We start from the raw sequence: 64,321 nt of genomic DNA, 5'->3' as shown, positions 1-64,321 counted from the left end.
GGCCTTCTACTTCTTCCCCACCTCACTATGTCTTCAACACCACAGACAGGCCTTATAGTTTCATTTCTGATCCGATCTCTTAAAGCTCTGCCTGCAATGGAGCGTAGGGTTCTCATTTCCGCTACTTTTGAGAAGGCTTTTTGTCCTGTCGGTTTTCGGCTCTCACTTCCATCCCGTAGGTCATGATGAATCGAGTGCATGTCTTGTATATCCTGACCTTACTTTCAGTCAGCATGTGTTTGTTTCTCCATGTAGTGTCCCGCAAGCAGCCAGCTATAGCTGTGGCTTTATTAGTCTGCGCTCGTACTTCACCATAAGGTCTACACCGAAGTATGTGAACTGCATGACTTGCTCAAAAATAATGTAAATGAATGCCTCGGCACGGGCTATGCCTCGGCACGGGCTATGCCCGGTGAGGTGTTCATATAGAAAATAAAAAATATAAAATTTTAGGTGAAATAAATAAACTAAATAAATAGGTTGTTTTGTATACTTGACCAAAAATAAGTTTTTTTTTTTAGTTATTACTATTTTATCGGATGAGCAATAATATTAAGACTGGCTTTCTAATAAGAATGCCGACTCTCATAGGTTAAAATATATACATTTTTTTTAACCTTATAATATACATACAATAAGTAAAATTAAGTTTTCTGTATGAAAAGCAGAATATCCATACAATTTTTTCTTCTAGACATGTTTAATTTACTGACAAAGATACTTTAAATGTTCGTATAAATATACTCATTTTCGTACACAAATATCGGTTTTTCTTTATAGACAGTCGAAGATAACTCTGTTAACTTCCCATTGTAATCGGGGCCCAGGTGTGTCATCCATTTTCTCATCAGACAAGTTAAAAATAAAGCAGTTTTTAGATGAGATCATCAAATAATGCAATTTATTGTTCCCGATATTTAACTTGATGGTTGCCACATTTTTGTGATGGTTCGTGATGAACACACGTTGCATGGTTGCCAAATGAAATTATTCAATAAATGTTGCGATTTTTACCAACACATTAACATTACCTGCAAATTACACAAATTATGTGTTTAAAATGTTTGCGTAGCGTGCACATTCTCATGAAAGCCAGTCTACCTTAATTAGATGGGTTTATATAGGATTACCTATATTAAATTGTCTTCATGTTGTGCAATGAAAGATGATGAAAAAACCACCAATATTCTTTTATAATTTTTTACTGTACTTAAGTGAAAATAGTATTATTTTTTTAGACTCCTTTTACTCATAGACTAAAAATATTATGGTAGGTAGTTGAATAATCTAAAACAGCACAATATAAAATACTGTACATATATTATTGTAGTATTGTTTCTGAAGTATCTGCCTCCAGATTAATTATTTATCTTTGGAAGATATACCTGTAATGACATCAAGATTTTTTAAAGGTTTGCAGGCATTGCAATGAATTATTAATTTCTCAAAAATTAACTAAAACTTCAATTGCACATGTTTCAATTTCAATTAATATGCATGTATTAGTGTATTATGTAATATATTCACTGAACATTGCTTTCATACTTATTTGTTAAAAATTCTAGTTTTTGATTATGTACCTACACACGTATTGACTTTCCCTGTATTTTTTTATTAAAACCTATTTTTTTAATACATTATGACCAAAAAATTTCTTTTGTGGAATAATCTTTAAAAAAATTGTCAATAAACAGCGGAATATAAAATGTAGTCTTAAGTTTGTTATAGACCATACTTAATATTTTTCAAGGAAGCTTACAATAAATAGATATTAGTGCATATAAATACATACATTATACATGCGTTTACTGTCGCAGGGATACAATCGTACATGATTATAGTACTTACAAAATATCCTGGAGATATTAAGTGAATGTAAGTGTTGCCAACTTTAAAATTATATTTACGACAAAGTACTAATTCAGTATGTAGAATAGGAAATATTAAAACACCAACAAAAATAAAAATTGTGCTTATTCTTTACTGTGTTGGCACAGTATTCATTACAGATGTAATCAATTAGTATCTCGGGATATTTTATTGATATTAATAATTATGTGATGATAAAATGTCAATAAAGTTATTGTTAACATGATTGTTACGTTAAATTGTTTGTAATGATAGTTTGTAATTTAGACTAAGATAAAATACCTACATCGTTTTGATGAAATTCCATAGAACATAGTTTATATTTGGTTCTGCTTGAGGATACTGTGGATGTGGTTGAGAAATCCCATAAAACTACTAAAATACAAACATAGATTTTTGGAATAGATCAAAATTATTCAACATTACGTACTTAGTATATTTCATCGTACTTATACAAAGGAATTAAAAAATAAAATTCATAGGCATTGTGATTTCATAATTACTGCTAATAAGTAGTAACCAAACATACTTAATTATTTAATATGGTCAAAGAAATATGTTACATAGTTGTAATTGAAAATCTTACTGAACATATTCAGATCTTTTTAAGAAAAATCTTTGGCAACCATAAATAAATGTAAAGCTTTATATTTTTGAAAGAGCCTTGCAAAGCATTTTCTGTAAACTTGAATGAAAATAATATGTTCATTGTGATTTGAAGAATGAGAAAAGTATATATTTTTCCTTTATAATAGTGAAGAATGCAAGTTTTGGAGTGAAAATAAATTGTTTATCAAAATAATGTGTTTATTATTTATTCAACCAATATGAATTTCCATGTGTCTCCTGTAATATTTTATCCTAATTAGTTTTTTTTTAATCCTTGACATTTAAAAATGGACATCTACAATCTTCATTAGAACTAACAAAATAAACTTATTGCCCCCAAATGTAAAACTTTCCTTTTAAATAAGAATATAACTTTCCTTGAAGATAGTCAATTTCAAACTGTTATGTTATTTGGCATAAATTTTAAGTTGATTGTATTCATGAGGTGTCCTTTTTTGAAAAGCCAACAGGGCACATGCAGTAAGTTTTCAATGCAGATAATTTTTATGCCGGTAGGTATATAAATATGTGCTGTACGTTGACTTCAGATCAGAAAGTCGTGAGGTTAGAATCTTACTCTACCACAAGATGTTTCCTGTTTCCAGCACTGTTGTTTACGACTATGTGAAAATGGCCCTAAAATTAAAATATTTGGCACCTAAATCGCTAAAAGTTTTTTTTTTAATATATGTGGATGTAGGTATAAAAACACCTCATATTCTCTATTAAGTTTTTTTTTAATTCTTTTTATTTTTATGTTGAATTTGGGATACCTAATTAAAGAAGAATTTATTTTATTTAAAATATTTGTAAATATGGTGATATAAAGAATTTTAAATTAAAAAGCATGATGCCTATCGATTCAAGGCCACCAATTTTCAATGACTTTTTTTTATTGCATACACTATCAATAAGTTTTAAAATAATTTAGTGATGTTCCTATGGGCTTTCTTGTGCCCTGTTATAACCAATTGCAAAACAAGTCGTTTTTGATTTGATGTTACCACAGTAAAAATCAGACGTAGTTATGATTTACATTGTTTTCTACGTAGTTTTGACAGACTGTATACTCAATAAATAAAAAAACCTCTTTTAAACTATCTACTTACGATAGATAATAGATAAATGAATGAAAATGTTTTTTGTGGGGAGGTATCAAATTGGTAAAAGTTTTGATGAATTATTTTCTGATTAGGTGAGTCGTTTTGTTTACTCAGTGTTAGTTGTTATTGAATAATTATCACCATCATCATTCCATTTTCGTGGTTCATATGGTGTCCACGAAGAGTCTCCTGGCATTTAATGATTATGATAAATTATAGTGGACCTTTTTTTAAAAAAAGGAATAATCCTCTAAGCCTCTATTAAGAGGTTTGTCAGCAGGTGGCATAGGGGGGAATATGGAAAGGGGTAGTGAAAATTACACCACAACACCCAGATCAAATGAGAAAGAAATCTTTCTTGAATTTTTTTCTTGCAACTGGCGGGAATCAAACCCACAACGCCAGTTTCACAGTTGGCCGTCTTACCAACTGCGCCACGGTGCCATGATTATAAAAATTAAAATAAAGATTGAAATGTTGAAATTACAAGTGTGCAGTAGGTCTAGTTCAAATTACTTTCCATGCGTTTTACCAGCTATCCTTAAGTATCCCAAAATAGGTGTAAAATAAAAAAAAAAAATATTTTTCAGATTACTTTTACAGTAATGTTTTTTTACGAGTGTGGGTTGAGTATCTACTTACACAAAAAAAAATGTACGTATTTTTTTATTATTACTCTGGCAATTATACGAAAAATATTTTTAATTTTTACGATGTACACACCGCACCGTTTAACCAATGAACTTGAACGGGATTAGTTTTCTCCTGTTCCTCCTTGTTTATATTATTATTGTGTGGTGAATGTTAAGTGTATAGTTTTTTGTGTATAATACGTTTATTACTTTCTTGAATCGAAAATGGCAAGCTATTTTTATATTGGTTCTAGCGCAACTTTGAGTGTCACAAGCAGTCATGTGTCTTAGCGAACGTTTGCCAAAGAACGAATATTATATTTTTTATGTGTGATATAGTAAGTATTTATACTATTTATTAACACTAAAGCATTACCCTATTGCGTGCTTTAATTAGAAATATGACGGCATATATATTTTAACGAATATATGTATGAAATGTCAACTTTCATTATTCTACAACACCCGATAACTGTTGCTGTCAGATCGACATTCGCTGTCAGATCTTGAATTCTACTTTCTACTACTTGTAAAAATAGAAGATGCTGTTAAATAGTAGCATCCGGATTAAATTATAGTATGCTTAAATATTTATTTTTCTGTTTTGCTCGATCAGTCAATATTTCGATAATCTTATCAGTAGTCTGAATAAGCCAGTGTGAATATTGTGTTACCAGCTTTTAGTTTGTCCAACCAAGCAGAATTGAATCCTTCGTTAGTATTTCGATGTTTTAGATTTCTTTTCAGTGTAAAAATAGTGTAATGCGTGTTTGAATCAAGTGTTGGAACCATTGTCACCACGTTGATACATTTCCTGATAACTATTCATTCAATTTATCTTTGAATGGCATCATTAATATTTTGTGATAAGATTTTTTATCATTGAATTATGTTCCTTTTGTCAGTACCTTCTTTAAATTCCTTACTTATTACATACGCTTAATTAGTATAAATATACATGTGCTTGCTACAAATGCTTTTATGTCACTCAAGATTCAAATATGTTTAACTTTCTTCTTCCATATTATTTCGACTTTTTTTTTATCAACAAAACACCATTAAAATTCTTATATTTTTAATGTTATCTTGGCGTTTATTAAGCCTGTGTGATTTGAACCATTTAGAATACAAAATATTATAATTTTTGGAGTATTAAGTAAACGGTGTTAGGATAAAAGACACTTCATGATACTTTTTCTATGTTCCTATGTAATGAGACTGCTACCTTTAGAGATAATGTTATATTATTTTAATAACGTACACCATAATTCAATATTTTTTTCATTACTCAAAATGAAATTTGTATGTAATATGTAAATTCGGCACTCGGGACCAAAAAAGTATTGTATCGTTTCAAATAAGAACATGCTGTTTTTTAAAATGAAATGGAAGTCGGTGAAATTTCACACCTTTACATATTGTTTACACGTGGTCGAAGAAAGGACAATATTATCTTGTCCCAGCTCCGTGAACAGCCTCAACAAAACTCGGCCGCAGTTCACCCATGTGCGCTGCAAAAATGAATTCACGGCGATTATTACAAGCAAGTTCAAATACTATTTATTTTATACCAAGATGTATTGGAATTGTTAAAGAACAAACTAAATAATAAAAACGAATTTTCGGCTGAAAAAAATCGCAGATACGCACGCGTCAAGCGAATAACTATTATTATAAGGTCCTGTCCATGCGCATTCACACGATGCGGCCGTGCGCGGTGGGTGGGTTATCACTGTTGTGCGGAGATAGCTTGCTCATCTATCTCCGTGCCAATGTCTCGGACAAATGTCCTGTACTACAAATTGCTGTTCACATGTGGACAATGGTCAAGTCTTGGGACAGAGCAATATTGCAATGTCCACGTGTAGGCTTTTAAATTCAAAGATTTGTTACGATATTGCCTATCAACTTAGCATGGTAAGTATTGACATAATTCAATATTAATTTTGGCACAGTTCTACAGTAGTATCATACCGAGGGTTTCAATTAATCTTTTAAATCTTTTTGGCTTAATATTAAATTTAGAGTGAGAATTTGGCATGCAATCGTAATGATTGTCAAATTGGTAAAGTATGTTTAACAATGATTCTTCGTTTTATTTTAAGTACTTATTTTGATAAACAATCACAAACAACAAACCATCGTGCCGTTTTTCTGTAAGGGTAGGCAGAGAGGATAGAACGTATCACCCTGTCTTTGCAGATCTTCTTCATACAGATCTCGCTTCCTCTACATCCATGCATCTTCTCATGCATGTCCACCGATTATTCCGACTTTCGCCTTCTTCAAATATTTGTTGGATTTGGTCATGCCACGTCTTTCTCGATCTTCCTCATTTTCTGCATCCATCAACATTCGCGTCGTAAAATGGCTTCAAGAAATTTAATAGACCTTTAATATCGGCATATTTGGAAAATCTTGTTTAAGAACCCGAAATCGTGGATTTTCGTATTAATTAAAATTTTGCTCAAAATTGAAATGATCCCATGTAAATGCCTAGACTTCCACATTGCCTAATAATTCCTTCATCTCTATTGAGATTTTTGTCTGCTTTATCTACATGTCTGGTAAAATTATTTTGTCAACTACTTACTACAATAATTGATTAAAATTCATGTATTTTCAAGTACTTATAGATTATGTTGGATACAATTATATTTTTTAAAATTAATTATTGGCAGTCTTCATCATTTTACGTATTCAAAATTCAGAAAACAAAGATGAAAAATGTGTGTGAATAATGATTGCAAACTATTGGCAGATGTCCTTGAATATTTTTACAATTTCACGTAAATGAAGAGTGATAATGAATGATGAAGGTGATATTTATGTTACCTATTATGTTGAAATGATATCTTTATGGCTTCAGATTGATACTGTTTGCTTACTAATCAGCTAGAATACTTAAATTTTCTTTGCCTATTCGAAAATTCAACTAAAAATAGGCACTTGTTTAGAACCTTTTGTCCGTGGAGATCTAAATTTAGAACTCGTGCCATATTTAAATGGAAATTTGCATAAAACAAAAGAAACATGGGCATAAATGTTCTTTTGTGTGAGTTCTGTGGGTACTTTATCAGGATGAAGGTATGATCAAAGCACTTGCAGATTTAATATTGCCTTTATTGTTTATTTAGTGACTAATCCTTCTGTTACATGTAATGTAAAGATAAAAATTGACTATGTGGAAATAGCTGATAATATAAACTTACATAAATATATCGGTACTTACGCTATCTGCATACTTAGATTTGTTTTTTAATCAGTTTGGATTAGCTATTTTTATATCTAAACATTGATCATAACCTACAACTTTTTTTGAACTTCCTTTACTTTGTTCAAACAATGGAATAAAATTTGATATCAATATACCAGGCCATGTTCGCCAAAACACCGTTACCGACAAAAACAATGTTTTTTTAATACTTTTATTTAACATTATTCCCTTTCCGCACCTAATGGTGCATAAAGCGCTGCATCCATACACCAATCGCAGCGTAGCTTGATAATTTTTTGTTACATGAAGACAAGATGATAATCTTTAGCTTTTTAATCTTTATTTTCTATTGAATATGTTCTGTAACTTGAATTATAAAAATAAAACTATTATTTTATCGTTTGTTTGGTAAAAATTGCCAATTGGCAATGAGCCCGCCAATGTACAAATAATATTATGTACAAAAAGTTAAATAAATCAATAAAATACTTGAGAACCAAATTTTGTTTCGAACATTTATTTTTTGATATCAATAAAAGAAATATTCTAAACGGAATTTAATTTTCAGTGTATATTCCTTAATATTAAGGAATAATATTCTCCTGTAAAATACGGTTTTTATCAGTTATGATATTTTGTGGATCATGGTTTAATATAATCATTATTAAAATAAAAATATAGTATCGATCGACTGGTTCCTCCGACATCTCCAAATTACAAGTTTAGAGATACTCAGAAATGAACTATTTAAATCTAAATAGTCAACATTCGAATATTGTTTATTTACGCGTAAATATTTTTTTTCAATTCAGTATTTTCATAAAGCTGGAAAAACGTTGGAAATTTATTTAACATTTTGATCAGATTTTCACCATTCTAATGATATAACCATCAATGCGTAAAAAACGAGTTTTCAATTATGGTGTGGTGATTTAATATTTGCCATTTGTCCCATAGGGTGAAAAATATTTAATTTTCAGGCAATTCAAAATATGCATATTTTAAACCATTGTAGAAAAATAATCTGATGTCGCACGGAAAAAATAATAATACCATTACCATCATAACTTTTTGCTTATTTGATAGTAATACAGGTTAGAGTAGGTATTGGAATGAAAGATAATTTTCATTATCAAACATTTTTAGCAAAGAACCGTCATTTAAATCATTAATTTGGTTATTAAATTATGCAAATTATTTTTTAAACCCTTTCATAATTATCTAACTTTGTGCCTCTATTACAAATATGTAAGACATTTAATCCATTATAATTATCAAAGGTGTGATTATTTTCAATGAGATGATTAGCGAATTCCAAAAAAAAAAAAACATCAATACAATAATAGTGAAATTTTACTGACAAGGTTTATATTAAAATTATAAAAATACCATTTCTGTACTTTTTACAAATATAACATGGAATTTATTTATTTAATTGACAAATTGTAGTCCGCATTACTTTACAGGCTGTTTAACCCATTACGTAATGCAGATTGCAAATTTAAGTTAATGAAAAGAAAGCAGATAGCTGCTAAACTGCCAATATGTACAGAAAAATAGATTTATATTATCCGCAGAAGCCGTATTCAGCAAACGAATTGCCCTATTAATGGGACAATTCTGACTTGCGTTTGTACGGCTTCTAGGCGTGTAAAACAGTGCATGAGATCTTGCTCTAGTATAATTATTAGGAACATGCAAACTGATCTCTTTCAGTATATTTGGATTTTATATACTTCTAGAAATCAGCTTATAGAAATGTTTCCCAAGAAAAATTTGACGATGAGATTCGAGGGTGTTGTAATCTAGCATCCCCACTAGAAATAATTATGGATACGAGAATGGATAATTATTTTTTTAAGATATAAGTATTGCATAAATCGCTTTGGAACCTTCTCTATTTCAAGGGTGTGGTTTGATTCAGAAGGATCCCAAATTATGGAACAGTATTCTAGTATGCTGCGGACTAATGTATCATACAATGTGCAAATTGCATTAGTATTATTGAAATATCTTGAGTTTCGAAGTACAAATCCAAGCATCTTACTAGATTTGTCTACAACACCAGTAATATGTAACTTAAACGTGAAATTCGCTTAAAAAATAATAAAAATATCTTTAATTTGGTAATTGCGTAGTAAAACTACATTATTCACGTTGTAAGGAAATAGAGATGTTCCTTTGGAGCGAGTATACAGATGTGAACTCTCCTTTTACTAGTTGTATAAATCTTTAATTAGAATATAATATTTTCTTGCAATTCATTTCCAAAGTAACAAAAGGAATGCGGAATCAATAAAAAAACGATTTGTTAAAAAAAATTACACATTTTTATGAATACATTATTAGTATTAAATTTACTATCAGCAGCTTTGCCGAAATATTAATTTGTCTGAAATATTTTTCAGTAGCAATATTTCAAAATGGAGCACTCCGATTTGGTAGCGGAAATGTCTCAGGTGGAACATCTTACTACACAAGAAAGGTTGCATCTTGCGAGAAGGTAAACACTGACTTTTATTAAATTTTTGCTCTTAATATTTTCCCCGTGTAAAGCAACTGCCATGATGTGGATCTATTATCTGAAAGTACTTTATATAATTGGTACACATATTATTTATATTTTTATGTATTTCATTGCTTTATATTTGTTTTATTATATATGATACTATATTATTTATGTTTTAGTAACATGTATTATTGGCTCATATATATTCTTTATATTTGTATAATAACGATTTTTAATTTGTTACATTTGATTAGCTAGGCATTTATAATTAAGTAGTTTTAGTTTTTCTTTTTTATGTTATTGTTTTATTAGTATAGGCTACTTATGCTCTAAAGATAGAAAATCTCCATCTTAGAACAGGCTGTGCCATGTTAGATGGAGACTATCATAAACACAGAACACTCCGTTTTCATTTTAAATTGATTGGTTTTATATAGATTCCCTGTTATTAAGTATGTATATTATTTTTTGCAATAAATTTATAAATAAAATAAATAAATAAATAAAGTATCGCATCATACAAATGCTGCCAGTGAGAGCTCTAAAAATGTTCACTTTATTTTATTTTTTGTTCGCTTAAGATATATTGTCTATTCAATTCTGGACTATTCTAAACGGAAATTATTCTAAATGCTTTTTTTGCAGCATATGATTCTCTGCAAAATTCTCTTCCTTTCTGTATAATCTAAAATGCCATAAATGCAGTACTTTTTAAGTTATTCAATAATTTCAGCTTATCCTAAATGCCAAACACTCAAAATCATTCATATAAATTATCCTGAACCCAAATGATATTCCTAAATGGCAATTGTGCTTTGAATTCTTTACAGGATTTTCCCACTATTAACAATTTTACAATAACACGGCGTTTACAATATTCTGGAACGTACTGTTTGTGATGTTGAAAAAATTACTCTCCTGCACATTTTATGTTTTGGTGTTAAGAATTATTCAGAATTGAATAGACGATATATTACTCAAATATTTTCTTGATCCCTTCATTCATTAATGTTAATATGCTTTAGCCGAATTTTGATTTATTTTTTGTAAACATCTTTATTATCTGTTAACATAATTCTCTGTAGAAGCATGTCAAACAGTTTTTCTGAGTAATAATCCTTGCCTCTTTGACCCAATGTTGTCTCAATGGGAGGAATACATATTGTATTCTGGAAATGTTAGTATTATTGACCTAGCAAATTATGTACTAAATTCTCCAAATGCATGTTATTTTTTGATTATGTATATCTAAATTAGCTTTGAAAACATTAAGATTATGTGAATGAGTTATGAAACCTATGAGAAACATTATTTTTCAGTTAGTAGTTGAAAACAAATGTTCATCCATTTGCAATACGAGGCATCTTTCAACAAAAGCTGTAAGAAATGAAATCATTAATATTTGATGTAACTCTCAATTGTTCTTTATTATAATAATATATTTATCCACTTAGAGTCCATCTAGTCCACCAGATTCCAGGACACATTTTATGCATTTTTAATAAACCACAAACTTAAAATTTTATACTCACAAGGATACATTCACAAAATTCATTAGAACTTATTACATATTATCATCATGAGTACAAAATAGTATTGATTTCTATTTGATAAATTAAATAACATGAATATCACATGCCAAAAGAAAATACCCAATAGAATTTACAGTTTGTATAAAATTATGAGAGTGGAATGTCTCTGAATCATCCATGAGTATAACAGATTTACTATTAGAAAACACTCTCTATACAATTTTGCTTAAGACCTCTATACCGAATACCGTTAAATAGCTTTAAAATGAAATTTCAAATGATTTGTTTATAAATTAGTGCAATTTAAAAATCACTAGATTATTCCTATGCTCCATTTAAAAAGTGAATGAATATACTATCGGTATTTGTGAATTATTTATATTTGTTATTTGAGAATGAAATAAATATGTATGTTTTTCCGAAATAATTCATAACAAGAAAATGAATGCAATATTTTTAAATAAGTGATTGCAATTTCTCAAATTATTTTCGGCCTAATTTTTGTATGCGTCAAACCAAAAAAATAATATTCAAACACATCATCATACCTTCATCTTCATCATTCCCTTCCTGCACCTAATGGTGCACAGGGCACTGCATTGGTACACCAATCGCAGCGTAACTTGATACCTTAATACCTTAGCCGCACCTAATTGTACATAAGACCACATTTGTTCATCAATATAGCGTTTCTCGATCATTTACTCCATAAAGGGAAAATGATCATTTTTGAAAGGAACAATGAAATATTGCAGTTTAAACAACCTTTGAAATCAATATTTCACATCCAACTTGCCAGGAATCGAACCCACGACCTCAAGAATGGTAGGCGAATGCGCCAACCACTTAACAACAAGGCTGACTTATCTCCATGGGATTTTTATCTGAGAGCAGTCATCGAGTGGAAAACTGACATAGTATTTTCAAAGTAATTTTCTGCATGCTTGAAATCAAAAATTAATTTTAATTGGGTTCATTGCACATAATTTGTGAATAATAAAATTCATCTTTCTTCATCGTCTTGCGCCTGCATTCCTCCCGTTTTAGGCCGCGTTCAATGATGAATGCAATCATCCTTTAATTCAATCGGCCCGTATTGTAGAAGAAGGCTTTTCCTTATCTGTCTCTATGAAATTATGGTGATTTCCGGTCATCTTATGAAGCGTGATACTGTCTTCCAGGCGCCGAATCCAGCAGCTGAAACTCTGGGCGCAGCGAGAGAAGGAATGGCTCCGTTCCCGATCTGGTCAGCGTAAAGACAAAACACAGCAGCCTCCCAATTCCAGAACCAAGAGGAACATCTTTTTCAGTGACAGTGTCATGCTGTTAGAAGCTGCAGCTAGGAACGACATAGAAGAAGGTAAATACGTTTTTCCTACCACTTTGCGGACACTGAAAACATTATTTTTAAATGTGTAATCTTGTATTAGTTGTAAATTACTGTAATAAAATAAAATAAGTAAATATTGAAAATAGAATCTGAAATCGATAACTGTTCATATCAACAATATTTTGAGTGTGTCCAAATGTTTGTAGACATGGTGGGATTCCACTCCCTAGGCAGTAATTAAGATAGAAATTTATTGCAACACAGAGGAAAAACATTTTTCAGAAAGGAATATTTAAGTCTAGGCATGTGGCCACTTTACACACTGTGTAACATTCACCATTCTGATGACTTCCATAATCCCTTCTGAAAAATGTTTTCTGTTCCTTCATATCTGCCTCAAGTTCTTTTTTTTCTTCTCTTATTCTAGATATAATGAAGATGTTCATTGTTAATAGACTATTGAAATAATCCAAAATTAAAATATAAGTATGTATTGTATTATCCGCGATATGATATAAAAATAAAAAAAATATTAAATTGCTCTGCGTGTGACATCACAAGTTCTCTTCGGTGAGTTCTGCTGATTAGTGGTTTGGCTTCCCGGAAACCGGAAATCTATCACTAATGTCATTTATTTTTTTGCCATAGCACTGAACTTCCTCATTGAATATGTGAATAAACCTATGATAATTTTTTAATCATTAAAAAAAAGAATTTTCATTCACTGTATCTTTATGAGGCTGGCAGTGGATCTTTTTCACAACATTGGTTCTTTTTCGTGATAAATTGTATATTTTAATCATAAGTTTAAAATATTTTTGTACTCACTGTTTGTTTTATTTTCTTGCAATAAATTTCTTTATATATGCGCGTATGCATTTAATTCCTCTGTAAATATATTCATTCTACATGTTGATAAAAAAAAACATAGATAAAGAAATCATCTCATTTGCAAACTGGTAATGTTTTATGCAACAAAAATATTTATTATGCCGTTACAATTTATTATTTCTGGTTTTAAAACACGTTGATAAAGAAATATGTTTTCTTCCTGACAAGATTTGGCACAACCAAGATTGAAAAAAAAATATAAAGCCTATCATGTTTATAGTCTTTAGATTAAGGAAAATAGATATTTTATCTTTAAGGGAGAAATTAACCTTAATAATAAATATATATATATAGTTTTATTCCACTTTTATAAATGTTTACCAGTGACTGGGTTTCGTTGTGACCGACATTGTCAGACTGGTGGGAGACAAAACAAATTTCTTTATTAAATACAAGTGTAAGCAGGGGTTGTAAATCATGATTTTATATAATTATGAGTATGAGTTTAAGTTGTATAATGAAAATGTATTTGAATTACATGTATTTAAATTTTATTAAAACTATAACAGGGGCCGCTGGTTGGTAGTTCCATCAACAGCCATGTCCCCGGGCTCGGGGGTAATTAAGTGATTAGAACAAAATTCCAAATTTAGTCTCCCACCAGTCTGAGGATGTCGGTCACGACGAAACCCGGACACTGGTAAAAATTTATAAATAAAAGTGGAATAAAACTTTATACCTATTTTTATTAATATTCAAATAATTTTTTTTTATAATTCAAATGCAGTTGCACCAAGAAATGTCAGTAGAAAAACTCAATCTATTAACGAGAAATTAGTTACATTATTATTTTGTTTTATTGTTTAGCAATGAGAATTTTCCCAATAAAATCATAAACGCTGGTCCCATTCGAGACGGATAATATCAACCTTTTTCAAAAAGGAATGTATGGTCAGCTCAATACCTTTCAGGTATTGTACACTAATAACTGCGGGAATTAGAATTTTGTGGGCTCACTTTTAAGTTCTTCCGATTGCTTCTTTTATAAAGCACTTCACTTTTTCTATTTGCGCGGATACCAGTATCGTGTAGATGATGATTAAATGTTTATTTAGGCTGTTCATTATAACACTAATTACACTAATTACACTTTGTCCGAAGCATCTGCATACTGCAGGATATGATAAGGATTTATCAGAGAAACACTTTTCGCAAAGTGGCTTGCTCACAGGACGATAGAACAACAATATTTTTTTGGGACTGAAAGTAACTCTCGTCGATTGCCAGTCCTTTTCTATGGAAAAAAAGACCAATTTCTATGGAAAAAATATGACGATTAGTCTATGGCGACATCTTATCATTATTCTGTTCACAAATCTAAAATCTTACTACAAAATCAAAACGAAAAGCAAACCAAACTAACCATAGACAATGCAAGTCAATTATAGAAATTTAACGAATTAATTTCAAATTTATTCTTTTTGACATCCCACCTTACCCGCCTATTCATTTTCAAATAATGTTGCTCATTGTTAATGCATTATATATTTTTTTCATTTGGGATGAAAAATAAGTATCCTATTTTACTTCTTGCCTCTCCGGCTATCCCTATGCAAAAAAATATGTCAATCAATCACTCCATTACGATGTGAAGGAAACACAAACAAACACACCTTTGCATTTATAATATTAAGTATGGAATAATATGCGATAATATGCATTGGTGTTTTATATCACCCCAAGAGGCCACTGGTCAAACCTGAGAATGTGAGAGCACTCGTCATCTACCTAATAACCCAAAGAGGAAGAGATTAGGCAATAAGGAAGTTCAGTATATTAAAGAAATATATTAATAGACTATCAAACAATCCAACAAAAAAAAGTTTGTATTTATCGTATTATCAGCACCATGATTTTTTTTAAAGTTTTGTAATTTTAAAATTACTCCGCCCATGACGTCACAAGTTCACGTTGGTGAGTTGGCTTCTCAGAAACTGGAAATCTATCTCAACACTCTATCTTAAGTTGATTAGAAAGTACAGTGAAACCCTAAAATTACATTCCCGCAATTTGGGTTTCCAGTTTTATGTTTTTTTTTTCCGCAATTAATGTCAGAGAAATTTTCAATTCGCACTGAAAACTGACATCTCAAGAGTCTGAAGTTAGTATCTATCACTATACCAACTTTTTTGTCAGTGAAATTTTAAAGACGGTTAATTGTGTTTTGCGGACATTTATTGCCGCCATCGATATACCAACTTGTTGGTCGGAAAAAATACAATCCCCATTGAAAACTGACAGCTCAAGAGTCTGAAGTAATTCTCTATTATACCAACTTGTTGGTTATTTAAATCAATAGACAAAACTTAATGAAATCATCTATGGCCAAATCATTTATGGCCGCGATTTTTAAGACGTTTATTATTTATGTATATTATATTCAAAAAAGTTGCTACAGTAAAAGTTTCCATAATTTTTTCAATAATAAAATTATTTTCCATTTATTTTTTTTTCGCTTCCCTCTATTTACATTTTTTTTGTAGCTCATTTTTATAATTTTTTTGTGCACTTTTGAGAAATTTCGCCGTACAATTAAATGCTCTAATTTTTACCGCATATAAGAAAACATTTTTTATATCCAATTTCCCGTAGCGCTCAACTTCTTCATATGAGAGTAGTCGCCCTCCACTCAGAACCCTGACTCTTTAAAGACCTCTAGGCTTGATCTACGCATGTTGTAGTGACATCAGGAGCTCCTTTAGCACCGACCTCCATCATTAAGAAATAGAAGATATGCAAATTTTAAAAGTACAATTTAAAACACATTTTTTATAGCATGTAGAAGATAACATGTACAAAATATTGCTCGCATTTTGAATGCAAAACAAATATCAAAGTAAATTAATATATTATTTACAAAATATATTCATTTTGTTTTACTCTGTAGTATCCAGTATTTATCTGCAAGCATTTGGACATTACTTAATGTATTGTTTATCAAAGTACAGACAAAATAAATAAAACAAAGAATTGAATCATTTAAATTAAAAATAACATATACTATAGTAATATCCGGCAAATAATATTAGTGATAGCAGGCGTAATGCACGTAATTTACATTGTCAAACAAACCTATTTTCTTTTGTCTCCTTATGATAAGAGAACATGTTTGAATATTTCAGTGAGAAGACTCTTATCGCGAAATGTGACTCCTGATGCTACAAATGAAGATGGATTAACTGCCCTTCACCAGTGCTGTATAGACAATAATGAAGAAATGCTACAACTATTACTAGATAAGGTATTATTCAGTGAAGTACTTAATATAATGTTAAAACACATCACATGTGTACATTTATTTGCTTTTTTTGTGCACTTTGAATTTTTATAATTTTGTATTATATACCAAATTTCAAAAAACTCAAAGTGTATTTTAATTAAGAGGATATGTATTGGAGTAGCGGTTTTCTGAATAGGGATTTGATTTTTTAAAGTTTTGTATTTCTGAAATAACTCCGCGTGTGACATCAGAGGTTGTTCACTGTTAGGTCTTCCCATTGGTCCGTTTACGGTAAGCTAACCGGATATCCTTCACAGCTATCACATCATTGGTCGGTTCATATGAACCAGTGACGTCAATCAAAGTAGTGCGTTTTTATTATTTTTTTTGTACATTTTCAAGAAACTATGCCGTACTATTTAATGCTCTTATTTTTACCGCGCGCAAGAAAACATTTTTTTTATCCCATTTCCCGTAGGGCTGGAGTTCCTTTGAAGCAATGGCTTTGTTAAGATTATTGACATGTTTTAAAGTAAGGCTATTATTGTTAATCATTATAACTTATTTATTCCATTACCAACTAGTTTATATGCTTTTTAATTTGGTGACAAAAAATAAATATTGTGTTTTGTTAATTTAAAAATTCCAGGGTGCAAATGTAAACGCCGAGGATTCAGAAAAATGGACACCCTTACATGCTGCTGCCACCTGTGGTCACCTACAATTAGTACGGGTTCTCATACAACGCGGGGCAAACCTCCTTGCTGTCAATGCAGATGGTAAAATTTACCTCAAATTTTTATTACCATTCAATATCTATAAATATAACATATTTTGAGTTTCATAGCACAGTTCAAAATTGTTTGTTGTTTTTTTTTATTCATATTAGCAAAAACAAAAAAATGCCATGCAAAGAACACAAAAATTATAGGTGGACATAATGGGTAATCAGAGCCAAACAGTAACATAAAATAAAAAGGTCACAAGCTCTGTAGATGCTTAGACTTTTATATTACCTTTTCTAAAATGTTCTTCATCTCTGTTGTAATTCCTACTATAATTAATCAATTAACCTTATTTTATTGTTTGCTTTAAAATTATTTTGTGATTTTATACAAAATAAATCTGTGCCTAGTTATATATTATTAATCGTGGATTTTAAAAAATAAGAATGGTTTATTAATATTACAATTATTCCTATAATTTACTACATTTGTATGGTAATAGATAAAAATATACAGGTACATATTTAAAAACAAATAATTAACCCAGCTACATATATCGTATTCAATAATCTATTTTCCATAATTTATAAAACTTCATTCTATTTTTAAAAATAAGAGATACATATATCATATCTTGTATTATGTGTACAGGCGGAATCTACTTTCAAGGCGCACAAAAGGAATGTGGTAATGTGTTTTGTCGCTGCCTGGTAAAGTTTTGATAAAAATTGGTAACTATCTAGTTATCTAACCAAGAATAATATATTTGTGAATATCGAATATCTTATAAAATAAGTGGTTAAAAACAAGTTGTTTTATTTATTTTATTAAATATGGAGTCTCCTTTGGTTATGTAAGTTTCCATCTAACATGACTCAGCCTTTTCTAAGGTGGAGATTTTCGTGGCGATTGGCAATCTATTTTATTTCAGGAAACATGCCCTACGATATATGCGAAGATGAGGCAACTCTGGACTGCATCGAAGGGGAGATGGCTTCTAACGGGGTGACGCAGCGCCTCATCGATGCAACCCGCGCAGCCACTGAGCGCCGGATGCTAAAGGACCTTCGTGCCCTGGCCGCATCCTCAGGGGACCTGGAGACTCGCGACCAGCACGGAGCCACTCCGGTGAGGATACTAAACAGACTTCTCCAATTGGCCACCAAAGTGGCTCTTAAATTGTTGAGGAAGAAAATAGTTAAGAAACCGCTTTGGAAGGGGATACTGAAATACACAGAATTAAGTGTAATAGCCGAAATTGACACTGCCGTTATTGAAAAAGACAGTTTAAGTGCAGTGCGTTCGAATGTTTAATAACCTTATGTTAATGTATCAGTGCCTGTCGCTGAACCAAGTAAATGTAGAAATTTATTTTGTGTTAGTAGGCACACTTGGATATTTTATTTTAAAAATTTCTGTCATTAATGCATTGTACAGTCCATTAAAATATTTAAAAAAGTTTGCTTTTGTGTGCGCGACAGAACGTTCTCAAATAAAATATTCTAGGGTACTTACTAACACAAACGAAATTTATATATTTACTTGGTTCACCGACAGGCACACCACATTCACATGAGCTTTTTAAACATTCGAACGCACTGTACAAAAATATTGAAAGCAGTTGATGCCAAATCGACATAGATTTATCAAAGATACTTTTACGTATTATATATATATATATATATATATATATATGGTTCGACAAAACAATACACAGAATTTGTGCATATTTCAAACATCTTTATTTCTCAATAATTATACCGTCCCTTTAAAGTAATTACCATCAGATATAATCTATTTAATCAATCCTCCAAACATTTATGAAATGCACTTTTTGGTATGGCATTCAGTTCTGTCAGGGATTCGGTCCTCATCTCCTCGTTGGTCGCAAAGTGTCCTTTCATAGTCCTCTTCATCTTTGGGAAAATGAAAAAGTTGCTGGGGGCCAGGTCCGGTCATCAATGTCTGGTTTTTGTAAAAAAAGTCGCGACCACGCCACCAGGCGTAAGTGGGCATTCATCATTTTCACTCTGCAATAATCTTGAAAATTCACCGATCACACCTAAATGCGTCTTACGAGTTTTTGTCAAAAACCAACTACCCTCCCAAAATGGTCAAAAATGACAGATTAATTATTAACATGTGTACTAATGTAGGAAGAAAAATAGGCTCTTGCAATGAGGAAGTTCAGTGGTTTTTTTTATTTATTAATAAACTATCAAACTAATGAAAAAAATATTTTGATGTATCGTATTATTATGTGCTATACTTTTTAAATTACTCTGCCCGTGACATCACAAGTTGTCGTCGGTGAGTTATGCTGTTATTTAAAAGTAGCCCTTTAGCTGTTAAAATATACGCTGAATGTTGAATAAAAATGGCTACCCAGAAACCGGAAATGTATCACAACACATTAAAGAGCTATAATTGGTTGATTACATAACTTCACTTATTTCATTACAGAACTTGTGATGTTTCGAAGTAGTTCATTCTTATTATAGCTATTTTTATGAATTTTTTCATACATTTTCAAGAAACTTCACTGTACAATTCAATGCTCTTATTTTTACCGCATGTAAGAAAACTTTTATATCCAATTTCCCGCAGCACTGAACTTCCTCATTACATGTTTAAATTCAAAATGAAAATATTCCGTGTATTTTTTTATCAAACTTAGTATATATGTATAAAGTTATTAGATAATTTACCAATTGAATTTTATGACTGAATGTTTTACAAGCAATTCATGTAAGAATTTTGTTTTTTTTTTTTCCTTTTGTCAATTTTGGTATCCTCAAGGCACAAATTTCATCATACGGCACTGAGAGCCAGAGGAACTTAAGCAATATATAAACAATTTCTGACAAAATGACTTCCAAGCATTTATGACTTGTTTTTTTTTTTTTATAAAATGACTACGGTTAATCTGACTATTTTTTATATATGTAAATTAAAAGGAAATAAATTATGTAAACCCACAGCTCATACAAATTTTGCAATTATGTTTGTCTGGCATATTTTTTTTGTGAAACTTTAATTTTACCGTAGTTTTTTTTTTGTTTATTTAGTTTTCAGCTTTAATATTGGCGCTTGAGTTAGTGTGTCTTAAAACTTAGGATTTTTTTCATCTAATACTCTGATTACATTGACATCAAATGTCACTTGAGATCCTATGGCTCCCAGTGCCTCGTAACAATTTAATAAATAACATGTTAGGGTTTATCTACTTTAAATATTATTTGTTTCCTTATAATGAAAATGACAACTCTCACCCGAGCACTTTTGCATGATGTTTCTATGTATTTTTTTTATTTCCTACCTACACACTTCCTATTTGTTTAATGCTTATTTTGATTGTACACGTTACAAAAAATGGTATTATAAATTAAGCTTAAAGCACTTTATATTACATATTTTCGTCATTTTTGTTTCGTGCACAGTATGATTATTAAAATTAGAGATATTAAGTGCACAGAATTTGGTTGTGGTTTGTATAATGCACCTATTGTATATATATATATATATATTAAAATCATTGTACATGTTTATTTCATTGATTAATAAACAGTGAAATTTTTATTTAAAATTTTCAAAAGACCAGAAATGAGTTCCTTGTTTAGGTAGGTAGTCAAAGTTAGATGTGAGTTTTTTTGTAAGAGATTTGAAGACCTTAGTGGATGAAGATGTTATATAACAAAAAAAGCAGAGATGATGATGTAGTTAGCTTTATGTGGAAGGGCTCTTTATAAAATCTTCATTTATGTAAAAAAAACAATATTTTTTTAAGAATTTGCAACATTCTGCCTTCATCCATTTGTGACTTCATTTGTTGCACCATTTATTGATTACAATCTTCAAAAATCTTAATATGTTTTTGCAAATTGTCTTTATTTGTTTACATGAAAAAATTATTAATTGTAACCTGAGGATAAAACAATGTAGAATTTGTTTTTTTTGCTTAGTCCGTATTGGATGAAATATATCATGCACCAATTTTTGGTGCAAGAAACTAGTTTTTATAAAATGTGCGCCAGAAATAAGGTATTTTTACATATCGGAAATAATGTCTGAAATATAACGAATATTTAGAGTATATTTTTAAGATTCTCATAATATACATAACTATCGATGCATAAAAAACTAGTTTTCATTCATATTTTCGGGTTTTAAAACAAGCACGTACAAAACGGCTCGCAGTTGGCGTCACATCACTTTGTTGCCACACATCATGTCTGCCGAGTGCGCTTCTAATAAACGTCGTGTTCAAGCGTGGTGCAGTAGTGTAATACATTCTGTTTGGTCCCATAGGGCGTGAAATGTCTCGTTTTAAGGTAATTGAAAATATGTGTATTCTAAACCATTGTACAAAAATTATCAAACGTCAAATGGAAAAAAATATCAATACTGTTACCATCGTAATTTTTGGCTTTTTACAAAATTATATTTTTTAAAAAAAACATGAAATGACCATTTTTGTCACATTAAAAAGGTGAAATTAACACGTATATAATGTGAGGAATAATTCAAATATAAAATTGAAATTGACTGATTGAAATCAAATAGTCTTTATAGAATTTTTCTATTCTGGGAATTTTGAATAAAGGTATCGCTGTACATCATTACAAATCCTAGAATATTTTTATGTATATTAAATTTTGTGGTTGTGGTTGTTTGGAATTAAATGGTGCTTACTTATCTATATAATATTAATCAATAATGTAATGTAATAATCTATTTATGTGGAGGTAAGCTAGCTAAAGAATGCCGATAGGTAATTGAGATCTGCATCTTTCGACCTGAATGGAACATTCAATAACCCTCCTCATGTTTCATCAAGTATACAGTCTATTCAAATCTCTTAAACAATAGACAAATTTGTCAACAGATGCGCATTGTGCCCGATCTCGAATCACCATTATTTAGCTAGCTCGTCTCTTCTGTATCGTTAATGTTTGGTGTTTGTTACATTGAGTAGTGGCTAACATAAGGAAAAGTTATGTTTAAGTGAAATAATTTTTGCACAAAATGGGTCCAACATTATCTATAAAACATTGTGATTGTGGGACCACTATTAATCATTGTTTTTGTCATATAAAATCTTATTTTTATTATACAATTTAGTCCTCTCCTTGCATGGGCTATTTTTTTTACAAGTGCTTTAATTTTACATACTATATCATTGTATCCTAAATATTTGCGGCCTCCGTGGTGTAGCGGTCAAGACACTTGACTCATGCACGGAAGGTTCCGGGTTCGATTCCCGGTGAGAACACAAAAATTAAAAATGTGATTTTCTCAAGCCTGGGTGTTCTGTGATGTTATTCACCACTGTAATTGGGCCTCCTGGCCTGTTGTAGTGCAAAAAAAAATATTAGATATTTGGACCAACGTAGAGTAAGTTCAACATTGTTTTCTATTTCTTGGTACCAAGAACTTTTTTTCTGTCATTCTGTATCTAGTATGTAAAAAAAATTATACAAAATATATTGGTGGAAGAAAAATTATACGGGAAAAGTTTGCTAATTATTTTTTACTTATTTTATCATGTGTTTATACATAGACCTTAATAATTTATCAAACTTTTCCCATAGTGGTTTTATTTTGTTTTTATGTAATCCCTTAAATGTTATTAATTTATTGTGGCGATTGTTTTATGCATATAGGTTAATCAATGTTTTGTTATTGAGGTTCCAAGATGCTCTATAATTATTTTCCTTACTCTATCTTTATAATTTTTATCCATCCTTAAATACTCGTCTATTGGCAGCTTTATGAATTTCATGTATTCATTTAAACTTATGTATTTGTATTGTGGTATGCTTTTTCTGTCAAATATACTTATATGGTTTATTTTCATTTCTTTTTATTGTCTTCTTTCTTCTTTGTCTGCTGTTGATATTTTCTGTGCTTAGACTAATCCTTGATAATAACATAATGCCTCTCTAATTCTAATTGATATGGTCTTAATAAATCTGAGACACATATGAGCACTACCTACCTAACATACTGACTGATGAGTGAATAAGATAGCAAACTTAAATGAATCAATAATATACTTTTGTTTATTTTAACCGTGTTGACTTCAATGTTGCAATAAAGAGAATGTGGTTCTTTTAACAGCAATATCTGTTCAATAAGAGCTTCACCATAATTGTCTCTTGTTTATAGATATTTTAACTAATCACCAATGCCTTTATAGTGTGTATACAAGAAAAGGGAACATCTTCGCTCTATTGAATACATAATTGATTTATCCTTGCTGCAATTCGAATACATCATATATTTAAAATTTTATTTATTTTGAACCACAAAAAGCCCAATTACAGTCCTGAATTCAGGCTTCAGAAATCACATTTTAACTATTGTGATCTCAACGAGAATCGAACATAGAACCTTCCGCATGTGAGGCATGTGTTTAGCCACTACACCACTGGGGCTGCCAAAAATACAAATTACCCATATTACAAAAGCGAAGACTATAATTTTCATAATTATGTTAACCGCTAACATTTTAATACATACTCTATTGAAAAATCAATATTGAAATACTAAATTAATGACTCATATGTCAACAATTATTTCAAAAACACCTTCGATTACCTCTTGTCTATGAAAGGATCAAGAGCGGGGTTCACTGTATATGGTTCTTAATTCTCTATTATCAAAAAAGGAGTAAGTATTTATTGTCTAGTAATCACTTATATTTACATTGGATAAAAAATAAAAATGGCAGTTAGTGGTATGAAGACCCTCCAACCAAAACAATTATTCTGTTATTAAAATACAGTAGTCGATAGCAATAATCGGTTAATATAAATCTGATGCAGAGCAAATTTCTACACAGTAGCTAACTTGGGGCCCCTACTTTTTCCTCACATTAATAACATCGATACATACATATGTACATGTTTTCACTATTAGAAATTCATAATATATTTACACTAACAATATAAAAATACATAGTTTTTCAGGGCCATATTGCAAATCAGAGGAAAATTTTTTATGATTTACTTTTAAAAATATCCTGAGATTTTAGAAAATTATATTTTAAATAAAAAATTGTGATTGAAAATGTATTTCACCAACAAAGCTATATGTCCAGGATGCGGACTAGGGAAGCAGCTGGGCAGGGGGTAGGGGTTCATGGAAGGGACGCTTGTCCGAAACATTAAGGATTGTCTTCATTTTTAAATTATAAAGGATTTTTTTTTTTTAATATTTGAATTATTCAAAAAGTTAATGATAATCTACGAGGAATGTATCCCTGAAGTTTCTCAGTCTGGCCCTGAAACATGTGCATACGCCAAGGATGAAAATTGCTTTGAAATTAATACAAGATGACCTTTATCTGTTGACTTAGTATGCATTACTTTCACAAGATTTTTTTTTATCCAATATAAAATACAAATATATAGTTTACAAAAGAAAATGTTTATACCATAGGTTTTTTCGATATAATTTTATTTTTATTTATGGGTCACTGGCCCACAGGCACATTCCGGAGTGTCAGTATTATTTATTTTACACATAATTAAATGTATATTTTAATCAGAAACTTATTTATCTCGGTACAAATCCAGACACACGCATAATTCCAATACATATTTTTTTAAGTTGATGAAAATAAGTTTCATATTCCAAACATTTTTGGAACTACTTAAAACAAGGTAGTGTTTTTTTAAAATTCATGTAAACTATGACAAAAATATTTTTTTTTCACCAATTTGATGCCACTATAGTTTTTTAAAGATGTTCATATTAACGTAGTTCGTAGACTTTTTTATGACCTTCAGACCTGCCTTAATCGTTTTCAGTACGGGCTGGTCTCCTAGACTACAGCCTTAATCGCTTTCCGAAAATGGTGTCGATCACAAAAACGGCATTTCTCAATTTGTAGAAAACACCCACAATACTAGAAAAATCTTACGGTACTTTAAAAATTATTAAAACTGGTCAAATACATAATTAGATTCTTGTTAGAAGTATAAAAAAAACGACTTATTCAATGTTTATCATTTGTCAAAGTCAAAAACATTCCAACTGTTGTGTTGATTAGATTATTGACTATTTTCACAAAAGTGCTATTATCTCAGTTTCACTTTTCTATGGCTGGCTGCTTTCTGCATAACTATGTTCATATGTTTGTTACTTTCTGGGATTTTTCTGTCATATTTGTGAAAAAACTTGAGAAAAACTATGTTCCAGCCAGATGGACAAGATAATCTCATGTATTTAAAATATTAATTACGTAACTGTTTAAATGCCAGACTAATTCAACAAATTTTGGAACGCCTTTGGAAAAGTAATACTGTCAATAGGGATAAGTTATGTTCAATGATGTCACGCGGATTCAAAAGAGGAATGGCGTCTATTCATTTTAGACAGTATGTTAAATTGGTGGTAAAACGCATTCTAGATATTTACATGCAAATGTTCATGGTACACTACCTCAGAGTGATAACGCGCTACTGATACAGAGCATGCATAAACTTAGCTATAGTTTACAGTAAAACAACGGGCTGTAGGTACTTGAGTCGAAAATAGCAAGCACACCGATGAAACCGTCAATTACACATTTCTTGTTTATCCAAAAAATTGCAAAGCTTTTGTTCTATGCGATAAAGTGAAATGGCATCTCTATAGCTGCAGCACGTTATTACTCTGAGCACAGAACCATGCTCGAAATATCTAGCTAGTGACACCTAAAGGGTTAACAGTTTGATTTTGATGTGAGTTTAAAAAAAAAAAAAAATTAATTGTCTCTATCATCTTCAAATAGAAAATTTTTCACTGAAGTCCTCTACAAAAAGAATCTTTATTGTACAATAATATTTATTTATACTTTTACATTGTAGTTTTCTATTTTTTATACAGAATAATGTTCCCTCACTGGGGTGCCCTGCGCCGAGGGAAACATTTTACAAAATGTGAAACATGCCTTAAATTAGCTATTTAACAAAGTTAACAAAATAATAATAATAAAAATACGTAATTAATCTAATCAACCTAATTATCATTAACATAATAAACAATATAAACTAAAATAAACATAACAAACATAACCAATTTATACAGACCAATAGAACAAATTTCATAAACAGTACACACAGTACACATATAAACATTAATTATACTGATATTACAAACAACACTCAAAGTACCAAAAACAATTTTACAAATTCAATGCAAAGTGATTATAGATCCTTTTTTAAATTCAAACATTTCTTCATAATATAAATTGTATATATTTATAGATTCTTTCCTTTTTCCTCTATTTTATATTATTTTTACTAACCTGCGTTTCTGTGATGTAACCAGCACGGCGTTGCAAATTGTTCTTAATTATTTAATATCTCGGCAACTACTATGAATATTACCACTATTTTTTTTAGTAATCTTCAAGTAAACCTTAACACATAAGAAAAGATATATATGTCACATGAGAGAAAGAGATGTTATCTAATTAGATCACTAAGCAAGACACATATGATTTTAATAAAATGAAAAGAGAGTGATTATCAAGCGATCATTTCCTAACCTAAGGTAACCTCAGGTTACCACACAGTGACTTGAGAGAGTTTTATCAAACAGTATGTTAAAGATTAAAAATCGTATTGTCTCTGCAACCGAAATTTATGTCATAAGCCACAATTTCCAAATTTTACAGGAGAGCAATGAAACAACATTACCTACTGTATGAATTGATTGTAAAAATAACAATCAAACGTTTTCTCTGGGTTATGACATTTTGAAAGATGATGGGTAGCCAGTAACCACCAAAACACTGAAAAAATAAATAAATATTAATTTGATGTATGTGGTGACTTACGACATATTACGGTTGCATGGAGGTAATACATAGACACATCTTATAGAGTAAAATATTTTAAAGAGAAGTGACACAAAAACATACCCATGGTTTTTTTAATTTTTTTATTTATTTTTTTTTTGTTTTCTTACAATAAACATAATAATAAAACAGAGTATTAAAAAAATAAAGCATAATTACATATCAACGAAATACATATTAATAGAAAAATAGTAAACAAAAAAATCCCACAAAGGCATGGCCTGTTCGTGGGTGTACAAGAAAATGTTAATGAATTTTTGCTCCTATAATAAACAATGGACAGTTATAATATTTTTGTATAACATAAGAAAGAAAAAATAAAATGTTCTGTAAAAGATAATTATGGTTTTTTTAAGTTACTAAGTTTGTAAATATAAACCAGGGTTGTATTCAACGAGCATGAGTATGCTATCAAAAATGGAAGGACACTCATTTTTGGTACATAAAAAAGTTTGTATTTTAACGTTAACAATCAACATTCATTTTTGGTGGATCCCAATCAGGTTCTTTCCTTAATTATGTTTAATTTTGACCCATTTGTTTCTTTTCGCTGGATTTTTAGGAATGAAAATATAATAATAACTCACGTTTATTATATTTTAAAAACGTATTCCTATCAGTGCATTACTGTAACTAAGAAGAGCTTCGCAATCGCGGCGCTAGGCTTTGACGATTACAAAAAATAATATTTATATTTTAACATTAATTGTATTAAGCTTTGTTAATGTTTGTAAACAAATATTTACCAATGAAAAGGTACACAATCATTTTTACAATATTTATCCTAAAGGTTTTTACACATCTTTATGACACAAGAAGGCATTTTTGTTTCGATTCTAAATGTCACGCCTAGCTGGCGGTCGAATAATGACTAAATACGCATCAGGCATGACTGAGTGTTTGGGGATGAGTAAAATGTCATCATTTTTAAAGGCTTAGGACATGTCTATGTGTTAATATCTCAATGGTTAACACTTACTGTGTGGAAACCTGTATGTTAGTTGACCTGTTGTTTAATTTTAGTTGATTTCAAAATAATAAATCTCATTTTTTGCAGTTACACATAGCTGCTGCCAATGGCTACACCAAGGTGGTAGAATTTCTCCTAGACAACCACGTGTCGACAGATGTGAAGGATAATGATTCCTGGCAGCCAGTACATGCAGCAGCATGCTGGGGACATGTAAGTACACGTGTTTAACATGTGACAGTTGCATGTTGTGCATTATTATAGCATGTCCAATGTGTACCATACAAATACATATATATATATATAAGCCCTGGAACTTTTGATATTCAGTGATGTAACTAATCTGATAGATATTCATTATTTAAGGGAAATTATAAGTGACATGAATATTTTTATAATGGAAATTTGAAAAATCCCTTACTGAATATTTATTCATTTTAAACAGACTTCTTTTGTTTGAAAAAATAAATGATTGGTGTATTTAAAATTTGGCATGCTTTTTTTCGGATTACATATTTTCTACACAAAATCGTTACGTCGAACCGGGTTGTGGTCCATGGTAGTATTGTGGACTCACGGGCCAAAGGTCCGAGATTCAAATCCCACTCTACCACAACTTGATTTCCATCTTTCCAGCACAAGTTATTTATGACTTTTTTATGAAATGGTCTGAAAATTTAAATATTTGAGTAAATAATAAGAACTCAAGTACTTATTTCTCCTTAAATAAGAAAAAAAAATACTTGCATAAACATAGCTCTTTTTTTCATATCCTACTGTACATATTTTTAACATACTAAAATCACCATCAAATAAATATTTGTAAGCATGATCAACTCAGAAAAATAACAATCTTTTTTTCCACCATCAAAAAACATTCTACATTTATTTATTTTGGCATTCATTTGCAGTTTTTATTTGATTTAAAAATACTTTTTTTGATTTTTAATTAACGTGTTATCATCCCTATGATTTTTTAAGTTTTTGTAATTTTGAAATTGCTCAGCCCGTGACGTCACGAGTTGTCGTTGGTGAGTTGAGCTGACATTTAAAAAGAGAACCCATACACATGTTAAAACATGTTACAAATGACTTCCCGGAAACTGGCAATCTATCACAACACGTAATTGATTTGCTGTTTTAACAGCTGTTAACCAGAGCTTATGATGTTTTAAAGTACCTAGTTAATTTTTATTAAAGCATATTTTTTCATGCATTTTTGAGAAACTTTGCCGTACAATTAAATGCTCTAATATTTACCGCACGTAAGAAAACATTTTTTATGTCCAATTTCCCGTAGCACTAAGCTTTCTGATTACAGTGTGGCACTTCAGCATCACAGTATTGGAAACATATTGTTTAGTATTAAACTTTGAGATTTATTAAACTTATTTGAACATTAAATTATTTTGTACTGTACCCATGTGGACTGTAAATAAACATAGTTCTAATTAATTATCTATTTTCGGTCTACCTATTGAAAAGCAAGCAAATTGAGGTCAATACTTTTACCTTGTTTTGATAGTAATCAAACTCTGACATCCATTAGTGTTTTTATTGTTTGCCATAAATCTCCATAATGCGACAGTTTAATAATAGGAATTAATATATTCTTCTGTTATCTGGCATATCTGTATGCCAAATACTTTGGCGTTTTAAACAGAATTATCTCTGAAATAATTTGATGATGGGTTTGAAGCTTTCTGTAAAAAGTGTTTTTATTTACTGCCATTGTGGGTTTGCTGTGTTTGTAACTAAACTGATTAATGCATGTTTTTGTGAATGTTTCCCCTCTAATGCAGATGGAAGTTCTGGAAATTCTGGTCCATAATGGAGCTGATCTCAATGCCAAGAACAAACACGACGAAAGTCCCGCAGGTAATTCTTATATGATCTAACGTACACCAATAAGAATAAGAGATATGTCCGCCCGGGTTCAATTCCTGCGGTGCTATTCTCAACCGCTTTCGAGGCCATAGAAAACACTTTTATCTCGTGTATTTTGTATGTATGATGAAATCGAGCTAGCAGAAGCCTTCAGACGGATAGAGTTGGAGAGTGAGGCTCTGGGTCTGAAAATAAATAAAAGTAAGACAAAGCTTATGATTGTAGACAGAGCTGGCAGTCTCCTAAGGACAAGACAGATGCAAGACCTTGAACTGATAGATGACTGTGTACCTCGGCTCGCTTATATCCAACAACGGCAGTTGCAGACCTGAGATTGGTCGCAGGATTCAAATGGCAAAAGAAGCAATGAACCGTTTGGAGAAGATTTGGGAAGATCAATAAACACAAAAAAGCGGTTGATGGAAGTCCTGGTATTCTCCGTTTTCCTTTATGGGGCTGAAACGTGGACAATGCGTGCATACAAGAGCGATGCATTCGAGATGTGGTGTTGGAGAAGGCTGCTGCGTGTGCCTTGGACAGCCAGAAGGAGGAATGCATCGATGCTGGAAGAGCTCCATATTACAATTATTATTATCTATCAGTCTATCAGTGGTGTGTTTGAGAAGGCTTCTGTCTTTCTTTGGACATATTGCTAGACGTGAGCCAGACAATCTAGAAAAGGCAATAATGTCTGGCCGAGTTGAAGGTAGGAGAAGCCGGGGTAGAATCCCAGATGGACTGACCAAATAAAGGTGGCCACGGGGCTAAAATTTGATGAGTCAGTTCGTCGGGCTGAGGACAGACTGAAGTGGAACAGACTAATCAGAAGTGTTCATGGTGATCACGATCCTCAGCATTGAGGGAACGACTTGGAAGAAGAAAGAATTTTGTACGTAAAAGTGTTTTCTACGGCCGCGAGAGCGTTTGGAATATCACCCCTGGGAAGGTTGGCATGAAATATTGATTAATAAATGGTTCTACACTGCAATATTTCATGTAACAGATGATTGATATACGCTGCATTTAATTAATTAATTCAGTATTGATGATGATGAATATTTATTTTTCGTCGTGCAACATTTCATCCGAAGGGTGAAATATGTAACGTAAAAGCAGACACAATATCTTGTAGAGCAGAAAATTCTCTTTCGAATGATAATATGAAGAATGACCTTTACCAGTTTGTTTTACTTTGCTCATTTTAAATTTGAAAAAAATCGGACACGATTTATGTTATCACTCATATGTATTCAAAGACATGGTGATATGGCGCTCTTCCTTCTTTGCGTACTCTTGCGTGGAAACGGCGCGATGTTTGTTTGTTTGTTTTTTATCCAAACACGTTTCTCTGTCCAGACATATGCGAGGACCCCGAGATGCGCGCGCGGATAGCGCAGCTGCTGGTGGAGCGCGAGTCCCGCGTGTCCGCCGGCTCGTCGGGCGGCGGCGGCGGGCGGCGCGGCACGCCGTCGCAGCGCCCGCCGTCGTCCTCGCGCGGGCACAGCGTGCGCCGCACGTCCCTGCGCGAGAAGGGGCTCACGGCCAAGCAGGACGCGCACGAGGAGGCCCGCATGCGGCAGACCTTCGGGGTAAGTGCCAGAGAATATACATATATTAAGATCGGAAACTCGGATAGAAGTGTATGGGAATTTATTATCCCTTCGTTTATTTCTTATATCTTTGCACACTTGCGTAGTTAAAACGTAGGAAGAACCTACCCAGAATTTAATATAAACTCATCAGCCTTAAATAAAATTAAAAAAAACTATGCCCAAACGTCAAAACCGGAATAGAAAACGTCAACAAGAAAATAACAAGAAAATGACTTCAAATATGGAACCCCACCATAAAATTACTGTAATATTTAAAATCATGAATTTTTCAAAACGTATCTATTTGTTGTAAATTTACATCTGGCGCATCAAAAGAAAACGGCGATCTATTTTTTCTCCGCGCTGAACTAGAGAAATGATGGTCGCAAACGAAAATAGGTTTTTTTAGAATATACATTTCCTAAAATGTCGATCTTCCGATTTGCCATACCATTCACGAAAATCGCTATCCTTCTTCACATACGAAGGAAAGGTATGCCTCGATGAAATCTTATCTTGGCATTCGGCAACACAAACATTTCTGACGTGCTAAAAATTATAATCTGTATATTATGTTCTTTATTAAAAAACGAAGCTATTTAAATCTGCTTTTTTTAGCCTTAATTTCAACAAAAAATTCAATCGAAACAAATTCAAATAATTAGTCTCTATCACGTGATCTTTATAAAATGCATTAAACTGTTTTGGCGCTATGAAAAATGAGTGCCTTTGCGCGAGTCTTAATTTGCTTGAAAACAGTATGGTTGATCTAGCAAACGAATTTTAAATGTTGATTCTAAATTTCACGTCGTTATGACTTACCATTGAAAACTTCGGTTTTATACCGAAGAAGTCCGTAATTTTTTTGCATGAAAACAGCATGGTTGATCTAGATTTTTTATCAGAAATATGTACTTAAGAAAATTATTGTTTTTATCTATTTTTTTACTCTTTTTTTACTGGCGCGATAATTAACCTGAAATGACAAAATCGTATAATTTCCTTACTTTTTATCAGTCTACGTACTACGTCTTAAATTCTAAAAGTTAAATTATCTTAAATTTAAAGATTACGATTTTTATTCTGTTTGTCTTTTTATATCACTCTCGAAGATGTCGCAAAAGCGATAAAACCGGTCATTGGTTATTCCGAATTTGTGGATTTAAGTATCACCCGTCTTTTATTTCTATACAATAAACTTCCACCAAGAATGTTCTCAAACAAACTTGAATGTTTTATATAAAGACTAATTTCAGAGCGTATCGTGACTTTTAACTTTCGGTTTCGTCTGAAAATCTAGTTTCGGACGGTTTCCACAAACACAGTAGTTATTATTTCATACTGTAATAAATTATCGTTAAATATCAAAAATTGCGTGTGTAAAATCAGTTTAATTTTCTGGTGAAAATGCACGATGTACTTATTGCACGCAATTTTAGATCATCGGATGAGTGAGTTCGACGGAAATGACTTCCATTTTCGCTCGTCATCCAAAAAACAAGAACAAGGTTTTTATTTAAATTAAGACCCAGAAACTTCGCCAAATTCGATAAGGGACGAACTTCAAAAATTACCAATTTAATGCACTAATTATGTATTTATTAACAGACTTAGGCCATTCGAATAATGGCAAACATAAATCTTTATAATACATACAAATAAAATACAAAAAAAGAAAATAAAAGCTAGGACAAAAAAAAATAGTTACTGCCTCAAGACAAGATCTGTTCTATCTTAGTGATTGTTTAAATCAAGAAAGACTTGCACCAAAAAAGTCCAGATCTTGTCTCGAGTTCTCAATGCAACACAATCGGGACATTGGTACATGCAAGCCATAATTTGTTCTTTGCTTATCAAGGAACAGCACATTATTATTTCGCAACCGGCGGATCAGAACATTGGAAGCCACTTGTTCCAGTAACGATGGTACATCAATTAAGCCATTTAGTAAAATAAACATAAATATATTATTAAGTCACTGTTATTTCTACGTTTTTGTAGACTTGAGATTTTTAGCATTGACTCCGTTCCTTTGTAAGCGTAGTCTCCTCTCTCGAAGCCAATCATCCATGCTACTTTTATTAGCAGACAATGTTGCACCGATTCGATATGATTTATCCGGCCTGCGAAGAAGGGAGACCAGTGCCTCGATTATGAACGCTATCTTCATCTGTTACATTATTTCCACATCTAGGCGTTCGTTATATTAAAGTGACAGTTATGTCGGAATTTAATTCGACTTCAAAACTTACTTATTTCTCTCATATTTTTAAAAGGCTTTTAAGAAAAAAGTGCCAACCTCAAAACGATTAATTTTTTTAAAGAATCATAATTAAAGGAAAAATTGCTCGGTGGAACAAAATTTTTGACACTTTTAATGCGTAGATAAACGTATCGAAGGGTCCTAGACTTCTTGGTATAAAATGATGTACTTACATCAAAACTTGATGGGGGGTATCGATTCTATACCTTTGTAGTCGGTCGGGAGACTTTTATCTTCAACTATGACGTCACACTGAAGCTATGTCATTTTAGAGCGTAGATATGTGTACCGTGACGTACGCTTCCCCTTGATTCATATCGATGTACCTACCCAAAATTTGAAGGTGGGGGGTCGGTAGTATATCTTTATAATCGCTAGAGGGAATTTATCTTCCCGTTATAATTGAGGCCCAGATCACGGAGGCATATTCTAAAAGAGGATGGACAAGTGAGCAATATAGCGCTTTAACTGTGAGCATATTAGTAGTCACTAGATGTCCTGCTAACAAAACCTAAGAGTTTTAATGGCTTATTGGCCGTAATATAATATCAATATGTTCGTTAAAGGTATGTTTACAGTCCATGATAACTCCGAGGTCCCTTGACTACATATAAATTAATATTTTTCGATTTTGTAATCGAAGGTGATAGATGGGTGCGAAGGTTTTCACGGTCACTGTTATCTATGTTTCTTTTTTGGGTGATACCGTATGTGTTGGATTTGTTCCGACGTTTCGGCTACCATTTCAGGAGCCATCTTCAGGGTAAACCGAAGATGGCTCCTGCAATGGTAGCCGAAACGTCGGAACTAATGCAACACACACGGTATCACCCAAAAAAGAAACATATTTTCAAAGGAGATAGGTTTGGATTGTTGGAATAAACACGAGAAGTTAACCAATGTGCTTAATATTGTTCTTTAATGTAAGTTTATCTTCACTTTTATAAAAAAATGACTTCCGTAAGTCATTGCATAATTTATATATCTACCGTTATAAATCTATAAGCGAAAATAAAGTACTTATACCCTAATAATAATTTTTATGGGAATATTTGTTGACAGAAAAATCGGGTTTTTTAAAGCCGAATAAAATATTCAGTACATAAAAAAAACAGTAGATTGATTTTTTTGTTTTTCATTTCACATTTGAAAGACATACCGATGCGTTGTATATATTTTGATTTGTCTTTAAAAATGCTCCAACATTTTTAAAGAAAATTTCGATCGTATAAGATGAAACCTAAAATATGCCACTGTTTGAGAACGGCAGCCCTTAAATAAGTGTTAGGGTAAATGTGTTATATAGCCATCACGTGGATAAATCGTAAAGCTTGAATTGTGATATTTTTTTGCTTGTGACAGTTTTTTTTAATAATTTATTCTGTATACTTAACTAAATTTTTTTTTTTTATAAGTTTGACTATTTTATCGGATGTGCGAAATTTGTTAAAACCATCTTATTTTCTGAGAAAATATAAAATTAAATTCGAGATAATATTTCGATGAGAATTCGAGTGGAAGTAATACTTTATTATAAAAAGATACGTAAAATATCTGTAACTTATAAAAAACGAGATTTTTTCCTAAAAGAAGTATGATATTTTATTTGTCGTTTTCGAAATTGAAATTTCTAACGTTTGAAGACTCATAATAAATTAAAATATTTTAAAGAAGATAAATAATTATTTACTGGACCTCCATATGTTATAATTATGTACTTCTAAATTAATATAGAAAACACGATTAGAAAAATAGCGTAACTGAAAAATACTAAATTACTGCTTTTCTAAGGGACCGTCGATTTTAAAAGCTCATTGTTTTTTTTAGTTCAAGCTTAATTTTATATTTCTTTTTACGAATAGTGAAAACTACTTTCCTGAACGTGCAGTTACTAACTCGTGTGTAATAAAAATCTGATCTGTTAGAAGAAGAAACCGTTTGATTAATTATCCGTGCGTGGCTTCCCTGGGCGGTTAGCATGACGTCCGTCGGCGTCGTTCGCGTCGTTGGTCTTGACGAAGCAAGAGATGTTCGTCATTTATCGACAACTACCTGCGTGCTACCTTAAATAGGAATAATCGGCAAATTAAAATTAAAATAAAACAACTTTGTTTTAACCACTTTTTTTTTACCGACCAGTTTCGAAGCTACATAAGCTAATGTTAGAGACGCCCCTTCTTTATTTACATTTAAGTCAAGATTGAAATGTCACTATCTAAATATTTAAATTGTTCCTTTATCCTTCTTCTTTCCTTCCCATCCCCTCTCCTCTCGTCATAGTAAAGTGTTATTTTTTTTTATACATATATTTATTTTTGTTAATCTTTGCTTTTAATTTTTTTATAAAATTGTAAGATTCAATATGTCCATGTATTTATAATTTTCTCAAACTGAACGGTTTGGGTAGGTAGGAAGAAATTGCCTTAAGGCAATATGCCCGCCCTTATATGTATATTTATTGTATATGTATATAAAGTGTCAAATAAATAAATAAATAAAATAAGCTTCCTTATCAAGGTATGATTTAGTACCAAAATTATTACTAAATTATGTCTCAGGAAACTGGCGTAGCTTCGAAACCAGTCGGTAAAAAAATAAGTGGTTAAAAACATAGCTGTTTCAATTTAATTATAATGATTAACCACAAAGTTAGTGCTTAAAATATATAAAAAAATAAATCGGTCTATTCTTTGGACGCAAAGAAAAATCTTGTATGTCATTATAAATATATATATTAATTCTGTCAATATTTTTGTATTTTACTTGGGTAGCTTTCGCACCAAATATTTTTTTTACTATCTGTGCTTTATTTTTTTAAATTCCCGGTCATAAAATGTATATAATTATTATAAACCTATATTTCCAATGGGAAATTTAATTTTATTATATTCGAGAAAACAATATAAAAAATACACTAGAAACAATTTTAACAAACTTCATAGTAGTTATCTTGTATACAATATATGAACACTTGATAAATACCATTAGGGCATAGGATATCCTAGTAAACAATTTCTTTCGCTGAATAAAGGTTACCAAAGAATAACAAAAATAAATTTGATTCACTTACCCGGGTCCGTTTTATCGGCCTAGGTGCCTCTTTTCATATCCGCACATTGCAAAAACAAAGTTGAAGGTATTTGTTCATAAAAGATTCGCGTTATTTAAAATGTATTTGTACTTTTTCGATGCCCCCGTCACCGCCATTGCATTTCAGTGTACATGTATAGTAAATTACTACTACTATATGTATAGTAAACTACTCATAAATGAGTATTTTTACGTTTTGGCTAATAATAAGGTTCTCTGTAGACGTCGTTTAGTACGCAACTGCCGATTCGAATTCAATAATGCCGTGTTGTGTCGTTCATAAGTGTCAAAATACTGCTGAGATTAAATGGAAATACGGTGGGATCACATTTCATGTGTAAGAAGCGAATTCACAAATAATAGTATTTAAGAATTTGATTTTTTACCATCTGTTTGATTGTTAAATAAAATAAGGTGGACATTTTGTTAATATTGCCAGGGTAGTCGAATTTTTCACCCGGCTTTCTATTAATTTACTTAGTTACTAAATGATTATTTAATATTTTTTTTTACGTTTGCCTAGTAAAATTACCTGTTTTTTTTATAGTCCAGTCACAGTATTTTTTGTGGTAAAACATAACATAACTCAAAATACCTTTTTTTTTCATAGTCTTTATTCAATAAAATACACACATTATTACAATAATAATACATTATAAAAAGAAAACAAAGTATTAAAACATATTTTGTCCCTATAAACTATTAAATAAAAGTTTGTCATCGGGTGCTCAGACATTAGTTTAAATTGATATCTAGATATATCAATCTAAGAGTACAGACATAATAATATATACCTATAAAATAATAAACAAATATTATTTTGTTTTTGATGCTTTGAAAAGTATTATTAAGAAAATAGAAAAGAAAAAAACGCAACAAAACCAGATAAAATGGGCACATTTTATTATTTTTTACATTAAGAAAATAGATAAAAATAATACAATTTAAATTAAAAAATACCTACCCATTTACTTGAATATATTTTAAACACAGGAAAAAATATTATATTTGTGTTATGATAATATATTGTTCACGGTCTGGCAACATGACGCGGCCACTTCACGCATGCGCGCAGGCAGGATGTCGGGTAGAGGGGGGACTTTTGGACACAGTAAAATGTAGACAAACTTGGTTCTACGCGCCTTCTGGTACTAGTATATTATAATTCCATGTTTTTCCACGTGACTTTAATAAAACTATGCTCGGAATATTCGATTGTTTTTCATTATTTCAATCGAAATTCTTCAATCTTTCGAAGTGTATTCGTCTGTAAAGACAATACTTATACATGCCTGCTCTCCAATCATCTCTATATTTCTGATGTGCTCCGTCACACTTGCTTACACTTTCAGATATGTACCAACAGGGGCGTATTATTTATCATATTTCATTCGAGATATAAATATATTCAACCACGGGCCATAAAACAATGAATTTATTTGTAATACTCGTAAAAACTACATTTCCTTTATCGTGGCGTAAGAAAAGACGCACATTTCCGTACTTCTAATGTACATAATATCAAAACATCAGTTTTGTTCAGCTGTATTTAGGTACGTATCTAAAAATTTTAAGAGGTAACGAATTATTTTACCGTTTTTGATATGATTATTTTACTATAAGCAGGGTATTTTGTAAAACTGACCTCGAGTTTCACAGCCTATTAATAGTTTAAACTTCTTAAATATCGTACAATTCTGACGATGTCGCCAGAGCTATGAAACTGAATATTGGCATATAAAACTTAGTATATTTAAGCGTCAACCTGCCATTCATTAAAAAAAATACCATTAACTTTAAACTAGGAAATTTCATTAATGTGTTTTTTTTCCAGTGTATTGTTTTTATTCAGATACCTAATAGACTGATCTAATTATGAAAAAATGAAACCAACGTTTGCCTTAAATATCCTTAAAACAGGTATTATCATCGTACTTAGTTAGGCAGACTACACAATCCTGAGAAATATATGTAATACCACACAAATGTAGTAAATTATACCAATAATTATGTGACCATTATTATTATAATGAAAGAAATCATTATTTTTAACTCTCTTTTTTCTAGAGAAACCGAACAGTTTAATAAACGCTTAGATTTTCTGTTTTTTTATTATGATTTTATCGAAGATTGTCAAAATAGAAATTTACAACATTAAAACGTGTCCCAAAATAACTGTGTTTTTTTTAACCCTTTAAGTCTAGTTTTACAAAAAAAAATTGGACATAAATGTTTATTGCACTTTTGTCAAAATGGACAAAACGAGTTGCACAGAAAAGTAAGATACTCAACTAACAAGCAATTTTTTTAGTGCAACCGGTCCTTAGACAAAAAACGTTGTAGAATTATTCAGAACCATGTTTCGTTAAATTAGTTAAATTTATAATTTATCTAATCTTCAATGCTTTAAGTATATCCAAATGTTTGTAGGCTGGCTGGATTTGACTCCCTATTAAGATCTAAATTGGACGTAATTATGCAGAAAGCGTCCAACCCTCAAAATGCTAAAAAATGAGTCTAATGCCGGTTTCAATAGCATACTACGATATATTTATGTGCTGAAAACGTCCAAGCGCTATACTTTTTTGCTAATTAAAGAATGTTTTTATTTTAAAGAGCAGCAAAAAACAGTCAAACCACTTGGACATTTTTAAAGTTAATTAAACGGTGACAGCCGTGATGTAGGTTTGAAATTTCTCTAATTAGCAAAAAAAGTATAGCACTTGGAGTTTGGACGTTTTCGGCACATAAAGATATTGTAGTATGCTATCGAAATCGACATTACCAATTTTTAGCATTTTGAGGGTTGGACGCTTTCTGCATAACTACGTTCAATTTATTACAACATATAGGAAAAACGTTTTTGAGAAATCAATATGGAATGGAGGAAGAGAAGAAAAGTTGAGGAAATGTGAATGTTTATACATAGGCAGAATTTCCATATCCCCCTCGCAAAAATGTTTTCTTCCCTATTGCAATAAATTTATATCTAATCTTTGGTGTGTTTTCGTTTACTCTACGCCACTGGTTCTGTTTGGCGTGTGCTCATCTAGTTTAGCACGTGGATTTGTATCACGAAACAAGGGAGTCTTAATGTGTACGATTGAATGGTTTTTATTTATAAATAGCCTACGGTGGCCGTGGAAATCTGTTCACTTAACCAGCATTCCATTTTACACGCACCCGAACTGCAGAATGCGTTTTCTAATCGCCGCATTACCTACAATGCCTATTAAAATCTTCCGCTGCTGGTGTGAGTGACGCACCGTGTTATTATTGCCAAAACAGTATATTAAAATATCGTCTATGTAAATTCAATACCGCGTATGAGCAAATAAATCAAAATAGGGTGGTTCCATGAAAATGCGACATGAATTTAAAAAAAACTTTATCTACTCTGAAAGGTGCTATAAACGTTTGGTGATTTAGTACTTGAGACGCTTGTATCACGCACGAAAGGTTCCGGGTTCGATTCCCGGTGAAAACACAAAAAATAATATATGATTTTTCTGTAATTTTGGAGATTCCTAAGGTGATATTCCATTATAAAGTAAAGGCTCAGATCTGTAAATATTTCCCGGTCGTATAATTTTAAAATGACTATAAATGACTTTAATGACTATTAGTATAATTGATAAGACTAAGAAAGAGTCTCTGAGATGGTTTTTTTGATCATGTAGAACGAATGGACGACGAAAGAATGGTAAAACAAGTATATATTGCGAAAATGAACGGTAACGTGAGACGAGGACGATCAAGGAAGGCATGGCATGCTCAGATATACCAAAATCCTAAGTCTGGTCATGTCAAAAGCAGACAGAACTGAAGGACATGTATGACAAGATGTGTGAATGTGGAAGAAGCTCGGAATATATGCCAGGATAGACGTGTGTTGCGGTCCATTCTCTCTGCCTACCCCTACGGGGAAATCGGGTGATGGTATTATTAGTAGTAGTAGTAGTACTTTAAAGTTTATTTTGTTACTATTCATTTACATCCATACACATTTTGTTGGAAAATATGACTTGTTAAATAATGTAACGTGAGTTACCGAAACTATGTAAGGTGAGTTTACCGAAACCATGTCACGTGAGTTACCGAAACCATGTCACGTGAGTTACCGAAACTATGCAACGTGAGTTTACCGAAACCATGTAACGTGAGTTACCAAAACTATGTAACGTGAGTTAATTTAATTTTATTTGTTTTTTCATTATTTTTCTCTATAGTCAGCGGATTTTTTTTATCGTTATTGGAATTCACAAGTATCCCTTAAAGTTTTCGTTATTTCAATTTTTTCTTAAATATTTAATTAGAACAGAGTTTTAGCATTATATACCTGTGCATAGAACTTCGTGTTGCACAATGTAGCATGCGTTACCAAAGCATAATAAATATATTTTTTAAATCCTTAAATCCTTTAAATCTTTAAATTATCCAATACAGCGGGTGAAATGTACTCGATTTGCGTAAAGGCAATAGGAAAATATCTATTGCCTTTTTATGCTTACATTTTTAAAGTAATAAAGGTATATGAAAGACTGTCCTGTAATAAAAATTGTTTTGCTAATTTTTAGTAGCGTAAAAAATATTTTTAGATTTATAATTTTGAATTCCCGCAAAAACGGTCATTCCATTGGCCACGCCCCTAATACGTTACGATTCGTGTTTATTTGTTCCGCCCATTCAAATTTGTTTAGAACATGGTCACGAATCTTGACGTCACAACTGTCAAGGCCAAACATGTTGCATTTTTCTAGCGACTTTTTTTACCTAAGTTCTTTTTTAATTTATGCGTGAAAAAAAATCTCCACAATATCCATATTCATTTTAAAAATACAATTAACTATTCTAAATTCATTTAATATATTTTTATCGGTATTCGTAGTATGTGATATTCCCCTATTCAGCTAATACGCCTTGCGTAACTACCAGTTTAACCACCACAATTTATTTCGTACAGGCGCATACGAAAGTAAAAATAGATTTTCCCATATAAATCAACAACACAAATAAACCTCATTTTAAAATATTTTTTATCTTTGTTTTTTTACGAAATCGTAAGGAAAGCCGGAATATTTTGATAAATGAGTCGTCTGTAGTATTTCCAAAACCCGCTATCTTCCTATGGCCGCTATAGACGACTCAAATGGTTCTTCCGCGGTATTTATTTATTTACATACATAAGTTTATAGTACATTATTTCAGACATAAGTCCCAACTCCGTGGAACTCAGTCCAGTGTTGAGGTGGGACTAGCAATTAGTTGACACAGACACATGAGTATATCACCACAAATATAGGACCAGAAGCATAAAAAATATATTTAAAAAAATATATATATATGGAACATCAATATGGTAAACAGTAAACTCAAACATTGGGAAAATCATCAAGGAGTTTCCTACTCAAATCCACCCACTTAGAAAAATCCAGTCCTACTTTACTACTTTCTTGAAAATAGTTTTTATCCTTGAGAGCTTAATACGCTCTTCCAAAATATTGAACACTCTCGGTGCGATAAATGAGAGATGCCTCTAAGCAAAAGTCGTACGGGTTTTGGGTATGACATAATTGAACTAACATAGACCATATTATTTTATTTATGCGTTATTTTCACTTTAGTTATTTCTGAATTGTTGATTTGGGATGAAGGGTTAAAAAGTGCAATATCTCACAACTAGTAAAATGTAGTTACTAACTTGTACCAAAAACCCGACGATATTATGCTCAAGGTTTTTGAAACACGTACATGGCTGGTTGGAGGCTCCAAAGCTTCGATACATCCAAAAGATCTGTATGTTTTTCTGTGACTTCTCTATCTATATCTTCTAGTATCTTCATAAGAGTATATTTGGCTAGGCGATTAGGCAAATTTCCAGTACCAACGTTAAAATCTTCATTATGACCTCCGCCTTTTTATATTCTCCATCTACCTCTAGTTTCCCAGGAATTATTATAATGGTTTCTATGAAATATCCATTAAGGATTTTCTTTTTCAATTCGTAATGAGGCTTTTCAGCCCTACGGGAAATTGGATACAAAAAAGTTTTCTTACGCGCGGCAAAAATTAGAACATTAAATTATACAGCAAAGTTTCTTGAAAATGCACGAAAAAAATTTCATTTTATATTTTTATAAAAACGAACTACTTTGAACGATGTCACTAGTCCATATAAATCAAGCAATGACAAGAGAGTTATGAAAGATTTCTGGTTTACTTACCGTCAACGGACAAATTGGCCGAGAAGAAGGGGAAGAGAACTTGAGACGTCACGCGCGGAGTAATTTCAGAAATACAAAACTTTAAAAAAATCATTGCGCTGATAATACGATACAATTTTTTTTTTTATGCCTTGTTAAATAAAATAATTTTAAGAACACTGAACACATTTACGAATGCTTCGGCTTGGAAAAGGACATTTTTTCTTATAAAACGGTGTTAAAAAAGCTGTCCTCGATCTGTGGATATACTTATATGCTCCAGTGGTATCAAAAGGAGATGGTTTGACTCTTGGGTGTTTCTTTAAACTTTAATGATTTCGCATTAAAAAAAATATTAATTTCTAAACTGCCTTTTACGTTTTTCCTTATATAATCATGACTTGCGCTTTTTTCCCTGTATGCCATATTTTATGAGCGATTATAATATTTAGACTAAAACTGACCTACACCATTCTTTCCCCGTAGTCTTCATTTGTCATTTTTAGTAGTTGTCATTTTGCCGTCGAAGCTTCAGTCGCAAAATGGCGCTTTCAATGCTCTATTTGCAGCTTCAAAAATCGTTCCAATCACGTGAGTCGATTAGCGAATAAGTACGTGACATGTGGCCGCCATATTTTCAACGAGCGCTCAAGATCTTGTTTAGCCTAGCGATGCAATAGAAAGTTCTGTCAAGGAAAATCTAGAGCGGGATGAGACGGTGCGGAAAACGATGCGTGTGAACGAGACGACGAGATGTTCGTTCCGATCGGGCGAAAATACACTACAAGCGATTCAAAATTCGTTTTTTGTTTGAATTTTTCCCGCGGAATGCCGGACGATAGATTCTCAGTCTGCGCGTCGTAAATGCATGTGAAGCAACAAAAAATACATAACCTACGAATTAAAGACTATTTTTAATGTAAATAATTAAACAAGCATTACATTATTCATATAATTGTAATGTAAACTGCCGGTGTTAAAAATATATCATACTCCTTTCGCAATTGTACGTTTTTATGTGAAAAGTGTTTGTGTTTTCATGTGATTTTTATAATTGTGACTAATATCGTATTATGTTGTGTTTCTGTGAATTATTTTTAACTAACCCACGAAGTTGCTGTTATTTAATTGTTATTATAAAATATATTTAGCATATCATGATAGCACGGTACTGATTATAATAATGAACTAATGAAAAGATAACAATATTTATTAAAAAATGCATTTAAGTTTTCGGCCCTTTCACAAACGACATAAATGCTGAGAATTTCGCACCCGGGCGATAAAAGTGGCACAAGTCCAAAATTGTCATTCTTATGCCAGTTAAGTATGCAGAAACGTTTCTCAATAGATTTTCTATCCGCATAATTAACGGCATAATTCTTTAAAATATTTATGTGACGTTGTACAAAATATTTTCACTCAAATTCAAGAAATAATATTGAAACGATTAATATGAAAATTGTTATTTCTGAAAACATTTCAAACTAGATGGCACAAGTGAGTAAATAGCAGCTAACAGTGAAAATGTTCGATACGTTTTGTGTATCTACGTAAATAAAATAAAACGCCATTTCCCCCGTAGGGACTGCCACATACGTCTATCTTGACATACATTCCTAGGCCCTTCCACATTCATACATCTTGTCGTATACACCTATCAGTTCTGTCTGCATTTGACATGTCCAGACTTAAGGTTTTTGTTTATCTAATCATGCCACGTCTTCCTTGGTCGTCCTCGTCCTACGTTACTGTTCATTCTCGCCATTTATATATGTTTAACCATTCTATCGTCATCCATTAGTTCTAACATGACTAATCATCTCATTGATCCTTTCTTAATCCTATTAATTATACTTGTCTCAGATTTGCATTCTCGTCTGATTTCATTATTCGTAACCCTGTCATCATTTTCCACATGTTCGTCTAGGATATCGCATTTCGTCCGCGTTCACTCGACTTGAATCCTTTCTCTGTCAGTGCCATGTTTCACATTCATACATAAGTGTTGGAACTAAAACTTCATTGTGCACTGCCAGTCTAGTCTCGATTGACATATTTGTATAAGCCATTACTATGCTTAGTGCACCGATGCCCGCATTTACTCTCCTTTCAACACTTTTTTTACTCTTCCATATCTTAAAAACATGATTCCCAGATACACCTACTTCATCATCATTCCCTTTCCGCACACAATGGTGCATAGAGAACTGCATTGGTACACCAATCGCTGCGTATCTTGATCATTTTTTGTTACATGAAGGTAAGATGATCAGTCTTACGCTTCCGGTACTAGTTCTGGGACTATGAAATATTCTGGTGTGAAAACACCCTTTTAAATAAATATTTCACATCAACTATGTCGGGAATCGAACCCGAGACCTCTCGCATGGTAGGCAAACGTGCTGACCATTAAACCATGAGGCCGACAATTTACACCTACTTGTTTAATATATTTGTCTTTCACATTTATTATGTACTCAGTAACCTCACTTCCCCTTTCAAATAACACAAAAACGTTAAATCCTTAAGAGGAAACGCGGTCTTCCTTTTCTTCATAAAAACGTAGTATCTTATTTTCTCCCTGGATTATGACACTACAGCAATGATTTTTACACACTAGATATTTATCATTGGCGCGTTTCTATCATTTTGCTTTTTTGATAAATTGTTTCTTATGGAAGGACCATCCGAAAACCCAAAAAAAGCGCCTTGTTTCATCTGCCGTCTTCGGACCTATGGTATACAAATACGATAAGTAAATCATTTTGAAAAACGGAAAAGGCACAGAAAATGTTATTCTGAAACTCTCTCTAAAGAAGCATAAAAATTTTGAGGTGCGGAAAACGGGACGGCGAAATGTCGATTTTATTTTTGAAAAATCAGTCTGTCATGCATTCGTTTTTTTCGTACTGCATCGGGGAGATATCTGCGAGAGATTGACAGAGACAATGTTCGTCAACATTATTACGTAGGTACCGCATTCTCTTAATCCTTATTAGAGATATCAACGAATGGTTCATTACTGCACCTCAAAATTCGCTATCTATTGTAGGATAATGTTTTGATAATAGGGAAATATTTTTTTTTTACAATTTCAAAAAGTTAAGGGTCTAAGAAAAATACTTTCAAGTATAAAAAAATATTTTTCATACTCACTAGTAGCAAAAAATATTTTTTAATTTATAATTTTGAATTCCCACAAAAACGGTCCATTGCATCGGCCACGCCCGTGAGACCGTTTAAATTTAAATAAAACATCGTTACGAATCTTGACGTCACAATTATTAAGGCTAAACATGTCGCGTTTTTTTAGGGACGTATTTAAAAAAAAAATATTTTTCAAAGTTATGTATAAAACATTTCTCCACAATATCCATATTTATTTTGAAAATACAATTATTTTTTCTAAATCCATTTCGTATATTTTTATCGGTATTCGTAGTATGTAATATTTTCCTATTACTTTTTGAACAATTTACGGCCGGTTGGTAATATAAAACGTTTGAAAGTAATTTAGAACTATCGATTTCGTTACATTAAATTTTACAATGAACAATGATTTTCTTTATTTTTTAATTTTCTGGCTTTTTATTGTCATAAAGAAGCTTTACTCCAAACATAATAATCAACGAAATGTTAATCCGAACGTTTTTGTGTTATTTGAAAGAGTGAGATTACTGAGTACATAATAAATGTGAATGACATATATATTAAACAAGAAGTTGTAAATTATCGGCCTCATGGTTTGATGGTCAGTGCGTTTGCCTACCATGCGAGAGGTCTCGGGTCTACCCCTACGGGAAAATAGCGTGATAGCAATAGTAGAAGTAGTCATTTTCATCGCCACAGTGGGCAATCATCATGGATTGTTTTTATCAGCTAATAAATTAATCTAAAAAATCATTAACCGATCGGTACTATTCTTTTTAAAATCTGATGCCAAAAACAAACAATTCGTGACGTCATCAAGTATGACTTCTTCGGATGTTTTGTGACGTCATCGGAATTTTTTTTCATCAATGTCTATGGATTTTATAGAGTATTGTAGACAGCTTCCTTTTTCTATGTGTTGTTTGTTTACATTTACAGCGTCCTAATATTTAGAAGAGGTTGAAAACCGTAAAATAATAAAAGAAATTCGAGATGTAAGATGTAATCCGTTTTCACTTTCTTCTGTCAGTGCCTGGAACTGGATCGGGTAAGGGGGGGGAGGCTTAAGATAATATGCATAAACAACTCTCCTTGTATTTCTATTTGTGGCCTGTGGCATTACCAACATTAAAATGAATGCATTACGTGTAAACTTTTGTGACAAAATTTATTACCAACTTACGAAACGATCGTTTTCAAAACACCTTATTTTCGAAACGAATATAATGAATGAAAATATTCATTATAAGGGTTTACATAAAAACTAGGAGAATCTTTTAAAAATATTTTATTTGTATATTGCGTAGGTTAAATCCAATATAATACGAGTGATAATACCCTATTAGCTACGAGGCCCAATTTATGCAGTAAATTATAATACAACTTTAAAATCCTACCACGGTTGAGTAAATTCACATTATTTTAACTCTGATGAATTCACCCGGGATAGAATTCGGAATCCGGCTGCGAACAGCCAATATCTTGGCTATTGCACTGCAAAAAACGCAAGTCGTAAATGCACACATTAAAAAAAATTAATCGAGTACTAGATTCCACCCAAATAATTAAAAATACAATAAAGATGATAGAAAAAGCAGGTGGGTTTAATAATATTGGTTAAATAAACAACCACAAGGTTAAATAAACGGTTTCTACATCGACCTTTATAAAAATGAAGGTTTTTCTTGAAGAATTTTGCTAAAAAATATGAACCGCATGATTGGTCCCAATAATTCGGTTCATCAATTTAACATTGTTTAACTTAAACCGATTTCATAATGTTTTATAATGATTATTAAATTGGTCTTAGTACAGACGGGTTTTTATTAGATATTTAGATTTTTCGTCATAAGCTATTTAATATTTTTTTATGAGGAGTTGCTTATTTATTCCTAGCTTACTATGTTAAAAATTAAAAATATAAATATATATAGGTTATGTAACATACACATTATATTCCTTAACACAACATTTTGTGAAAGGTGCAAGGGTTATTTTCTGCCAAATTGTTTATAATACTTTCCCATAAAATTAATTCAGTTGAAAACAAAAAAAAAACTCAAAAGAGACATATAAGCCGGGCTGTAGAAAATAAGGATAAGAGAAAAAAAATATTTGATTGACATATGAAATATGTAAATAAAATTTTGAACATGTTTCCCTAGTGAGTGGGACTCTTAAAACAAATTTGTATAAAAAATATTTCACATAGTAAAATAAATAACTGATAATGAAATGCCATATATTTATTCGTTTTCAACCTTATTTCCGCTAAGCAGTAAGCCGCTGCAACGGTTTAAAATTGATGTTTCGCTTTGTTTAAATGTTGGTAATTGTGTAAAAATTTACCAAGTTAATTTGAATGGTAACTCAATACGCACTATACCGTAATTCCTTCTCAATTTGTATGTTTTAACATAACATTAAATAATTAACTTCCTCGCTGTTTTCGCATCGTTAATCATCTTACACTTCAATAATAATTATGTTCTGCCATAACCTTGGCGGTTTGATTAACTGTTAACTCGGTTTACAAACAAATTCGGAATTTTATTGTCCAAGCATCATTACATACTTTAACGTAAACTACGTATTGATCACAGTTCAAATGTGTAGTAACGGTGACATAGCTATTAAATATAATATATAAAACTTACCCACTCGACCCCTACGGCTGAATGGTCCCAAAAACACGCCAGTTTGACATAAAATATGATACTCGACGAAAATTGAGAAGCACTTCGTAATGAGGAAGTTTAATAATTTTAAAATATTTTTTAATAAACTATCAAAATAAGTTTTAAAAAATTACAGTATATTTTTAAGTATCATATTATCTGCGCTATGATTTTTTTTAAGTTTTGTAATTTTGAAATCACTGCGCCCGTGATGTCACAAGTTCTCGTCGTTAAGTTCTACTGATTGGTGAGTTGGTTTCCCGGAATCCGGAAATCTATCACAGCACCCTTAATTGGTTGATTCAGATGAACTTAGTCGAAAGTAGTTAATTTTTATTAGAACCATTATTTTTTCTTACGTTTTTGAGAAATTTTTACCGCGTGGAAGAAAACATTTTTTTCCATTTTGTTTTCTTTGACATTCTGACAGATGGAATAATAATTATTTTTTTAAGTAATGCATTTGCTACTTACACATGCATTTGCTACTTACACATGAAATGTGATCTCATCCTATTTCTTTAAGATCTCAGCAGTATTCCTACACTTTAAAACGACACAACGTGGCATAGTTGAACTCAAATAGGAAGTTGCGTACTGAGCGACGTCTACAAAGAAAGTAATGGGTCAAAACGTAAAACTATTATTTTAAGAGTAGTTTAGTCGTCTTCTGTTTGATGCGCGTATGTGGTTTCTGGACTATTCTCAATTCTATGCATCTATATTAATTAAAAATATCAAAAAAGTTTATTTTAAAAAAAGGCAAAAAGCTCATAGAGTAAAAACCTGGAATACATTATCATCATTACCTTTCCGCACCTAATGGTGCATAGAGCACTGCATTGGTACACCAACCGCAGCGTATTCTGATTTTTTTTTCGTTACATGAAGGTAAGGTGATTAGTATTACGCTTCAGGTACTATTCTAGGGACTATAAAATATTCGAGTGTAAAAACACTATTTTATATCATATTTCATATCAACCACATCGGGAATCGAACCCGAGACCTCTTGCACGGTAGGCCGATGCGCTGACCATTACTCCACGAAGCCAACAATAATAAATGTAATACAAAAATGTTAAAATTTTGTCAGTTGGTTCACTTTACGTGCAATGGCTCATATTATGTCGTTTTTACGTGAGATCCATATGTCTTACTATACATATTATAATTTATTTTTTCCACCTTTGCTTCTATTAAGAATTACTAATTCCCCTACCAAGAATTCAGCGAATGTATAATAATTTATTCCAAGTGAATGGGGGGGTTGGATATTTATTATTTTATTTGTTTATTTAATCCAACATATAAAACAAATACACAGTTTACAAATAAAATTATTAACAATTGGTACATTCAATATCATTTCCTTTTTATTTATGGATGTAGCCACTCCTCTGGCCCACAGGCACGGCACATTCCGGAGTGTAAGGGTATTATTTATTATACACGTAATATAAATAAATACTTTCACATCAATTGTCAAGTCACATCAAAGTAAATTAGGTGTGAAAATTCAAAAGAAATATGAAAAAATATTTTAAAACATACCTACATGAATGAAGAAGGTTGCACGTTTCCTCCGCTTCTCACGGGCGATCTTTTATTTTCAAGCAATGCACGGTCTAACGTGATATTGCCATGCTAGAATCTTAACGTAGCAAAATATCATTCAGACTCGTGCTTAGTCACGCGCTACTTAAATGGGGCAGGATGAAATATAGTCGTTACAATACCGAGTTGAAGAGGGATGGAGATAATAGAGACCAATGGAGGACAAGACGCAGGACTTTGCTGCAAACCAATCTCCAAGATTGAAACTGCGAAGAAGACTACCAAATTTAGTAACCAAAATTCACGCTCATGAAAACATTAAAAATTATGAGTTACTTGTAAGAAAATCCAAATAAGATAAAATAATACACAATATTTTAACGAGTACTTCCTTAATCCACTTCGCCGCGACTTAATTTTATAGATGTGTTGCTAATTACTTGCTACCTCAATTCAATAATAATATGAACTTAAATATCGTAAAAGAAGAATGATTCATGTCTGTATTTTTAATTTAAGCTCAAATTGTGAGCTTCCTGTATCGTCATTGCATTTTAAATAGTTCAAATTATTTATTAGCGACTGTAAACTGTAGATTCGTGTACCTAACAAGCGTGTACGTGCAAAATTAATTAATGTTTTATTTCGTTTAAAATTGTTTCTGTAAGCGCGGAAGTACTCAAAGTACCCACACTTTATTTGACAGTGTAATCTTACCTCGAAATATTAATTAAATAATTAGTCAATTGATTTATTACCTTTAAAACTGTTTTAATTATTCTGTTCGAATTCAACAGCTACGTGCTACTGTTCGTTGCATCAACTTTTCAAATATTTATTTGATTTTATTTTGAATGAACGATTCAAAAGACAACTCTCAACACTACTTACTTACTATGATAGTTTTTCCTGAAAGTATAATGAATACAGTGCAGTAAAACACTTGGAATATAACGTAAAGTGTAAATCACGAAACATTTTACTATGAATAAAAACTTTTTAAAACAAATATTTCACTTTTCCGCTATAAAATATAGTAATAGTTAAAAATTTCGGACCCGTTCCGCCATTTTGATTTTCTTTTCAAATATCAAATTTTTCCCTCCTTATTTTATGGCAAATACCAACGTGGCCCTATGTAATAATTACCTACCTAATCAAATATGATATGTTACGAGTTTTTGAGTTCATTACAATATAATTTATCAAAATCTTTTATAAAAAATAAACAATATTTATGATGTAATTTTAATTTCTTTTTTTAAAATTAATCCCTACTCCGCGAATGAGGGATTTCAGTGTCTTTTTTTCTTTTTCATTTGTAAATAAAATATTAAACTAAGCCAAATTTTTATTTTTATTTTTTTTTTGTATCGTATTATCAGCGCTATGATTTTTTAAAGTTTTGTATTTCTGAAATAACTCGTCGTGACGTCAGAGGTTGTACTATGACGGTTCTTCCGATTGGTTCGTTTACGGTGGCCAAACCGGATATCCTTCAAAGCTCTCATATCGTTGGGTGGTTTATATAAACCAGTGACGTCATTTAAAGTAGTACGTTTTTATTTTTAAAAAAAAATTTTCTTCGTAAATTTTTAAGAAATTTTACAGTACAATTTAATGCTCTAATTTTTACCGCGCGCAAGAAATAATTTTTGTATCTAATTTCCCGTAGGGCTGAAGTTTCTCATTGCATTTTTTATTTTTTAACGATTTTTTAAAACGTGACCTTTATTTCAGTAGATTATATCTAAACAACTCTTACAAACAATACTTATTAAGATTACATAATCATTCACTACATGACAATGTGAAAATAAATATAATAACTTCACAAGTTTTTGAAGACAATAAACTTATAGTGACCCCGTGTTAATTTGTGAAGTGTTTCAAGTTAATAGACAAGAATGTACTTGGAATTTATTTGTTAGATTCATCGGTACTGTGTGGCCTGTGAATAAGTTGGAATGAGATCAGAATGTTCCTTATTAATGACAATTTGCGGAAAATGAAGAAGAAAGAACCTGTGATCCTGGGACTGAGTTATAGAGTTAGTGAATTTATATTATTATTTACCTGGTCCAAACTATTAGGTGACCAAATTATTAATCATAATTTGTTGGATTTTCCATTATGTATTTTATTTATAAAAGAAGAACTGAAAAGGCATTAAAAAACAATTAAATCATAAATATTACTTATTTTTATGACAAATACTTCAAAATAAATTTACAAAATTACACCTGTTGTTTTCCATAGCCTTTCTATTTTCGGGTAATTTTTCTATGCAGAATTTTTATAATAGGAAAATATCACTTATAGTATAAAAAAATATTTTTTCAATTATAATTTTAAATTACCACGAAAACGGTCCATTGCATCGGCCACGCCTGTAGTACGTCACGATTCGTGTAAAATTTGAACTTTATTTGTGACCGTTTAAATTTAAATAGAACATCGTCACGAATCTTAACTTCACAATTATCAAGGCCAAACATGTCGCGCTTTTGTTGGGACATATTTTTTAATAGTTTATCTTTTAAAGTTATGTTTGAAATCATTTCTCCATTGATTTTGAAAGTACAATATTTTTTTCTAAATCAATTTCATGTATTTTTTTCGGTATTCGTAGTATGTGATATTTCCCTATTCATTAGAATTTTCATTCAAAAGATCCCTAAATTGCTTTTATTTTGTAATCAAACAAAAATGTTATATGATGACGCAAATGATGTTCATTTATTATTGTTAATCTCGACATTGTTTATTTGAATAACGATAAAGCATAAGAAAAAAATTGTTGACAGTTTTAAACAAATACAATAACTTTGACTTATTTATTTATGTCTTACTGCAGTAAAAAAGGGTGTTTAAATATTTTGTTTTCTTTTTATTTCCCTTAATATCATAAAAAAAATATTCCCATCATTATTTCCCATAAAATTTAGGTTATGTGATTTATGTCGGCAGCAATTTGATAGTTTGGACCAGACCATATTTTTTTTTTTTTAGATGGATTTGACGGCTGAATGTTTAGTAGTTGATCTGGGGCATAAATTAAACATTCACACTAATTGATTTTGTTTATTATTTTAGAGAAAATAAATAATAATTGGACTTGAGTTACCTATGCACTAATTTTTTATCAGAGTTCTCTGCATTCATTGCATCGGTTAATATAGTATTATGAGAATTACAAGTAACCTAATATTGACGATGACTAGTCCCAGGCAATTTGTTATGCTCTCATAAGCATTAAAATAATCCATAATTTGTTGTATACCCCTTATATAACAGTATATATATTATGTGAGTTGAGTTTTGGTTATATAATAAACTAGCGGACCCGTCACAAGTTGTCCTGCCCCAACGTTGCGCGTTGGCTTGCCTGCTATTAGCTTGGAAAAAGATTTTTAATTGATAAGTAGGTACCTAGGTACTTGTTTTTGATTCAATTCCAAAACTAATAATTGTTAATATTGAATTTAAGTAGGTACTTCTTTATAGTTGTATTCCAAAACATAAAATAAATATTTTTCAAATATGGCATTCTTTTTTTTGCAATATTTTTGCAAACGTCAAACTCTGGTCGTCTCACCAACAGAGGGGTGTACTTATCTAGGAATACGATTTTTTTAAATATATTGAATTTAATATTATTTTAGTGTTACCAAAAATTCAGTAAAAAGAAATAAATGGGCAGTAATTTTAACGAATTTAAGGAAAGAATCTGATTGAGATCCACAAAAAACAAATGCTGTTTGTGTAAACATTCAAAAACAAACTTTTTTAAATACAAAATAACAACATCTTTACATTTTTTTTGTAAATGCATTCTCCTCGAATGGAACCCTGGTAGATCTATAAATAACGTATTTATGCTCCTTTCTTCTCTTTTACATATAAGATTTAAGATTTTAATATCTACAAACACGCACAGCGCAAAGATCTATATTTCTCTGAAAATCGCACATAAATCGGTTAAGCCGTTTAGGAGTACGGTGAAATCTCACGTACAGAGGAGTTATATATTTATATAAAGATAGTGTTTTATTGGTGGCCTGTGTGGTGTAATGGCTAAGATGCTTGACTTACACACGGAAGGTTCTGAGTTCGATTCCCTGTGAGAACACAAAAACTGAAATGTGATTTTTTTCACGCCTGAGTGTTCTGTGCTGTCATTCACTAAACTGTAATTGAGCCTTCTGACCTCATTGTAGTGCAAAAACGCATAACCTATCCAGGGGTGCTATTCTGAACCATTCTTGCGGCACGAGCAAACAGTTTTTGTATGTATTTTGTATGTAAATACACAAGAAAATACGGCCGCGAGAGCGTTGGTAAAACCAGCCCAGTTTTAGATACCATATTTTCTTATATACATGTATGATAACTTTTTTTTTTTTTTTCAGGGTATTCCAAATGGCACAGAAAATAATCAGAATGTCGCCAACCAGCTTCCTAATGGCCCCAGTTCCCCCAAGCGGCCATCAAACGGCTCTGCATCAGGTAGTATCGGTGACTCCGGAGGTCTCTCTCTGCCCGGAGACTCATCGCCCCCTAAACAAACCGCCATATCACACAATGGAGACAGTCAGTCACAGAATTCAATTGATAACGAATCACAGTCATCTTCCACCTACCCTTCACAGCCACCCAAGATCACAAATCCTCTCTTTGGAGTAAATGGCGCCCAACAATACCTCCCAAACTCCGCAATAACCCAAGCTTATAACAGTTACGGCAATGGTAATAAAAAATCCCAAGAGTTGCAGTTTGAGTCCCGGCAAAAGGAGTCGCTCGAAAATGGATCGGTTAAGATTTTCAACGGAGTCCGAAAGGCGCCAGAAGGTCAGGACAATGAATCTTATATACACGAAGACGAACTCAATGGGACCAAGGACTTGGTTGTCAGTAATCCTAATCAGAATGATGCTCCTGAAGCCAGCGCTGCTACGCACTACACAACAGATAATAATGGAAAGATAAATGTCCATGTAACGGTCATGATAGGTTAGTACATTTAGATTTCTAATTTTTTTCCTCTTTTGTCACCTTTAATTTAATCATATGTTTGCAAACTAGCTGCAATAAATCACAGTTTAAAATTTTAGTGTAGTACTGAAATTTTATTTTCCAATGCTGTAACCATAGAATTAAGAATAGTCCAGAAACTGCATACGCGCATAAAACCGAAGGCGACTAAACTACTCTTAAAGGAGTAGTTTTACGTTTTGACCCATAAGTTTCTTTGTAGACGTCGCTCAGTACGCAACTCCCGATTTGAATTCAACTTTTCCGTGTTGTGTCGTTTTAAAGTGTAGAAATACTGCTGGGATCTAAAAAAACATGATGGGATTACATTTCATGTGTATGTAGCAAATGCATAACTTAAAAATTTAATCATTTCTCCATCTGTCAGATTGTCAAAGAAAACAAAATGGACATTTTGTTAGTGTTGGCAGGGTAGTCAAATTTTTTACGCTTTTTTGCTCATCTAATGAGAGAACTAATGAAAATTGGACCTCTCGGATTAAATAACAGCGTGGTGGATATTTGACTGACATTATAACTAAACCATAAAATATTATTTAACATGACATAAGAATATTAGTTTTGTGGGAAATAAAATTTGTTTTATTTATTAAGTTCAAAGTTCATTAATTAAATTACTCCTATTAAGTGCCCCTTTACTTATCTACTTTGTTGTGTCCGTCAATGTTCCCGTGTGTACAATAAAATTTTATAGAAATTTACAAATCACTTTTTAAAAAATATAATTATCTTACATTTGTGTTATGATTATATTTTTCGCGATCTGGCAATATTACGCGGTGACTTCACGCATGCGCGCGGCGAAAGTGCGGCAAAGTGGGGGGTTTTTTGGACACAGTTCGATTTATTCAAATATGAGTCTACGCTCTTTCTGGACTATTCTTAATTCTATGGCTGTAATGTCAATTTCACAATAAGAACAGATTTTTATTCAAATTTATGATTAAATTAATGTTCGTGAAATTTTTCTCGTGTATTATCTGATTGCTTAAGTACAAATAATAACTATTGTAGAATCCATTGATCCATTTATACTACGATCAATTTATCATCTCCAATAGCTTAATAAACTGTATTCAATCCTTGCTTCTCCCCACATTTTGTTATTTGAGTAATCCCAATGGTTTGATAACTCCTTCCTCTTGCTATGCTGACAGATCTTTGTGTACAAATACAGGGTTTCCACAGACGCATGGCGGCAGTTCCGTATCTTCTGTGGTAGGACGTGAGTATACACCATGTAACAGATCATGTGCTTCGTACATATTATATTATTAATGAACGAGGTCTCAATACTCCAGCTTTCTTCGCAGTCTGCTCTCTTTTCTTCATAACCCCGTCTTCTATCCAATTTGTTAACTCCTCATCTTTTCTGTTTCCTGTAATGTTTTAAATTAATATTTGCTAGCCAGCGCTTTATTTTATTTCTTATTCAAATTAGTTTTTACAATAATAACAACAAAAAAAACAATTTACTGTTAATTTAATCACAATAAAAATTAATGATGATCAGATTCGATAACAACTAATTACATGTAATTAATCTAAATCAAAAATATTGTCTTCACTTACTCATTTAATAAAAAAATAATTTAAGCAAATGTAAAAATTATTGACAGTATTAATTCTTGTAACTTACATATCGACTCTTTTTCCATGAAGTATTTAAAGTCATCTACTTTCCCTGCATATACCAATTTTTCGTATACAGATATAACATTTAAGCTGCGGCTTTTTTTTTCTCTATGGTTTCATATATTTTTTATTTTTTTTTAATATTGTAGAGTCAAAAACTTCACTATGCTCTCAGCACACGAGGCATATATGTTCAATTCTGCTGGATTAGAGCTCATGTTAGGGAAATCGGAAATGAGAGAGCAGATGAGCTAGCCAAGGCTGCCACGGTTAAAAAAGTGAGGCCGAACTTTGATGAAGTCCCAAGTAGCCATGTTAGGTGGTCCCTTTCAAAAGATAAATCAAAAGAGTGGAGGAAAATTTATGATGAAAAAACTGCCAATAAGTGGATCAAGCAACTTTTGAGAAGCACAGACGAGGCTAAAACATTTTGGAAGCATGAAACGCCTACTTATGAATTAACTCAGGCTCTCTCAGGGCATGGACGCACGAGGGAATATCTGCATCGCTTTGGGCTGCGAGACTATAGTTGCTGTCCATGTGATGGCATCACTGAGCAGACTGTAGAACATCTTATTTTATACTGTCCAATGTTTGATAGGCCGAGGTGGGAGCTTGAATGCAAAGTAAACACTCGGATTGCTGCGACTTATAACCTAGTTGAGCTCCTGAACTGTAATGATACACGAAGAGAGACTGTTCAATTCATTACAGTGACGATCAAGCAGGCTAAGTTATTTAATGGTGGTATCTAGCTCCTTTTGTTTTTTTGTGTCCCACTTTTACGATTTTCTAGAGTTATTTTGTTTATTCTGATTCTGCTTTATTTTTATTATTGTTATCTACGGTGAAAAATGTTAAAGTCAACGGAATATAACCTAAAGATAAATATATTCGATAAAACCTTGCACATAACAAAAGCAAGGTACAAATAATTTGCAACCACAAAAAAAAAAAAAAAATATTGTAGTCAAAATCAAAATGCTGATTTTACCCATGACGTATAATTAAATAGACACGTTACAAGCGCAGAAAAGTTGGCATTTCAATTTGTAGGTAGTTGCCTTCCTTACATCTCTTTCTTACATAAATATCTGCATATGTATCGTGATTTGCTATCTTGTTTTTTAAAGTTGTTGAGAGAAATCTAATATTGGCTAAAACAGATGCATATATTAAGGAAATAAGATTTCATGGATAATTGCCTTCCACGCGAACCCACTCATTTATGAGTAGTTTAGTCGCCTTCTGTTTGATATGCGTATGCGGTTTCTGGACTATTCTTAATTCTATGGGACTACCAGACTAAGACAATTTTTTCGTATTTTATTTTTATGCATTGTATTATCATTGTTATGAATTTTTTCAAGTTGTGTAATTACTCCGCCAGTGACATCACGAATTGTCGTCGGTGAGTTGAGTTGACATTTAAACAGAGATCCCTATATGTATGAAGACATAGCTTCCCAGAAAAATAGAAATCTGTCACAACACACAAATCATTGGCTTATTCTTAACAGCTGCTGACAAGAATCTATGACGTTTTATAGTAGTTCATTTTTATCAAAAACGTTTTTTCATAAGTTTTTGAGAAACTTCGCTGATTACTCTAATTTTTACGTGTACAGAAAAAAAATTCTATCTTATTTCCCATAGCACTGAACGTCCTCATCGCTGAGGCAAAGCGATAATATTTTATGTATCTTAGCTGTAGTAATAATGTGTCTATTTACTATACATCAGTGGATTTCACAATCCACTTTGTTTTATGCTCCTTCAATAATAATTTCATATTTAAAATAATTCATATTTCTTTTTATCTACTCTCAGGAACGCTAGCAGATTTGAAGAAGCAGCGAGCTCAGAATCGAAACGCAAGTCCAACAGAATCCAGCCTCATTGTTAATGATTCCATCTCTGGTACACTTCCCCCAAGTTTACCCCAGAGTGACGTTCCAAGATTCAGCGGCAATACCAGTGAAGTTGTCGGCGACGCTAGATCGAGAAGGTGCTGCGTAGTCATGTAACCGGTGATAACTTAGCAAAATAAAAAAATCAATGAAACGCCGAGGGTATATTACAGTTGTGATAAAAATCGTTCATGAATTATTAATTTCGGAACAATAATTATAATTTCTTTGTATAAATCTGAAATTCCATTAAATTTTCCGAACCAGAATATTGTATATAATTTGCGGAGTATTTAAACAAAACATGCTCCATCACACAAAGCAGTTAAAAACATTATCTTTTATACTAATTGATTTCTTAAAATTATTTGCTTTTAATGAATAAATATTAGTTCTCAAACACTTTTAATGCAATGTGTTGTTAAATAATTTTTTTATGTTGTCAAATGTACAACAAAAGTGTTGTGGATATAAATTTTGTTCTAAACTTTGTCAAGACCGTAATTTGTTCAGTATTTTTAATTGACCTAATTATGGAGTATTAATTTTTAACTACTCAGTAAAAAATATTTATACTTATTCAATTTCACCATTAACATCATTTGTAGATCAAACTCAGAACATTTGGGCTGGTTCCAAATTTTTATTCTAAAAAGTAAATTTTTATCACTTATATTATAGATTTCAGCTTTGTATTTATGAAATCTTTAGTAAAAGCTCTAAAGATATTTTGCAAAACTATCAAAAATCATCTCAAATTCTGAAACAAGCCATCTTTGTCATTTTGTGCAAACTATGCCGATGAAAAAAGTTTGAAATATTTCATTGAAATATTTTATTTAACATTTGAAAGGATATTAATAAATTGCCATAATTTTACTACAATATGAAGAATTTAAAATAAAATTGTATCTTTCTTATTACTTGCGTACAAATCTATGGAAACTGGTTTTAAATTATTTAACTGTACACAATTATTAATGCAGGCTTTGTTATTGCTGCAAATTTGGAGTACCTACCATAGTTAAAAAATGAAAATATTACATGTTCCGCTATCCGCCTGCAACCGGTATAAAATCATTATTTTAGTGTCTTACACCTGGTTTTTACTCTTTCAGTGATTTAAATATACTAGTTTGATTGCAAATAAGACTTAAAGCCTGGGCTTTCATCAAAACTATCGGCATGTTTGCAATCGATTAACTTTTTGGGAATGAAGAATTTTAGAAACAAAGTAATTAGATAATGTTACGGCTCTTATCAAATTGCATGTAATTACTGACTGATACCTGATAATATGAAGAGAAAGAATTACATCAAACCTTGATAGACTGCCTACGACGTACTTAGTGCGATGTATATAATTGTTTTATTAAAATTTTAAATGCCATCAGAGAGAAACTTTATAACAGGGTGTAACTATATATGGGAATGTTTATATTATTTTTAAATAGGTTGCTAACTGATTCAATATAAATTATTTCATTTGGTTCTGGTGCAATATTTACATTTCGGTGCCGAAATATTGTTGCTGCACAATCCAAGTTAAATAACTCAAAATAATTCATCATAATGATCAATCGAACGTAGTTATGCAGAAAGCAGCCAGTCCACAATTTTGAAAAAATGAGATATTGATGTTATCGGGTGCAGGAAGGTCAATTCTATGTTCTGCTGAAAACAGCCAGACCACTTTCGTACAAAAAACTTTATTAATCACCTTTTGAAAATGGTGTCGATCACAAAAAAAGCATTTTTCAATTTGCAGAAAACACCCACATCTCTAGAAAACTGGTCAAACACATAATTTGATGCTTGTTTTTAATATTAAAAAAAACTTATGTATTCATTGTTTATCATTTGTTATAGTTAAAAACATACCAACTGTTGTTTAGATTTGATAATTCACTCATTTCACAAAAGTGCATTATCTCAGTTTCATTTTTATATGGCTGGCTTATTTTTGCATAACTACGTTCAATTGTTACTCATAACCGAATAGCTAAACTACATATTTGTAAAATTATTCTTAAAAGCAATCTTTTTATAAACAAAAATCTCTTGTAAATGTCATTTTTACAAAGACAAAATTTAACGTGCACTTTCAAAAGTGTTTAGGAACATCAGTAATTTCGTCTGTTAACTTATTTATGATTGTGTGGCAAAGAAGTAAAAAATACTAGTGTATAATTTATACTTTACTTTTATTTCCTATGATTCGTAGTCTAGGTGCATTGCTTTTGTATTTTGTATTATTTGATATGAATTTCTAAATTAATATTTGTTCTCGTTTTTATATCTGTACACGTACGTACACACAATAATAAAACAATGTTTTTTGCAGTCCTCTTAATATGAAGACATCATTTATTTCTGCTCAAATGGGCCTAAAAATATTACATCAGTAAAGCATTGATCATTCAAAAGTCATAAGAATATGTCCTAGTAATTAAACTAAATTAAGTTATTATTTTTTAAATATTTATCTGAAAGTTGAAAAATGATCAAATTATCATAAGCCTAAATAGCTATAAGCCAAATCATCCAATAAAGCTTGAGGAATAATATTTATTTAAGTGTTAGGACCAAACACGCTGGTTCATAATTTTAAACAGATTAATAATTTAATGTCAAATTGATATTTGGAATTGAGCAGCTCTTTTTATTTTATTTTTAAAGAAAAATAAATATTGGTTTTCTTATGATTTACCCAAATATTTAATTTTGAGGGCCGTTTTCAACGAGTTGTAAATAACTCACTATTAGAAAATGGGTAGAATAGAATTAATGCACATATTTCAGATAAAATGCATGATTTAATAGACTATGAAGATTGATATATAATCGTCTAAACAGCTTATCTGAATCATTTTTACGAATCTTTTAGACCAGTAATGTTAATTTATGAATTGATTTGATCAGTCTAAATCTTTCAACTGCATTTTTTTTTCCATTTATAAACCGTGTCAGAAAATGTATAATATTGTAAAAGATTTATTAAAATCAATAATGCTGTAATATTTCAATATGACAGCTAATAGTATAAAACAATTTTTTTGAACAAGTAGGTACTTAAAAGTCATAGTTATTTAGACTATTTTCTTTTTTTTTATCCCGAGTTTTTCAGCTGCTATTTTGTTTTTATTTATAGCTTTCTTCTAATAAAAGGTAGGTGCTTATAATATCAATGATTCGTACATATCAATCTCCCTTGAAATTAAAAATATGTGTTCATTATGATCTTGTTAAATTATTTGAGTAAAATAATTCAAATTTAAAATATGTATATATCGTTGCGAGGCTTGGAAACTGGCTATGTGCATTCATATTACTTAATATGTTTTTCATGCCAAAAACATGTTTTTGACCACAACTAAAATAACAATGTACTTATTAATTTTCATAAATGTCCTGTAAAAAAAATTCAATGTTCTCAGACATTTCTATTAAAGTCTCTGATGTTTTTTTTCTCTCCTGAACATTTTTGTACACAGCCGATTTCAAAGATGCAACGACAATATGTATTATACGAGTATACATACATATTTTAAGCCTCATGAATTCAATATTTCTTAGACAACAATAATTTCCATTTGTTTGTTTGAAATTAGTTGTTTATCTGTATTCAAGTAAACCTTCAAAACGTTACATATGACCTACATAAAAGTAATTAAAACACCAACATAACATGCATATTGATTTGTCATCCATCACAATACACTGACTAGAATCTTTTTTAGTAGTTAGTAGTGATCGAGTCTTTGATTCTAATATGTGCCTGATCATTGCACAAAATGCGAGACCGACTAACAGAGGGCGCTGTAGAAACATTATAAAAGAAGAACACAAGAGAGATCGTTCTCTTTTCCACGCCGACGGCCTCCAAACTTATATGTGATGTTTAGTCTCTAAAGCTCTCGATTGTAAGTTATTCTTCCCATTTTGAATTCTTCTTCTTCTCGTGCCATGTCGAGTCCCCTCAATGTTGGCGATCACTCTGGCAAAAGCTTCCCCGTCCTATGCTGCCCGGAAGAGATCTTCAACTAGTCTTATCCCGGTCCATTTCCTGACGTTGCCTAGCCAGGACATCTGCCTTCGGCCAACTTCTCGTCTTCCCTCTATCTTGCCGCAGAGTATATCAGTTGGAGGAGGCGATATTTTTCCCCGCGTAGTACATGACCTAGATATGGGACCTTTTTAACCTTACATTTGATAGCACTTCTCTACTGGCTCTGGCTCTCTGAAGTTCATCTGCATTATTTACCAAATCGGTCCATGGTATACGGAGCATTCTTCGATGTAACTGCATTCCGAATGCTTCCAGTCGATTAAATACATTCACCTTCGGCGTTCATGTTTCACAGCCATATTTGAGAACCGACCGGATATAACATTGTTTGATAAAGTTTTGGGTTTAGGTTATTATTACAGAAGAAGTCTCTCATTTAATTTGATAATCTGATTATCTAACACCAGATCATATCCCAGTAAATATTTAGAATCAAAGACTTATAAAGAAAACAATATAATCATTTCATTTGTCATAATCTATTTCATTTTTACTTATGTAGTTCTACTTATAACGCTTTTGTATTATTTATATGATTAGTAGAAAATAGTGTTAGATTATTTTATATATTTTTTCACCAAATGCAATTTCTTTGTGCCTGAAAACCGTCCTATTTGTTAAGCGATCGATTCATTTAATTTTGTTATATTGTTAATAGTATCTACATATAATTTCTACTTAATAGATTTCCTTTTCTTTATCAGTATGTATTATTGTGTCATATAAGGAGAATTGTCAATTATGTGTTTAAATTTCTATGACAGTAAAACAT

General features: G+C 31.5%; 1 protein-coding gene across 5 annotated transcripts; it reads left to right on the top strand.

Moving 5' to 3' along the window:
- The first annotated feature begins 4,296 nt into the window (after window positions 1–4,296).
- MYPT-75D (Myosin phosphatase targeting subunit 75D) lies at window positions 4,297–61,040 on the top strand. Of its 5 annotated transcripts, XR_015825185.1 has the most exons (12): window positions 4,299–4,551; window positions 9,839–9,933; window positions 12,653–12,831; window positions 16,815–16,933; window positions 17,562–17,691; window positions 18,569–18,765; window positions 28,545–28,670; window positions 30,260–30,335; window positions 31,701–31,779; window positions 31,820–31,933; window positions 55,293–55,893; window positions 59,401–60,135. XR_015825185.1 is itself a non-coding variant. In XM_088241741.1 (11 exons), the coding sequence occupies exons 2-11, from the start codon at window positions 9,854–9,856 to the stop codon at window positions 59,595–59,597; spliced, it is 1,938 nt and encodes a 645-aa protein (XP_088097867.1). In that variant the 5' UTR covers window positions 4,297–4,551; window positions 9,839–9,853; the 3' UTR covers window positions 59,598–61,040. The 5 variants fall into 5 exon arrangements, 4 of the variants coding, with proteins under 4 accessions (XP_088097867.1, XP_088097868.1, XP_088097869.1 ...); XM_088241741.1 differs by having other exon boundaries at window positions 4,297–4,551; window positions 31,701–31,933; window positions 59,401–61,040; XM_088241742.1 differs by having other exon boundaries at window positions 9,842–9,933; window positions 31,701–31,933; window positions 59,401–61,040.
- Window positions 61,041–64,321: the final 3,281 nt, after the last annotated feature.

Source organism: Micrasema longulum, unplaced genomic scaffold (genome assembly GCF_059751315.1).
Source record: "Micrasema longulum isolate JH-2025_06_02 unplaced genomic scaffold, ASM5975131v1 h1tg003046l, whole genome shotgun sequence".
Classification (NCBI taxonomy): Eukaryota; Metazoa; Arthropoda; class Insecta; order Trichoptera; family Brachycentridae; genus Micrasema; species Micrasema longulum.
This window is presented reverse-complemented; position numbering and strand designations above follow the sequence as displayed.

Coding starts and splice junctions, on each gene's coding strand:
- MYPT-75D (XM_088241742.1), top strand. Junction 28,671..30,259: donor CAGCAGCATGCTGGGGACAT/GTAAGTACACGT, acceptor CCTCTAATGCAG/ATGGAAGTTCTGGAAATTCT. Junction 55,894..59,400: donor CCATGTAACGGTCATGATAG/GTTAGTACATTT, acceptor ATCTACTCTCAG/GAACGCTAGCAGATTTGAAG.